This window comes from Colletotrichum acutatum, assembly GCF_030867785.1.
Source record: "Colletotrichum acutatum strain CBS 112980 chromosome Unknown BDZ83scaffold_184, whole genome shotgun sequence".
NCBI classification, from domain to species: Eukaryota; Fungi; Ascomycota; class Sordariomycetes; order Glomerellales; family Glomerellaceae; genus Colletotrichum; species Colletotrichum acutatum.
In genome coordinates, this window is record NW_026849178.1 from 1 (window position 1) to 63,409 (window position 63,409).

At 52.1% G+C, this 63,409-nt stretch overlaps 19 protein-coding genes across 19 annotated transcripts; 8 read left to right on the top strand and 11 right to left on the bottom strand.

Moving 5' to 3' along the window:
• Positions 1-1,756: 1,756 nt before the first annotated feature.
• On the bottom strand, positions 1,757-3,474 carry BDZ83DRAFT_724238 (monooxygenase; the record flags this gene model as incomplete). The annotated part of the gene is made up of 4 exons (XM_060512635.1): positions 1,757-2,126; positions 2,181-2,765; positions 2,819-3,156; positions 3,220-3,474. 4 exons carry the CDS (start codon positions 3,472-3,474, stop codon positions 1,757-1,759), a joined length of 1,548 nt encoding a protein of 515 aa, XP_060358519.1.
• A 1,035-nt stretch (positions 3,475-4,509) lies between these two features.
• On the bottom strand, positions 4,510-5,782 carry BDZ83DRAFT_641448 (Sas10/Utp3/C1D family protein). Its single transcript, XM_060509560.1, has one exon. It carries the CDS (start codon positions 5,712-5,714, stop codon positions 4,620-4,622), a length of 1,095 nt encoding a protein of 364 aa, XP_060358520.1. The 5' UTR covers positions 5,715-5,782; the 3' UTR covers positions 4,510-4,619.
• A 210-nt stretch (positions 5,783-5,992) lies between these two features.
• On the top strand, positions 5,993-8,697 carry BDZ83DRAFT_641449 (endomembrane protein 70). The gene is made up of 2 exons (XM_060509561.1): positions 5,993-8,325; positions 8,378-8,697. Exons 1-2 carry the CDS (start codon positions 6,462-6,464, stop codon positions 8,443-8,445), a joined length of 1,932 nt encoding a protein of 643 aa, XP_060358521.1. The 5' UTR covers positions 5,993-6,461; the 3' UTR covers positions 8,446-8,697.
• Positions 8,698-8,763: 66 nt separating this feature from the next.
• On the bottom strand, positions 8,764-9,824 carry BDZ83DRAFT_592061 (vitamin-D-receptor interacting mediator subunit 4-domain-containing protein; the record flags this gene model as incomplete). Its single annotated transcript, XM_060506498.1, has 2 exons — positions 8,764-9,620; positions 9,677-9,824. The coding sequence occupies 2 exons, from the start codon at positions 9,822-9,824 to the stop codon at positions 8,764-8,766; spliced, it is 1,005 nt and encodes a 334-aa protein (XP_060358522.1).
• A 305-nt stretch (positions 9,825-10,129) lies between these two features.
• On the top strand, positions 10,130-10,960 carry BDZ83DRAFT_757799 (ubiquinol-cytochrome-c reductase complex subunit-domain-containing protein; the record flags this gene model as incomplete). Its single annotated transcript, XM_060514945.1, has 6 exons — positions 10,130-10,141; positions 10,236-10,285; positions 10,425-10,478; positions 10,688-10,781; positions 10,837-10,893; positions 10,952-10,960. The coding sequence occupies 6 exons, from the start codon at positions 10,130-10,132 to the stop codon at positions 10,958-10,960; spliced, it is 276 nt and encodes a 91-aa protein (XP_060358523.1).
• A 323-nt stretch (positions 10,961-11,283) lies between these two features.
• Positions 11,284-14,165, top strand: BDZ83DRAFT_144967 (DIE2/ALG10 family protein). Its single transcript, XM_060501298.1, has 5 exons — positions 11,284-11,766; positions 11,825-11,913; positions 11,967-12,541; positions 12,590-12,727; positions 12,781-14,165. The coding sequence occupies exons 1-5, from the start codon at positions 11,542-11,544 to the stop codon at positions 13,947-13,949; spliced, it is 2,196 nt and encodes a 731-aa protein (XP_060358524.1). The 5' UTR covers positions 11,284-11,541; the 3' UTR covers positions 13,950-14,165.
• Positions 14,166-14,381: 216 nt separating this feature from the next.
• BDZ83DRAFT_657324 (uncharacterized protein) lies at positions 14,382-14,852 on the bottom strand (the record flags this gene model as incomplete). The annotated part of the gene is made up of 1 exon (XM_060510955.1): positions 14,382-14,852. The coding sequence occupies one exon, from the start codon at positions 14,850-14,852 to the stop codon at positions 14,382-14,384; it is 471 nt and encodes a 156-aa protein (XP_060358525.1).
• A 6,595-nt stretch (positions 14,853-21,447) lies between these two features.
• On the top strand, positions 21,448-22,933 carry BDZ83DRAFT_641462 (uncharacterized protein). The gene is made up of 2 exons (XM_060509562.1): positions 21,448-21,765; positions 21,823-22,933. Exons 1-2 carry the CDS (start codon positions 21,621-21,623, stop codon positions 22,497-22,499), a joined length of 822 nt encoding a protein of 273 aa, XP_060358526.1. The 5' UTR covers positions 21,448-21,620; the 3' UTR covers positions 22,500-22,933.
• Positions 22,934-23,704: 771 nt separating this feature from the next.
• Positions 23,705-24,690, top strand: BDZ83DRAFT_724244 (U-box domain-containing protein; the record flags this gene model as incomplete). The annotated part of the gene is made up of 3 exons (XM_060512636.1): positions 23,705-23,793; positions 23,913-24,462; positions 24,517-24,690. The coding sequence occupies 3 exons, from the start codon at positions 23,705-23,707 to the stop codon at positions 24,688-24,690; spliced, it is 813 nt and encodes a 270-aa protein (XP_060358527.1).
• A 2,492-nt stretch (positions 24,691-27,182) lies between these two features.
• On the bottom strand, positions 27,183-29,576 carry BDZ83DRAFT_683980 (GMC oxidoreductase; the record flags this gene model as incomplete). Its single annotated transcript, XM_060511233.1, has 8 exons — positions 27,183-27,307; positions 27,395-28,149; positions 28,206-28,419; positions 28,477-28,724; positions 28,787-28,913; positions 28,991-29,252; positions 29,309-29,342; positions 29,402-29,576. 8 exons carry the CDS (start codon positions 29,574-29,576, stop codon positions 27,275-27,277), a joined length of 1,848 nt encoding a protein of 615 aa, XP_060358528.1. The 3' UTR covers positions 27,183-27,274.
• Positions 29,577-36,110: 6,534 nt separating this feature from the next.
• BDZ83DRAFT_641472 (D-isomer specific 2-hydroxyacid dehydrogenase) lies at positions 36,111-37,593 on the top strand. Its single transcript, XM_060509563.1, has 2 exons — positions 36,111-36,686; positions 36,790-37,593. The coding sequence occupies exons 1-2, from the start codon at positions 36,380-36,382 to the stop codon at positions 37,518-37,520; spliced, it is 1,038 nt and encodes a 345-aa protein (XP_060358529.1). The 5' UTR covers positions 36,111-36,379; the 3' UTR covers positions 37,521-37,593.
• A 288-nt stretch (positions 37,594-37,881) lies between these two features.
• BDZ83DRAFT_592083 (short-chain dehydrogenase/reductase SDR) lies at positions 37,882-38,754 on the bottom strand (the record flags this gene model as incomplete). Its single annotated transcript, XM_060506499.1, has 3 exons — positions 37,882-38,190; positions 38,245-38,479; positions 38,528-38,754. The coding sequence occupies 3 exons, from the start codon at positions 38,752-38,754 to the stop codon at positions 37,882-37,884; spliced, it is 771 nt and encodes a 256-aa protein (XP_060358530.1).
• Positions 38,755-39,677: 923 nt separating this feature from the next.
• BDZ83DRAFT_724247 (uncharacterized protein) lies at positions 39,678-41,308 on the bottom strand (the record flags this gene model as incomplete). The annotated part of the gene is made up of 3 exons (XM_060512637.1): positions 39,678-40,308; positions 40,379-40,649; positions 40,735-41,308. The coding sequence occupies 3 exons, from the start codon at positions 41,306-41,308 to the stop codon at positions 39,678-39,680; spliced, it is 1,476 nt and encodes a 491-aa protein (XP_060358531.1).
• Positions 41,309-43,337: 2,029 nt separating this feature from the next.
• BDZ83DRAFT_757809 (magnesium transporter NIPA-domain-containing protein) lies at positions 43,338-45,591 on the bottom strand (the record flags this gene model as incomplete). The annotated part of the gene is made up of 2 exons (XM_060514946.1): positions 43,338-44,759; positions 44,815-45,591. The coding sequence occupies 2 exons, from the start codon at positions 45,589-45,591 to the stop codon at positions 43,338-43,340; spliced, it is 2,199 nt and encodes a 732-aa protein (XP_060358532.1).
• A 4,420-nt stretch (positions 45,592-50,011) lies between these two features.
• BDZ83DRAFT_550857 (kelch domain-containing protein) lies at positions 50,012-51,696 on the bottom strand (the record flags this gene model as incomplete). Its single annotated transcript, XM_060503488.1, has 5 exons — positions 50,012-50,326; positions 50,385-50,537; positions 50,588-50,870; positions 50,928-51,512; positions 51,590-51,696. Coding segments are annotated over 5 exons (1,443 nt in total), but the record flags the coding sequence as incomplete, so codon positions are not given.
• Positions 51,697-51,729: 33 nt separating this feature from the next.
• Positions 51,730-52,245, bottom strand: BDZ83DRAFT_560591 (uncharacterized protein; the record flags this gene model as incomplete). The annotated part of the gene is made up of 1 exon (XM_060503556.1): positions 51,730-52,245. A coding segment is annotated over one exon (516 nt), but the record flags the coding sequence as incomplete, so codon positions are not given.
• Positions 52,246-55,176: 2,931 nt separating this feature from the next.
• On the top strand, positions 55,177-56,348 carry BDZ83DRAFT_592089 (Intradiol ring-cleavage dioxygenase; the record flags this gene model as incomplete). Its single annotated transcript, XM_060506500.1, has 3 exons — positions 55,177-55,487; positions 55,547-56,138; positions 56,199-56,348. 3 exons carry the CDS (start codon positions 55,177-55,179, stop codon positions 56,346-56,348), a joined length of 1,053 nt encoding a protein of 350 aa, XP_060358535.1.
• Positions 56,349-57,769: 1,421 nt separating this feature from the next.
• Positions 57,770-60,773, top strand: BDZ83DRAFT_745231 (OPT oligopeptide transporter; the record flags this gene model as incomplete). Its single annotated transcript, XM_060513181.1, has 13 exons — positions 57,770-58,104; positions 58,157-58,362; positions 58,426-58,499; positions 58,549-58,585; positions 58,637-58,761; positions 58,814-59,062; positions 59,110-59,227; positions 59,294-59,394; positions 59,447-59,562; positions 59,617-59,652; positions 59,724-59,920; positions 59,982-60,091; positions 60,147-60,773. 13 exons carry the CDS (start codon positions 57,770-57,772, stop codon positions 60,771-60,773), a joined length of 2,331 nt encoding a protein of 776 aa, XP_060358536.1.
• Positions 60,774-60,942: 169 nt separating this feature from the next.
• BDZ83DRAFT_145216 (uncharacterized protein) lies at positions 60,943-61,869 on the bottom strand. The gene has a single exon (XM_060501299.1). The coding sequence runs from the start codon at positions 61,535-61,537 to the stop codon at positions 60,971-60,973; it is 567 nt and encodes a 188-aa protein (XP_060358537.1). The 5' UTR covers positions 61,538-61,869; the 3' UTR covers positions 60,943-60,970.
• Between the last annotated feature and the right edge of the window lie 1,540 nt (positions 61,870-63,409).

Sequence of the window (63,409 nt, forward strand, 5' to 3'; positions counted from 1 at the left end):
TCCAAGCTGATGGATGACGACCTCGAAGCGTCGCTGACGTTAACTTCGTCAATGTGCACGACGCTTGACTCCTGCTTGATGGAGTTTCGAGCCAAAGAGCCCTGGTTGGAAGTCGCGTAGACAGACATCTTTGTGTCTGCTACTGTTGGTACGTCGTCGATGGACTGGCTGTCTGAGCTGACGGACAGGATGGATGAGGAGTTCGAGGGCTTCCTGCGACCTGTTTGAAGATAAACACTTCAGTGGGGATTATTCATGGGATTATGTTTGCAGTGGAAAGAGGGGGATGTAAACACACTCAATGGGTTTCTGCGGAATCCAAGCATTCTCAGATGGACAGTCCTGGTGCTTTCTCAAGTCAATGGGAATATTGCTTCAACTTATAAGCATCTTGAATAGTACCAATGAATCCTGGGAAGTATCTCCTTCTCGTACTCCAGCATGAATGGGGTTAACGGGTGATCCCGAGTTTTTCCAAGGGCTGAAGATCATATTGCTCGTTTGAGACACGGGCGTCTCTAGGTTGACCATGAGCGGCCCAAGAAATTTAACGCAATTCCCTCAAGATGCTCGCATCGCAGAATAGCATCAAGGGCATGGTAAAGTTCACCTCGGTCTGCCGACTAAGCTTCGTTCAAAGAGCCAATGGGATGTTACGCAAGAAAGATGTGTCCCAAGACAGTCAAGTCTGCGCTGGAGGAGGGGGAATGAGATGTTTGATAATCCGAATCATGTCTTGATGAACGGGCAACCTCTCTTCCCGAACAGATGGTAGGTATATGCAGCGGGAGCTTCTGAAATGCATACTAATGTGTGAATAGTTGTGCTGTGTGAACGCCATCACCTTTGTGGCTGGCTGATCTCGATGACGGGTGCTCAGAATGGCAGTCCCCGCTTACAGAAGTGAGCGACGTTTGTCGATGCGACCGTTCGAGCCGGCACTTCTATCTAATGGGTCGTCGGTGCCTCCGGCTCCTGGAGATGTCTAACCTTGGCAGAGCTAACCTGCGAGCGGATGGAGTTTAAAGTCATCTCCACAAACTCGTGAAGGTCGCACTCATTGGCAGAAACGAAAGCTGCGGGGCTTGCAGGTGTTGTGACTATTGAAACTCAGCACCGCAGAGTTGGAATGCCCGTACGAAAGCTGAACTGTGCTGATATGTGATGCTTCTCAAAACGGAAATGTGGCGTTTTCACGGCCGACTGAAGCGGACTTGCCGGATGCGATGCTAGCCCGAGCTGGAAATCCGGGGAGCGTGTGTCTCTACCGGTGATCCACACGCAGGGCGGAAGAGCTTCGTTGCGTGAGACTAGGTCTATGGAGGTGGTCAGTGATTGGTTTCCCTTTACTATGGTGGCTCAATCCCCGAACCGAGGGACACGAAAGCATCCTGTAGTTTTAAGGACTCGGTTGCAGAATTTTCAAGGGCCCAATGTGTCAGGAGTTCCGCGGTATTGGAATCATTCGAGGCCTCGTCTTGACAATCATGTCCTACAACGGACGCTGGTGGGATAGAGAGGCAGCCATCTTTGGTTGGGTTCGATTGAATAATTAGGAATCTAGACTAGCAGCGTTGTCTCATTTCAAACCTCTCGTTAACTCATGTCAGTTATCGTACAGGATGCATTTTGCTTGCAAACTTTCTCCAAAGATTTTGTGGAACACCAACGCCCAGGTGATCATATGAGGACTAACTTCAAGGAGCTCCTCATCGGCTGTTACTCACTCGCGCCTCGGCGTAGGCTTGGCATTTTTCTAAATGCTGTGTCCTACATCGCGTCCGACATCCTCATGGAAACCCATTCCATTACGAATCCGACTCTCAACCTCGACGACGCGCTTAGGAAGCATGAAGCCCAATCCGAAAAATACGAAGAACGCCCACTTCCAGCGGAATGGGTTGAAGGTGACACTGAAGGCGAACCACCAGATGAGCTCGAGATAAGTGAAGAAGTCGAAAGCACCGGTAGGCGACGCAGATTTCAGGAGTTTGGTCATTTCGATCCAGGCCTTCATCCAGAAGGGATGAGGTCTTGTCAACGGATCAATGAGGAACATCAGAAGGATTCTGGTGTAGATGCCAATGTGCCAATTTCCGACTGTGCCGATAGCAGCAACGTATGTGCTGTAGATCGTTAGAGCCAAGTTCATTTGCAGGAGCCACAAGGAGAATGCTTACCAGTTGATAGCAGAGATGGACGGATGATTTGGAGGGAAAGTCTGAATATACCAGTTGGGGGGCGAGTACGGCTCATTGAAGCAGTCATCAGGCAAGAACTCCAGCGACGGGCGCTTGAATCCGGTGGCCATGACGATAATATCGGCTGGAATGACCTGTCTTCTGCCAGGGCCGCCCTTAGGTACACCTTGAGCGCGTCTGTTGACGATGACACCTTCCGCCGTAAAGCCCTCGATATCGCAGCGAACCCACTCGGCGTGACCAGATCGGATAGTCTCCATGACATGGCTGTTCACCATTGGCGTGTCCATATAAATGCCCTTGTCGTACGGTGCGATGTCTTGCAGGTCTCGGTAGAAGAATTTACGAAGGAGAGTCTCCGGGATCCAAGAGAGACGAGTCTCTTGACCGAGAATGTTCATAGCAAGAAGCATGTTCACGATGGGATTGCGGGGGATAATCCACTTGTCGCTGCGAGACAGAATGGAAGTCTTCTCGGCTTCCTCATCCACAGCAAACTCCAAAGCCTCAACGGCGCTGGCACCGCCTCCGATGACGACGAGCTTCTTGCCCTTGGCGTTCTTACTGTGATCTGGTTAGCAAGCTTGTTTGCAGCTGAAGGTGGGGGCAGTGCATACCCAGTAAGCTGGCTGGAGTGATAGATATTGCCCTTGAACTTCTCCATGCCCGGGAGCTGGGGCATCTTAGGTTCACCGCAAGTACCGACAGCGGCTATGACGCCTTCGAAATGGCCATTGGCGGTGTTGTTGACGACCCATCTGCCCTTTTCATCTTGGTAGACCTTTTCCACGGGTGTGTTGAACTTGGTGCGTGTCTCGAGTCCATATTTCTGCCAAAGCTGCTTCACCTGGCTCAGGATCTGCTGTCTGTCGGGATACCCGCGTTCCCATTTGACTGAAGGGTGGAAGCGGAACATCATGGAGTGGATTTGAAGACTGGACGAGTTATTCACTTTCTGCGTGAATCCTTAGTTACCAAGCATGGGGATGGGGATGTTGGGCCTCATCGGGCGACGTACACTCCAGATACCACCGAGGTTCTCACGGCCGCCGGCCTCGAAAATAACCACGTCGAAACCATGGCCAATGCAGTGCGCGGCGGAAGTAACACCAGTGATACCAGCTCCAATGACGGCAACCTTGGGTCGACTGAGGCGAGTGCTGGGCTCGGGAGGAGTGGGCGAGAAGATCTTATCGGCGAACCATTGCCATATCTGGAAGACGAAGAGGAAGGGGTGGAAGAAGGGATTCTCTACACGAGATTCAGACGGCATCGTGGCGGGTAGGCCGCAAGCCTTGGACGAAGTCGGTGATGTAGGGGGAGCAGCTGTACAGCAATTGGTACAGCTGGGTGTGTGTTTGGAGTGAAGCAAAAGGTGTTGATCACGATGAACCACGATGTGAAGGAAGGGAGAGGGCACGAAGCTGTATTAAACCCTACGTTTGTTGAACGGAGTAGGTACTTTCCGCACTACTTACTTTTTGCTACCTATGAATGAGCGATGAGCCTAGGGAGCTCCGGGAGCTCTGGGCAGGTGGCTGGCATGTGAGCTCTTCTTCCCATTTCCCCTGGTGCTAGTACTGCCGCTGCCGCTGCTGCTGGTAGGCGGTTAGTACGTAGGTAGTTGCCGGCAACCTAAGGTGAGCCTGCCTGTGAAGTTAGGTGCGACTGAGACGACCGGCGAACAGGCCCACCCGATTATCGACGATTGACGTCACCAAGAACGCTAGGGAACCCATTGAAACACCCGCATTGAAGCATGTGAAGACGAGGGTTTGGCCCAGTCTCGCCAACTGTCTCCCTAATTGGACACGAATGGGGACAGTTCAGGGGGGGGGGCTCGGGCCGTTGACTGGTCCAGTCGTTGGGAAAACCACGCAGTATTTCCTCCGGAATAAAAGGACGACCCAATGCCATGACAGAAACTCTGTGTACGAAGTATACCTTACAGATACAGCGTCTGTGTGAAGGGTAAAGATGAAGAGAAATTGACATGGGCACCAAGGCCGGACTGGCTCAACATGGCAGGGCCTTGGTGCATAGTCCGAGAACCAAGGTCTCGGCCAGTGAAGCTGGTTGGGCCGTCGTGGCAGTCTAGAGCTAAAGAGGCATTTTTTCATCGGGAATTTTGGAGATCATTGGCCGATCGGATGCCCTTCCGCCTTTTCCCGGTATGCCTTAGCGCTGCCAGCCTGGTTCAGCACCGCCAAACAGTTGAAAAATCCAGGAACACGCTTGAAGCGCACCTCACACACAACACACAGACACGAACACGATGGGGTGATTCATTCCTTTGTAAAGTTGGATGAACCGAAAATGAATTCGTTCCTAGGACCTCGGCACAGCTTTCTCTGGTGGCCGATGCTATTGCTGCTGCTGCTGCTGCTGCTGCTTCGTGTATATTGTGGGTATCTCCGTCTATCGCTTGCCTCTGTCGCGTCTGCCCGCCTCCAACATCTTGGCCTTCTTCTGGAATCTCTCGCCCATCTCGGCTTGCCCGCTGCCCCTTGGCCCGTCCGCGGTGTCTCGGCCGCGCTTCCGGCTCTTGTCGAGGATGTCACGGCTGCTGCCGCCACCGCTCTTGCGCGCCGTGAGTCTGTTGATTCGGTCGACGCCTTCGCCGAGGTCTCTCCACTCCTCACCACCGAATTGCATACGCTTGCCGTTGCCGGTGCGCATAGCCTCTTCCTTCTTTGCCTTCTTGCTCGACGTGGGAAGACGGGTGAAATTGGCTTCTTCGTATTCGCGACGCTCGTCTTCCGTCTTGCGGTCCGCGGCCGTCTTCATCCTGCGACCACCATTGACGATAGTTGTTCCGATACTGGGCTCGGCGATGGGGGCAGTCGACAGCTCGTGCTCGATGAACTCGTCCATGGTGTGAGACTTGAGTGGGCGGCGATCAGACTTCTCCTTGCGCTCAGAGGGCATAATAGTAGGCGCAATTCTCGGGGGTCGGTAAACACCATTCTTCGCAGCGGTTGCAACGGCAGCAGAGGCAGCAGCGGGTCTGACAAAGGCATCTGGCCGAGCTTGAAGGTGGGCTGCCTTCATCTCCTCCTCCTCCTCCTCGTCGCTGCCAGTTTCTCCGTCGGAAGCAGAGTCGTCGGAGTCTTCAGAGCCTGCACCTTGTGCGGCCTTGACTGCTTGGGCGTTCCGTTCGGCGTCGTCGGCGGCGCGAAGAATCTTCTCGATCTGGTAACGCAGCTTGTCTTCAAGGGGCCGGACACCCTTCTCGAGGTACAGTCGGAGTTCGACCAGCTTCCTGACAACCGTCTCCATAGTCTCGTCGGCACTGTCATCGTCGCTTGATTGCTTCTTGGCGTTGCGCAACTTTAGAAGGATCAAAAAGACAAGGTTTTGCAGGTAGGAGGCAAGAAGCTCGTTCTTGGTATCGAGAAGTGATATGCCATTTTGAGGCGGCGCAATTGAGCCCTTTGGTGCTGCGTCGAGTGATGTCGTCAATGAATGCGTCAAAGAGTCCAGCAATGCTGGAAGGGTGCTTGGTGCCGCCATTCTAAACCTGGCGATACTGTATGTTGTTTGTTAAAAAAACTTGGGATCGCAACAGACCAAGAGCGCGGTGCAGGAATTTTTTTTTGCAACCGTCAAACTGATCTGCGCTATTGCGGGGACCGGTGCATCGGATCTTGTGGATCCCGACCACCGGTCTCCAATTCCATTTGGATGTTTCCAAGCTGGACGGGCACCCACGCGTACCACGGTACCTTAGGCCTCTGGCACTGGGCAGTCGCGAAACCCCGGACAGACAATGTTCCGGCTGGTCCAATACGATGGACGGTACCTACGGAGTACGTGTACGCTTCGAAAGCTGGACTGTAGGGGTACGTGGTGACTAAGCCATATTTGGGACAGTTGTTCGAGAGGCAGCAGGAGCTCCTGTAAATGAGATACGAAGCTCCCGGACCTGACACAACAAAGGCAATTGGCCATCTGTCCACCACAAAGCAACTCTGCTTCTTGCACAAACACCACCGCGAGCTTCCCGTGCTCTTGACGAACCAACTTTACCGCCATCATCCAGGTGCAGACGGAACGCGGATGATCCACCGGCTATAAGCCGCTTTGCGCTACCTGGACCTTACCGAGAACCAAGGGTACGTAATCGCGGTCCATCCATCGGGGTAGCTATTACCATCAGTTTCATGTTTCACGCTACCTTGCCTCTGGCTACCATCTTCTCTTTCGCAAAGTATTAAGACTGATCGCAACATTTGGGCAGAGCTCTAACAACTCGACACGATGCAACTACGAGACATGGCGCCTTCGTCGGCGTTCGTGGCCTCTTTGCTGGCTATTCCACAGCTCGCTTCCGCCTTCTACTTGCCAGGTGTTGCGCCCACCTCTTACAAGAAGGGCGACGTTGTTCCCCTCTATGTGAACAGCATCAAGCCGGTCGCCGCCCCCTCCGATTCCCGATTACACTCAATTGTTTCCTACGACTATTACCACCCTGGCTTCAAATTCTGCGAGCCCGAACCTCGTCCCGAGTATGTGTCGGAGAGCCTGGGCAGTATTCTCTTTGGAGATCGCATCATGACGTCGCCTTTCGAGCTGCGCATGAAGAACAACGAGAAGTGCAAGCCGCTTTGCATCCAGAAATATCCTCCGGCGGCCGTCGGTTTCGTCAAGCGCCGCATCGAGCAGGGCTACAGCTTGAACTGGCTTGTGGACGGCCTGCCTGCCGGACAGCAGATCTACGATGATTTCACGAACACGACTTTTTACAACCCTGGATTCTTGATGGGCGGCGAGGACGAGAACGGCAATGTCATCTTCAACAACCACTACGACATCAACGTCGAATACCACGCCGTCAACGGCGATCAGTCGCAGCTGCGCGTCGTTGGTGTCGTTGTCGAGCCGAGCTCGCGTGCCTACCCCGGTCTGCTCGACTGCAATAACCAGATGGAGCCCATCATCTTCGAGGAAGACGGCACTGAGAAGGAGGTCAAGTTCTCGTACTCGGTGTTCTGGATCGAGTCCAAGACAGCTTGGGCTACCCGTTGGGACAAGTACCTGCACGTATTCGATCCCAAGATCCACTGGTTCTGGCTCGTTGACACCGCAATTATCGTCATCATTCTGATCCTGACGGTCATGTCCATTCTTGTCAGAGCTCTGAAGAAGGACATCGCGAGATACAACCGCCTTGACCAGATCAACTTGGATGACCTCTCTGGCACTTCGGCGCTCGAAGATGGCGTACAGGAGGATTCGGGATGGAAGCTAGTCCACGGAGACGTCTTCCGCAACCCTTCGAACCCTCTTCTGCTCTCGGTCCTGCTCGGAAACGGTGTTCAGCTTTTTGTCATGACGGGCTTCACCATCTGCTTCGCCCTCCTCGGCTTTTTGTCGCCCTCTAACCGTGGATCCCTCGGAACAATCATCCTGCTTCTTTACACTATCTTGGGCTTTGTGGGCGGTTACATCTCTGCGAGAACGTACAAGTCGTTGCAGGGCGAGAAGTGGAAGATGAACATCGCGCTGACTCCGATCTTGGTGCCGAGCATCGTATTCGGTGCCTTCTTTTTCCTCGATCTCTTCCTCTGGGCGAAGCAATCTTCCGGTGCCGTGCCCTTCACCACCATGCTGGTCATCATTGCCATCTGGTTCATCCTGTCGGTGCCACTGTCGTTCGCCGGATCCTGGATGGGTTTCCGCGCATCTCCCGTTGAGGCCCCTGTCAAGACCAACCAAATTCCTCGCCAGATCCCTCCTGCCACCTCCTATCTGAGACCGATTCCGAGCATGCTTATTGTCGGTCTCTTGCCCTTTGGCGCCATCTTTGTCGAACTCTACTTCATTATGAGCTCCGTCTGGTTCAGCCGTATCTATTACATGTTTGGTTTCCTGTTCCTCTCGTACGGCCTCATGATCGTCACGACTGCTTCCGTCACCATTCTCATGGTGTACTTCCTGCTCTGCGCCGAAAACTACAACTGGCAGTGGCGATCATTCCTTGCTGCGGGCATGAGCGGTGGCTACATTTTCCTCAACTGCCTTTTGTACCTGTTCACCAAGCTGAACCTGAGTAACCTGGCCGGTACCGTCCTCTACGTCGGCTACAGTGCTTTGATCTCGTTCTTGTTCTTCATTCTTACTGGTACGCTTGTTTCCACCCCCCACCTTTGACTTATACTAACGTTGCTTCGCAGGGTCCATTGGCTACTTCGCAAGTTGGTGGTTCGTCAGGAAGATTTACGCCTCCATTAAGATTGATTAAACAGCATTGCATTCGGGCGTTAATGTGAGGCGACGGGTTCATGCTATTGTATCAACGTTTTTGTACGAATACTCACTCTCGTCCCCCGAGCGTTGCATTATAGTATTGATGACACGCTTTGGCCTAGGAGCAGAGCGTGGTTGGTCATGAGGTTCCAAAAAATGATATTCTTGTTAGATGGTAGACGGCAGGGATTGGTAGACGGGAGCGAGCTGCCTCCAGCTTTTAGCAAAACAACAGCGCATGTACAGTTCTCTTCATTTGGTTCGTCTTGTGTGAATTACATTGTACGATACCTCCCGTCAAGTGGCTCGTTAGCTACTCGTCGTCGTCGTCATCGTCCATGAGACTCGTAAACTGGAACTGCTTGCTCTTGCCAGCCGATGAGGCGCCAGCGCCAGCGCCAGCAGCCACACTGTCGCGCCGGTACGCCTCCTGCTGCTCGCGGCGAATCTTCTCCATCTTCTCCGCGTACTCCCGGTTCTTCCTCTCAATCTCGGCCTTCTCCTGCTCCTCGCGGACTTTGCGCTCCTCCTCCTCTTTTCGCTTCGCCTCGGCAATCTGCTGCGGATCGTAGCCGCGGGGATCAGTGCCCGAGTCCGCAAGATTCTGGTACATGGCCATGGCGCCACCGCGGATCATGCCCTCGCTGGGCCAAGGCACGAACGTCGCGTTGAAGTGGGGGTTGAGATGGTTGCGCAGGCCGTCAGGCAGCGATGTCGCGGTCGTTTGCTGCGTTCCTGGAAGGAGGTCCTGCGTGCCGCCGACAGGGCTGCCGTTTGCGCCGCCCGAGGGGCCTGGAGTCTGGCTCTGGCTGGGTGTCGGGGCGGCGCTTACGGGCTGGCTCTGGAGGCCGTTTGCGCCGGGGGTGTTTGGGTTGGTGGTCATGCTTGCGTTCGGGTCTGGGCCGGGGGAGCCTCCGCCGGCGGTGAGGCCGCCGTTGGTGAGGGCGGCGGGCGGGAGTGTGGTTTTGCTGATTCGGCGGGCATAGTTGAGGAGCTCGTCGTACTTCACGGCGTAGTTGGGACCGTCAGGGTGCACGGTGATTTGGGTCGTAGTGATGTCCTTGCGTGTTGTTGCTAGGCTGGAAAGGGTCTCTCTGATCTGCGTGTCGAGGGATGTCGTCGTTGCTCGGAGTTGCTGCAGGCGAAGGTTGTTATTTTGATGGATTTGAACTGTGATTGTGTGGTTAGCTTGGTCGCCTGGCAGGTTGTGTCGGAGGTAAGCTTACCCTCGTCAAGGCCTTTTGTGAGGTCATGATCTGCTTCGTGAAGGTCCAATGCCTGCTTAGCGTGAGGATGATATTTGGACACCGACTCAATCAGAACCGCAAGAGCCTTCTCAACGCGCTCGAAGCGCGCGTCAATAATCTTGTCCATGGTCGTGGTCGAAAGTTGTGGATCGGCCGAGATCGCTGGCCGAGCTGGTGGTGTGAAGGAGAGGATTTGGGTGCAAGGCTGAATTGAGCTCCGCTAGACCGTACTGTGGGTCCACCAGATGCTGCACGCCCATTGGCTCCAGCTTTCAATGTTCGCTCTTAGCCTGTAGCCTGAGGCGCATTGGAAATCCGGCCGGCTTTTCCCGCTAAGAAACTCGCGCAACATCACCATTCTTTCACGACCTCACTCTTTTGCATCTGCAATTGAATACCCCACAGTTCGTTCGCACGACCGCCACATTCAAGATGCCTTCTCCCGTAAGTCGAATTGCTCCCTGGGCTCCCACGCTCTTGCTCTACACTTCTGAGACCACTCAGACATGACAAAACACTGACAAGAGTTGCAATGCAGGCCCGCGTCGGTACTTTGTACCCTGCCTTCCGCAGCAAGTTCGGCCCCAAGTACGTTTTACGATATTCCTACGATCGATTCCTCTCGGCTACGGCTCTTCAAATGCCTTTGAACTCTCGAGACTGCGAGACAGACTTCGCACGACGAGCGAAGGACCGACAGAATAGTGGGCTGATTGACTGAATCTAGGTACAACACGATTCCCAACGTTGGTGGCTGGACCATTGCCTCCGTCGTTAAGCTGTGAGTTGCCCTTTAAACTCTTTGTTCGGCCTATGGATACCACGATCCCGACCCTCGGCCCAAGAAGTCCATACTACCATTACCACTGTTCCGCCGACATGAGGTTACAAACGATGACATGAGGCGCGGAGAGATACCGGATGCCGCCTCAAGATGGAACCGAACACAGTTGGAAAGCTCGGGATGGATTGACTGACCTCTTGGCATAGTGGAACCCGCGCTGCTGGTTTCGGCGCTGCCGCCGGTGTTGCCGCCCTCTTCTACACTTCCGGCATCCCGAGAATCCAGAACGACATCCTTGTTGTAAGGCGGACTGCATCTCCGAAGTGGACTTACTGATGACTGACACTCTCTATAGAAGATCCCCATCGTTGGCCCCAAGTTCCTCAAGGAGGTCCCCCCTGCGTCTGACAACGTGAGGCCCCCTCGAGATCGTAAACTGCCAAGATGGCATGCTAACATGAGACAATTAGCCATTCTAAATGCCTTGTATGACTCAGCTGTGCTTTTCTAATACTGAAAATGTGGTGAGCATGGTTGGATGAGGTGTTGGGATGGAGGGATGCCCACCCTTCGGGGCTTGTATAAAAGATACAATAGACTCTTTGACTTTAGTTGATGTGCTTGAATAAGGCAGTGATCTGAAAACTGAGTAAACCTAACTCCCCTATGCGGTATAATTGCTACGTATATATCAGAACACGCCATTGCTAAAAGCATTTTTGTCAAGGAGTTGAAATGCCCCTTTCTTGAGCCAGTAGCTTGAGTAGAAGGCCGTGCGCAAACAGTGCGAGGACGCGTAAGTGCTGCATCTTCGCCAATTGATGAACTGTTCACTTTCTTCCGCCTTACTTGTCTGTGTAAGAGATCGTTTTGCTGCTGCTGCCAACACTCATTGTTTTCCCTGGTCGAGACACATTTCCCTGTTTTCCGACGCTCCTTTCAGTTCATTTCCTTTCTTCCCTCTTTGTCCATCTTGAGTGATTACATTCCAACAATACCGACCAAAACCCTCGGCCAATCACCTCAATCTCATCTGCCCTTTGGGCATCTCACATCGAAGATGAAGGCCGTCGAAGCCTTTGTCGACGGACTCAACATCCTGTCCGTCGTCGTTCTCTACTCTCTGCTATGGCTCATCACTCCCAAAATGCCCAATCCCGACCCTTCGGGTCCCAAGACAAACAAGATTTACGATGTGCTCATGCGCGTGTCGTACATCATCATCTTCATATTTGGCTGGATCTGGTGCAGCAATGTCATGGCCCAAGTCGACAAGCCATACCTGGTGAGCTCAATCTTCATATGTCGGATCGATATCATTACAACATACTAACAGTAAATAGGATGAGATCTTTCACATTCCTCAAGCCCAGAAGTTCTGTCAGGGAAGATGGGACGAGTGGGATGACAAGATTACGACCCCTCCCGGTTTGTAAGTCGCCATTTTCATTGAATCCATCAACCATGCAGCTAACGAATCTTCAGGTATATTCTATCCAAGTACTACCTACAAGTGATGATGAGACCCGACTGCACCGTCCTCGATCTCCGCGGCGTCAACATCATCGCCGTCCTCGGAGTCGGCATCCTCGCAACTCACTGCCGCCATCTGCTCGAGACTCGCCGCCCCAACGCCAAATCCCCAGCACCCCCAGCAGTGCTCTCCTTTCACTCGATTCACCTGGGCTGGAACATTGCCCTCTTTCCCGTTCTCTTCTTCTTCTCGGGTCTGTATTACACCGATGTCGTCTCCACCCTGTCGGTCCTTGTGGCCTACTATCACCACCTCCACCGCGTTCGTGAGGAGCGCAGTTCCTTCCTGAGTGACTGGACCACCATCGTCCTCGGCGTCTTGACCCTTGTCATGAGACAGACTAACGTCTTTTGGGTGGTCGTGTACATGGGCGGCTTGGAAGCCGTCGCCGCTGTCAAGGCTCTTCGTCCTGACCCAGTAGCTAAGCCCAGCATGAAGACACTCGGCAAGGTTGTGAAGTTCTATGCGTGGAGATATTCAGTCGGAGACGTCCACGATCCGCCTCTCAACACTGCTTGGCCAGATGGTATGTCGACCGAAACACGTCTGTAAGGGATTCTACTGACAAAGCCAGACTTATTCTTCTCCGCCCTAAGCATCGGCGTCGCAGCCCTGGCTAACCCTCTTCGCGTACTGAAGAAGGTCTATCCACACATCACCATCATGGCGCTCTTCGCCGGCTTTGTTGCCTGGAATGGCGGCGTCGTGCTGGGTATATTCCACTACTCAACTCTCGTAAACACAAGGACTAACCATTGTCAGGAGACAAATCCAACCATGTCGCAACAATTCACCTCGCTCAAATGCTCTACATCTGGCCTCTCTTCGCCTTCTTTTCTTTCCCCCTCTTCCTACCTTCCGCCATCGGGGTCCTCCGTTTCGTTCACGGTCTCTACCGTACCACCTTCAAGACAAGCACAGCCAAGCCCACAGACTCCGATAGCAGCACACACGGCCGCAAGCACGCTCTCAGCGGACCTCCTCAAGGCAGCTCTTCAAAGAAACAGAAACTCCAAAATCAAGACTCTACCGAGCAACTCGCCTCAGAAACCAACCCCTCAACCTCCCTCATTCTCACCGCCCTCCAGAAACTCATCGGATCCAAACTCTACCACCTCCTCCTAACACCGGCGCTCCTCCTCCTGACCCTCCTCGTCGTCAGGTTCAACACCATCATCCACCCCTTCACCCTCGCAGACAACAGACACTATATGTTCTACATCTTCCGCTACACGATCCGCCGCCCGGGCCTGTTCCGCTACTACCTCATCATTCCCTACACACTCGCCCGCTGGCTATGCTGGGACGCCCTCGCCGGCTGCAGCCAGGGCGGGTTCCTCTCGGACCACACCGCAGATTGCTCGGGTCGGTACACCGCGCTCCGTCCCGGACCCTGGCAGAACAAGCCATTTAGTACCGCAACCCCGTACCGCGAAGAAAAGCCCCCTGCCACAGAGCCTCTGGACGGCTCCGAGGCCACCGCAATCGCAGAAGGAAAAGAGGCCAAGGACCGTCACAACCCTTACGCCATCATTACACTCGCGGACCAGACATCCTACACCACAGAGCCCACTGCCTCATCGACCGCAATCCTCCTGCTCCTCGCAACGACCCTCTCGCTCATGACGGCGCCCCTCGTCGAGCCGCGCTACTTCATCCTCCCATGGGTCTTCTGGCGCATCCTCGTCCCGGCGTGGAGACTCCACAACCATGCAGCCACACATCCGGTCCTCTCAAAGGCCGAGAAGCTACCTGTTCTGGGCTCGTTGGTCAGGTTCGGAAAGAAGTTTGATGTGCGGCTCGTTCTAGAGACTCTCTGGTTCGTGCTTGTCAACTTGATTACCATGTACATATTCCTCGCCAAGCCGTACCTGTGGAGAGCAGAGGACGGGAGGGTATTGGAAAATGGTCGGATGCAGCGGTTCATGTGGTAGATATGTCACTACCTCGCGTGAGAGACTCACAGCCTGATGTGGCTCATCACAAAAGGATGGACAGGAATAAATCAGATAGGAGAAATGTAAAGTGACTTCTTGTCCATTTGTTTTGCTCAACTTGATGCTTTTCTCATGCACTCTCACGTGTGCTCTTAGCCTTTTTCAGGTTGCTATTTGTTTCAAGAAAACGAAAAGTCATAACCCCTCCAAAACGCCAGTGACCTCATAGTTCTGAGGATTTATTCGACATGTTCCCATCCCGGATGTATCGTTAAAGAGGGCTCATTGATGATGCCGATTCCCCAGGTTCTGCCTATATACCCATTTCATGTTTGAAAGTCCTCGTCGTATCTGATCATTCTGACGATCACCCGTTTCGCCGTCATCCGTCATCATCATCGTCGTCGCCGTCGCCGCGGTCCAGCACTCCTATAAACTCAGTCGATCCAGGCTCAGGCCGTCGTTACTGCGCACCCTCCTAACAACGCCTAGCTTGAAGAACTTTTCCTCGCCGCCGGCGGTCCGCCCTCCGATGTACCACTTGTCGGCTCCTAATACATCGCGGAATCCTTCGCTGCTGCTGTCGCTGCCACGCCGTCGGTTCGCGCTGCCGGGAATGGGGATGCCACCCCGTGGAGAGTGTAGTGGATATTGGTTCACGACTCCTGGTGTCGACCGGGTTGTCGAGCTGGCGTTGGCGTTATTTCCGCCGCTACTCGGTGATGTATTCGAGGAGATGGCTCGTGGCGCTGAAGCGGCGGACTGCGTAGCGTACGATGACGATGATGCCTGCGTGGTGTGCTTATTCGGTTGCTGTGATGATAGCGCGGTCGCCGAAGGAGACTGTTGTCTAAAGGAGTTGAAGAAGGTGGAGAGGAAGAAAGGTCGTTGAGAAGGCATCGTGCGTGTGTCGGACCGCGATGTCATCGGTCACCTTTGCCGTATTGTGGTTGTATCCGTGAGTGTGTAGATCGAAACCGCACCCGGTCGTGCGTGTGTCGTTGCAGAAGAGGGAGGAGGTTGCCGTGTTTTGACGTAAGACGTGACGGGGAGATTCCGCCGAAGAAAGGGTAAAAAGCAAGCGCTTCGGTTGGGGACCCCTATTCTCTGGTATGATATTCTTCCAGGTTGCTGGGGTTTATGCTGTCATCCGTGCCCGAGCCAGGTCGATCCTGGGGCAAGACGTCCAAGCTTGCGCTGCAAGACGGTTTCGCACGGGGAAGAGAAATGAGGAGCCGCAGCGAGGCGAAGAGGGGCACTCAAACCCGGGAATCCGTTGTTCGTCGGCTCGTCAGTGTCAGTGTGTATGTAGAAACGTCGTTCCGGGGAACGAGGGGTGACGGCAGCAGAAGGGTCGTTATCGTGGGTGATATATGGTGTTTGGCGGGGTGAAGAAGCAGTCTCGATCCTGCGCGCGGTATTTCGATCGCGGAAGCGCCTTGGGGTGGACTCGGATGAGTGATCGGCGTGAAGGTGCAGGCCTGCAGCGCAGGCGCGATACGGGCTGGATGGATGGGATGGGATGGGGAAGTTGGCTGACTGAGTCTTCGCTGCGGGATGGTGCTGTATGTCGGGAAGAAAGCGGCGTGCGTCGGAGTGCTTCGCGTGTGCCCTGGTCTCTGGCTCTGGCTGTCGAGTCAAGTCGCAGTGGGGGAGGGTGGTCGAGTAGGCATCGGATGCAGGTTTGTGTGAGAGAAATCCTGACGTCGACTCACTTGTGGCCCGCCAAACTGGATGTGGGAGGGGTGGGAGAGCCAGGGGGCGAGTGGAAGAGTCGGCTGGAAAAGGAATGGTAATGGCAGATGAGAGGCACCTTGAGCGATGGGGGGGAGCACTCACGCACTCAAGTCTCGCTGTCTGCCTCTCTGCAGAGTCGCAGGACTGCCCTTTCCCCCGTTCGGCCAATCCCGGAATCCGGAAGTTGGGCCTGGCGACCGACTGGCGTGCACGAGCCTGTATCCACTTGTGAGTAATTACCGGCTTGCCATAGGTCCATTTGGGGATTTATTCCCAAAGTCTCGAGACTCTTCCCCTCGGGTCCTGTCCCGGCGTGAGGGGAAGGGAGGTACGTATCCACATGTACCGACCAACGCCGACCTTGTGGGGTCTCGGCTTCTTGGAAAAGTCGGGGCAGGAATGAAGACCACCTCAAGCACCGGCGTTTCCTTCGTCCACTCAGATCCGCCGCTTATCTTATCTTATCCGAGGTCAATCAATTGTCACCTCTTTCCGTCGCTCCTTTCTCTCAGATGTCAAGTTTGTCTGCATACCAAATCCTCTCCTATCCGAAATATGCCGTGACATATCCGTAGTGAGTATTCCGTTGACTGAAAAAACTTAGCGTCTTGGTCGCCTTGGGTAGCATCACCCCGGGTCTACCTATGGGAGGTTTGCTTCTCTGAAAGCATCCGGCGCTGTCCGTCACTCTGAAAGTCTGATTCCTCCCCCTCCAAAACCGTTAGTTTCTTGTCGAAAGGCTATCCCCACACACATCACAAACCATGAACCAAGATGCTTCGGTGCCTGCTCCTTGCTGTTTGTACATGATCTGATAATTCAAAGCCCGTTTGATTCAGACCTCGTCCTATTCGCTGGGCCCCGGGTAAGGCTCATCAGCGTCACGCAGATCTGGAACCGAAACGCCAGGAGAGACGCAGACTACGCAGCGGCACAGCTGCGCAGGATTTCCGCGTGCAGCCACATTTCTGCACTTCGCGCCTGGTCTCCTTGGTTGGCATACGTTGGTACTCGGTTAGTCGGATGCCTCTTAGGAACCCGTTCGCTCGCCCCGAGATAGTTCAGCTTGTCAATATGATTGACAGGTCGCTTGCGGCCCGCCATGTTCGCTCCGGGAATCCTCAACGCTGCTACCTAGTTGGACGGTGCGCTGCCTCTCACCTTGGGGCCCTTAACGTATCCGTGATCGGTACACCTACAAAGCCTTCCTCCTACCGCGGCGCCTGGTGCAACCTCGTTCGCCAAGCGTCACGAGACGTACTATCCCCGCCGTCCTTGGCCCCCTGGGTCAGGTTTCGGTACGGAATATCAGGTACTGCAGCATCAAAGCGACGTCAGAGTGAAGATGCACTCTCTTGTTCGCAGCAACAGAAGCAAAACTGTAACCTTACCACCAAAAGAGGCCCGTCGCCTTGGGATGAGGGTTCTATTGGTCTTCTCATCTGAAGTCGCCGACCTGCTGTAGCACCCACCTACCTGATCTTGTCGGCCTTGACTTTACCTCTCGGTTCAGCTCAGCTTGCAGCCTTTCATCGCCTATTGCCTATACTCAGACCCATTGTATCTCAGATGGCGGTTTGTCCCGATGTCAGCAAACAGAATCCTTACTGTGAGTACCATCGTACGACCGTCTCCCGTCTTGCACTTCGTCGGCCATCCTTCCCGTGAAACCAAGCCCGACGGGTTTCCGTCAAACCCCTCTCTTGACCGAGTCAGCGCCGGCGTACCGGGACTTTCCCTCTTTGAGCGCCTCGTCCGGTCTCTCTCCAGGTCTCTTTTGATCCATCTTATCTAGCGATAACTATCTTCAAATGCTTTAGAAACTTGCGGGGTTTTGCGGGGTTATAGAGGCGGGATGCAAGCCACATGCTAAGCCACCTCCCGGCACTTATGAATCTGTAACAACACCCAAAAATATCTACGGCTCAGTGACATGGCAAACAAGACGCCGGAACAAGCCGTAGCCTAAAGAGTCGATCATTTCTCACAGCTGGAAGTTCCTCTCCATGAATCAAGTTAACAACTAGCAAGAGTACCTGCAGAATGGTGTAGATGTCAGAGATTTCGACCATCAAGGGGCCAGAGCCCAGCCAATGACTACATGCCCACCTCGCAAGACGAAATTCCATTGAGGAATCAAGGAACAACACCAGTACATCCATTTTCCGTTATCCTCTGAGTTTATCTGTCTTATCCTTTGTTTCTTCTTGTTCAAAAGCCTTTAGGGATTGTAAAATAGAATGATGTTGAATCGTAGAAAATTGCGAGACCAATTATTTCCAATCACACATCGTTGCCGTCTTGTGATAGTCAATATAATAGACGTTAAAAGGAGTAGTTTTAGACATCAAGAAGATCTCAGAGCTCCTATATATACTAGTAGGTAACTTCTGGTCCATATCAAGACAGCCATCGGGCCGGCAAAAGCCCAGGATCGTGTTAACCGTAGGCTCAATGACAAAGTCACATCATCTAGGCACTATTATAAGTCAGGGAAGGAATTTGTTAGACAAATTCACCAAAACCAGAGACGCAAAGAAGAAGCGTTCACATGTTGAGTCGTTGGCATTTTAGGATCAAGAAGAGACTTTCATAAGAAAAACTTTCGGCATGGAATTCTCATATACGATTCGTACTCGTGGATATCAAACCGACTGTGCCTGATCTAATACTCATACAGTCACATCAACATTATCATCCATGCATAGAATAAAGAACAGCCAGGACACTGTTCGTTGTTTATATTCACAATGATGTTGATCTTCGAATCATATTCACCCAATCATGTTCACTGTGTCTAACAAAGAAGAAGCAGATACTGGCAGGTAATTCACTGAGCATTGAGAGTCCTAGTTTACCCAAGTAAGGACTATTTCCCCATCATATTGCCACTCTGTGTAAAAACCCCCTATTTTCTCGCCCATAGTTGTTCTATTCCCTGGCCATCGAAGCTGTGCCATATCCGTCAAGTCACCAAGGCACAGCCAGGCACCGCCTGTTGTGTAACTCGGCATATTCAACTTAGCAGTTGCCGAGGAGCTTGAGCTGCCAGCCAGCAGGGTGAGTCTGAGTGCTGATGAAGCCAAGGCCGCAGCTAGAGGTGGCGGTGATGAAGTAGTTGCGGCCGTTGTAACTGACGAAGCCCTGCCCATCCTTAGGAATGCAGGCGGTGCCGATCTGGAAGTTGTTGGCGTCGAGGACCTGAACTCTGCAGTTGGCAAAGACGGCGACGGCCTGGGCGGCGACGGCGATGATGGCGGAGGTCTTCATTTCTGTGCTCGAGTTAGTTGTTGGTATTCTTGGATGATGAGAGGAAACCCCTTACTGATGGTTGGTAAGGGAGTTCCTTGATTGAAGAGTTGGGTTTTGATTGTTGTAGGTTATTGGGATTGTGAGATGAGAGGATGATGGGTTGGTGTCTGGAATTTCTCGACTGAGTGTGGAAAGAGTCTGTCTTTATACATTTTTCAAACGCAGCGTGAGGCTCAGCCTTGCCCTCAACGCAGGTACGCGATCAATATCCACACAGACTTCACGGAGTATCAGAGAACAGGTCTCCGTGACACTGACTCGTGCTCTTGCTAGATTCAGATGTTCCGCAAAAGATGATTGAAAAGACCCTCCTCACGATCTTGACACATCAAGCTAAGAGTCGCCTTCATCAACTGCCTGGTGGGACGTGAGAAGCCGTCAAGACGAAGCCACTGGCCGACATCACCACATTCAGAATATCGTACGACTTGACTAGCAAATTCTCGCTCAAACTGATGCGATAAAAGAGGAAGGTCGATATGGCAGACAGTCAGAAATGCACCATTGCCTTAGAGAATGACAAAGATTGGAAGGTCTTTGGCTCTTGGTGGATATGAAAGAATCTCTATACATGCCATCAAGCGGTATTAAACGAGAGAAAACTCGCTGTCAAAGTGATATATCAACTCTTTCGATGCAGGGTCGAGATATCCCATCGGCTGTAATCACGGATGTGGGACCCGGGCGGGACGGCCCTACGGCCATGCAGCTGTCAATGACCCGGTGGGCTACTAAGCAGATTTTGACAGGTGGGCGAGTTCATAGAAGGTTAGCACAAGGCGTTTATCCCACAGGATGCAGGGACTTGATCTCGTAAGTAATATCTAGGGGTCCTACTCTAAAAAGTCAAGACATAGCCCTACTCGGGGACCAGGTTCTTTTGGGCCGTAACAGCTCAGCACTGTGACAAATTACTTCAACTGAATCAGGAAATTCCGAGAACGACTTACTGTAGATCTGCCGCCTTTCTTTAGCTGAGGTGGGTGGTGGAGCTGCGACGGGCTTCAACTTCAGCGGCTGTGATGTTGCCCATTGGGTCAATGCTCTCGATGGCAAAACAATTCCGATGATTCGGTCCGGAGTGGTCCGAGGCTGGAGAGTCAAGCAGCTTTGGAAGAACGAAGCCCCAAAAGAGATGCCATCTGACGAAACCGAGAGTTGAACAACAAGATAATCCAGGAGACTTCATAAAGGCAACCGCTCACTCAAGCATCCAGCCCGTGATTGGCAGATTCAGTTGTGAGGCCATGGGCCTATAACGCCCCTTCTAGCCTCATTCATCATAATATAACAAGCTACCAAGCGTTTATAGCAACTCGTACTGGTGTTACACAATGTGATGGGCCAAGAGGACTAATAAATATAGTTAATGAAGGGAAAGAAATCATCACAGTCCACTAAGCCTAACCTCAAGGCACGTGATACAGTCAAATCCGAAGAGATCGGATGGTAAAGAAGTACTTTCAACTCAAACTGAGTGACCATGCTGTTCCATTTCCGTAGTGGAAGTCTTTAGTGCTGCAGATAATACCTATCCAGCAGATGCAAAGGTTTCGAGAGATAGCCAACGAAATATCTTATCCTCCAAACTCTATATTCAGACTAAAGGGTCGATATAGCAACACAGAAAAAGACTATGTGAGCCTCGCATTTTTATAGTTCCTTCAATTTGTGCGTAACTTCCAAAGACATGAAAAGTTATAGAAATTACCTCTTTCTTTGTCTTGTTTTGGTATCTTCTATAGTATTTCCTGATCTCCAATACGACCCTTTTGACACTGGCAATCAAAAGGACAATTTTTATTCAATCCCTAACGCCGTACATGCAGACGGAGAGTGAGGCAGTGACATAAGTCTTGTTAGACTACACCGAGACAACACAATCTGTCCTCAGGGTGGCACGCTGATCTTACCGGCACATCCTTCTGGATGGTGGCAAATGGCCCAATTGGTCTGCCTTGTACAAGTCTCACTTCACAACTGCCAAAAGTAGGACTTACGATCCGCGAGGGTGTGTCAGCCGCACCTCTCCCAATCCTCCCTTGAGCTCCATGGTAACGCTCTCAAATCTCATTATGATTGCCCTTCCCTCTTAAATATATGTAACGTTCGTCGACTAGAATTCCTGAAAAGCCCAACTTCTGTAATTGAGATACAACGAATTTCATCAATTGCTTTCAATTGCTTGCGACCACCGCTAACACGATGATCATCGAGACGGCAGGCACACAGGCCATCTTGGCTATATTTCTTACCTTCCAGGTCGTCTATTTCGGCATCGAATTATCTTTCTACGTGTTCTTCCGCAAGAAAATGACGCAAACATGGCTTGTGCTCTTTCAGTACATGATCGCACCGGTGTCAATTGGCATATTTGGGATCATTCTCATCTCGATAATTTTCAAAGTTGAAAAGGGCGACAGAAAAGATGTGTTCTCAAACTGTCAGGCTGAGGTTGACGCGGACATAGGAGGATACGGCATTCGCATTGCTGTCTGGGCACAAGGATTCGTCATCTTTTTCATCGCCCTTGCTGGGACATTCCACTCCAAGGTCACGGGTGCTAAGGAAATTGGTGCTGGCCTCATCCTTACGCACTTTTCCTTGGCTGTGGCGCTGATGGTCCAGCTGAATCAAGTCAAAGAGCAAGATAACCAGAAACGCAGCATACTCACCTCGGCGAGTGCAGTTCTTGGCGCTATGATTCTCGACTCTCAAAACAGTGCCCTCTCTATCCTCCTCATCACCAAAGAGACTCTCGCATCTAGATGGCAAGTCGGCATTGTGATAATCTGCCAAGCTATGAGCCTGGTGCTCATACCAATCTTGGTTAAAGGATTCCTCCATGACCTGTCGACCCCGCTAGCTGGTGACAAGAACGGCTGCAACTCCATTCAGGTATTTTGGTGGGGAAGACTCCGGAGCTTCCCCTACGATCTAGGACCGAAGATTCGGAATTCGGGGAAGGAAACAAACGCTTTCTGGATTTATTACATGTTCAGATGCATTCTCTACGCCCAGAGTAGCTTTCATGCGCTCATGAATACGCAAATATTTCACAAAGCCCAGAAGGATGACGCTTTCAATCTCGAGGGCATCACACACCCATCGCTGGGCAAAGGGGAAGCCGGCGCCTCGAAGAAATCGTGGCGTAGTAGACTCCGAGCTTGGCTTGGAGCTCACTCACAGGATGTTGCATATATCCCATACCCAACCACCGTATCGCTTATGTACATCGTTTACGGACTCTTCATGGTGGCCGCTATGGCTGCTGCGGAGATCACGATAGGTGGCGATAGCCATCACGCGATTTTCAAAGAGAAAAAAGACGAAGACGATCAAGCACTGTCTATCGGCCAGATCATAGCTATTGTCGTCGCTGCTGTAACGATTACCCGGGGACTATGGCTGTTCTTCATGTTGTTCATTAAGGGTGGAGAGATTAAGAACATCAAAGAAGGATTCAGGTGGCCACTACACCTCCAGTTCGATAACTGAGAGCATCAGAGGATGTTCTGCGACATCAGAGACAACCGTTTGAAGCCCGAAGGACCATGGGACCGGTAGAGGGGGAGTGGTTGCTACAAAGGCCTAATGGTATTATTAATAGAAGACGACAAGACGCTCTTTTTAGGTTCCTCGGATAGAGATGATTGACTAGGGGCTTGACTTGTCGCGGCATGGTTTCCACATGCCCACTTCATGGGCTGTCCATGCTTTCATACTAGACTTAGCCATATAGCAGAAGCAGGGTTGAGGTGCAGTTGATGAAAAATTACACATAAAATGTGGACGGCTTAGTCGTGTGACCTGTCTTGTGTGCCAATCGAAAAGAAACGGCTACTGGTGTTACTGACGTAGGGGTCGAGGATTGCACTCAGGCATCGACGGTAGGAAAGGTAGGTTCCGTTAGGATAACGCACTTGAACTCGAAGATCCCCATGCCAATGTATGAGAAGGCCCACTTCCGGCCTAGTTCGCGGGCCTGAATGACACTCGCGAGTTGTTGAGCCACATCACGTGGTCGGACGAGCATCGGCCGAGGCTCAAGCCACCCATTTCTAAGCGGAAGATTCGAGAAGGCGACGACAGCCGCAAGTCCCGGGCGAAGGTGGGGTCGGCGGAGAAGCGACCCTTGGAATCCACGTCCAATCCATCGGCGCGGGTTGGCGGGGGTCCCGCGTCCAACATCCACTGAAGTGGTGACAGCAGCCAGCACGCACTGCAGCAGCAGTTGCAGCAACGTTGGAGGGCAGTGAATCTTCGGCTAGCACACCATCTGAACGCCTCGAGGCGGAGCTGCAGCAGCCGGTGTACCCAACGGTTTCTCCTCCACACCATTCACCAGGCCGAATGCCTGCTTCCTCATCACCGAACCGATTCCCCTAAGTGCAGTCCGCACGCCTCAATACGCATTGAAGCTCCTCCTCCTTGGCTCCTGCGTAGCCTTCTGTTCCGGTGTTCTGAGCCTCGACAGACAGCTTTCGGACTGATTCCTACTTCGACGGCAAGACTTGACAAGGTTGCGCCGTTGCATTCGGCGTCTACTTTGCATCTTTATATATAATACGACTGAATACCTGTCCCTCCAGCCCGCCGCTGAACCGTCTCCTCCGCTTGCTAGTCCCAATTCGACAACGTTGGACTGTAACCATACCCTCCGAACCACAACTACACATTGCAAAGGGAACGAAACCATAAAAATGTCAAGGTCTATACAGCTCAAGGAAGAAGGCAATCGCCACTTCCAGCAGGGCGACTATGCTGGCGCGGAGGCCCTGTATTCCAAGGCGTAAGCTTCACCTACACGAATCCAGAGTCACCCCCCAGCCTGATTCACCTGCTGTGTACTCCAGATAGCTAGGCATGGCGATCACGTCGACCGAGAAGCTGATTCTTGGTTTATTATAGCATCATTGCCGACCCAAAGAACCCCGCTCTATACACGAACCGTGCAATGGCACGCCTCAAGCTCGAGATATGGGACTCGGTTGTCTCCGACTGCGAATCGTGTCTTGGACTTACAGCCGATAATCTCAAGGCCCACTACTACCTCTCCCAAGCCCAGCTCGCCCTCAAAGACTACGATTCGGCCCTCACAAATGCCCAAAAGGCCCACCAGCTCTGCGTGCAGACTGGCGATAAGTCACTTGCGGCCATCACCGCCCAGGTGTTGCGCGCAAAGAAGGATAGGTGGGACTGGATGGAGAAGCGGCGAACGCGGGAAGCACGACACCTCGAGAACGAAGTCATTGAGTTGATGGAGAAGGAACGTGAACAAGCCCTTACGAACGCAATGGACGACGGGGAAAAGAGGGAGATAGAGGCTGAGTGGGAACAGAAGATCGATATACTGAGGAGTACATTCGAGAAGAGTCGCTCTGCAGAGGAGAAGAGACGTGAGGTTCCGGAGTGGGCTATCGATGATATCAGCTTTGGCATCATGGTCGACCCTGTCCTTGTGAGTTGGACTACTTGCTGCCTACCTGCTTGCTGCCTACTAATACGCTCATAGACCAAGACTGGAAAGTCATATGAGAGGGCATCCATCATGGAGCATCTACGTCGTCACCCCAGCGATCCACTTACACGCGAGCCCCTACTTCCATCAGAGTTGAGGCCTAATCTTGGCCTTAGGCAAGCATGTGAAGAGTTCCTTGAGGAGAACGGTTGGGCGGTGGACTGGTAATTCTGCAGAGTTGAGCATGCATACATGTTGGCGGCACCATCTGATTTCAATCTATTGCATAGCACGGCGTTTATGGTCTCATTAGTTGCGAAGAAAACCGGGTCGGATATGATTTCGCAATCGCTACACAGCGACTATAGACTTACTGCCCGGGGAAGCCTTCCTCAGGAGCTCCTTCAACACCAATACTATCCCGCTTCCAGAGTCTGTAAGGGAACAACGATGCAGTCTGGCTTAGATGATGTGATTCTTTCTGGATGAAATGGTCTCAACGCATGACAGCAATGGAAAGCAGCTTCTGGTGGAGCTTTGGCTGCTAGGATGTTGATTGCATTTGTCTTACGGACCACTTAACTATGAAAGCTTGAACGGACACGGCTAACATAAGAACTTTGGACTAGCCTTGATCATTGCATCAAGGTTACGAGTAGTGCTCCCTACTAGGTATCGTCCGACGCTACAATCAGTCGTCGCTACCTTAGCTGCGTTGATTGGCTACTACATGCATCCAAGGCTTGAGTTGAAGGCTTCTCAGTGAAATTTTCTCATTGTCTAGGTTTGAAGAGACGGTAGTCCCGCTCTCAAGGTTGGACTTCTGTCTTGTAAGACACCTTTACTGCGGATAATGCAGCGGTGAAGTTGCTTTCTTTCGCATCAATCGAGCTAGAAGGCCGTCAATATCAAAAGCAAGAGATTCCGATATAGAGGCAGGCAGGTGGGAGAGCGGTATGTGAGAGCATGGCACTGAATCAGCACGCTTCCACTGCCAATTGTGTGAATCATCGCGAGGCTTCCGGGTCGGATACGGGTACATACTTGGGGAGGGGGGGAAGAGAAGTATGTACGGGAGCGCTACAGATGCGATGTCAATCTTCTCGGCCACAGCCAGCCCTCTTTTATTTGACTCCTCAGACCCCTCTTTTTCTCTTTCTTCTCTTTTAGCCCCAGAGGAAGGTGTCAAAATCTCGAATCCAGAAGTTATACTCAGACTGGGCGAGATCCTGGTCTCTTCTGACCTTACTCGTCCAATTAAGTTACTGAAAGACTGGCCGTCTCGGTTTGGCATCAGGCGATGCAGTCTTCCGCTCACATCCTGTTGCTGTCCAATAAGATATACAAGTGACAACAGCCACCTTCCTGTGTATTTCCTAGGTTACTGAAGTCGCCCAAGCCGCCAAGGTTGGGAGGCAATCACATCAGGCTGCGCGGCTACTTTTCCCGCCCAGCATGTTCTTGAACTCTGTTTTCAGAATTGCCTGATCTAGACCAAATAAAATCACTACCCTGTAGTACTGCGACTGCTACTTCGATTTGAGCTTGTGGTCAGCCAACTAGCGATAACTTGCTTCGCGATATTGAAGAGAAGTCTTTATTTGTTTTAGCCATACCACCTCTACACACATTCCCGACATCTAATCGATTTGGCGTTTCATCCAAGAAGGGGCATCACGCAATGCAATCGACAACTTTGTCTCGGTCCGTGAGCCAAGGTGAGACTACTACAGTAACCAACGCAGATGTACACGAGGGCAATAATCATAAATTGGGGTGGGTCAAAGTCGAGAACAAACCGAAAAATGACGTGAATCCTAAACATGCGGGATGCATCTTGAAGCCCTCTGAAGCATTGCCCAAGGGATTCATTGATGGCCTACCTCAGCAAGCCTATGGGCATTTCTTCGTCGTAAGCGAGGTTTCCGGCACTGGAGATATCAAGATATGCGTGGTAAGTCCAACCCAGCCAAGTGAAGACAAAGGGCTTACACTAAGTTCCATTGCCTGAGATCACCTCAAATCGTAAGGCCAAACAGAAGAAAATGCGAATCAAAGGAAGCAAGGAAGAACGCCCCGAATCAGCGGAAGAGCTTGTGATCGAAGGCACTTGTCCTCTTCAGGTCAGGTCTTGGCTCAAAGTTGAAGAACGATATGGAATAAGCGCTCTGAGGTGGGATAACTGCGCCGAAGATCTTCTCGTAGCAGGATGCCGGCTGTCTGCCAAGTCGATAAAGAAAGTCAAGCGGGCCGATATCAAGTAACATACTCCTGGTTAAGGAGCGGATGAAATGGAGTCTTAATGAATCTGGTTGATTTAAAGCATAGACTATGCTTCCATTGAACGAGAAATTCTCGCCTGGCACAAGGTTCATTGTTGAAGCTTGCTCAGAACTCCAAGGTTATCATGGCTAATGCTATACTTCGAGTTTACTCAGTTTGTCAAATACAGCGCTCTCACGTCGGTCGTCAGTGCAGGAGGTGCACCAAGATTCAAGCTACACAGATATTTTTTCGAATTTGAGCCCATCTTCCGGAAATGAAATCATGTCGTCGTAAACAAGGTATACATGTTGATGCAATGTCATCGGAAATTGCGAGATGAGACACATAAGCCAGATTCTTGATCTGGGAGAACAAGAAGTACGTTCAACGGAATCACCTCGTGGCTGGTTCATGAAATCCATGGTTTTGTATCGGACATAAAAGAGCTAAATCTTGCTAAATGCTATTTTGAGTTGCATGTACATGGGCCGGGGTCAACCGAATTCCGCCCCTTGAAAATCAGCGTGCTTCATGATCGTCATTTCCTCTATGCGGTCTTGCCCTTGATGATATCGGCAGCCTAAAATCCGAATTGTTAGCGAACAACCCCAGATACTCTTAGAAAGCGCCTAGCGCCTAGCGCCTAGCGATGTTGGGTAGAGCTTACCTTCTCAGCAACAGCATAGACTGTAGTCATAATGTGAGTGGCAGGAACAAGAGGCATGATGCTGGCGTCAACAACGCGGAGTCCACTGATGCCATAGACCTTCAGGCTGGCGTCAACGACACCACCCTCCTCTCTTGCGCCCAACTTGCAGGTACCAACGGGGTGGAACAAGGTACCACTCTGCTGGCGAACGAAGTCGGTGATGGCAGCGTCAGTGGTAACGTTGGCGCCAGGAACGACCTCGAAAGGCTGAAGGGGCTTGACGGCCTCGGTGCCGGCGATGGTGCGAGCGAACTTGACACCCTCAACCAAGAAAGAAACATCGAGGGGGTTCTTCAGGAACGCGGAGTCGGCGGTGGGAGCATCGAAAGTGCTGGAGGAGGCAGCCTTGAGGGAACCACGAGAGTAGGGGTGCTGGAGACCGAGAACAACAACACCATCGGCCCAGATCAACTCGAGGAGCGCAGAGTCGGTGGCGGTGAGACGCTCGTTGAGGACCTTCTGCTGTGCCTGGTATCCCTTGACAACCTCGGCGGGAGCGCCTGAAGGCAAGAAAGTGGTTCCATCCTGCGCGGACGCCTCGGAGCTGAGAGTATCGACGGCCTTGGAGTAGGTCGAGAGCGGGAGGAAAGCGAGGAAGTCGCCGGTGGGAGAGCTGAGAGGGCCGTTCTTCTGGCTGTCGTACTGGGCTCTGGCCTCGGCGGCGAAGGTGGCGTTGCTCTGAAGCAGAGAGCTGACGGGCAAAGTGGTGTTAACTAGGTTTCTCAAGTCAGCTGGCGTCAGAACAATCTGCAGATCATATATTTCATACTAGTGTTGACAACAGTCAGCATCACGTGGTCGTGAAGGTTCTGGCCAACGGCGGGAAGATCGACGACAGTAGGGACGTTGATGCTGGTGTGAAGAGCCGGGTCGCCAATGCCGGAAACCTGAAGAATCTGAGGCGAGTGCAGAGCGCCAGCAGCCAGGATAACTTCCTTGGCAGCGGTGGCAGTCTGCGCCTGAGCGCCCTTGCTGGCAGCAAACTGAACACGCCATTAGCTGGATGATTAGATTTGAACAGCTGAGCAGCCTAAACTCACTTCAACGCCCGTAGCCTTAACGGCATCTCCTGATCCGCTGGTGACAACTTTGGTAACCTGACGTCCGGTGAGAAGGTGGAGATTCTTGCGTCCAGTGAAGTTGTCGTAGTAAGCCTCCCTGGCGGATGAACGGGTGGAGGAAGTCGGGTCCTGGTTGTGAGGGCAGAAGTAACCTCCAATGGGGCTGCCATTAGCCTGGTCCTTCGCAACGGTGATGCCAAGCTCCTTAACAGCGTCGATCATGAACTCTATGTAGAAGGTTAGATCGGGTCACTACACGTTGTGATGGTTTGAGTAGGAGAGACGCAACTGGTTGTAGGCCAGAAGAAAGGCGAGTAGGTGACCTGCATCAACCCATCGCTGCCGTGAGCAGCGTCGTCAACCTGAACGCCCCACTCAGAGACGATGTCGGCCTTTGGGGGTGTGAACTTCTCGTTCTATAGGGAGAAATAAAGTTAGATTGCCGACACGATTTACCTTCATGATTTTTCACTAGGGGGGCACAAGCACTCACCTTCTTGAAATAAGGAAGCAAAGAATCCCAGTTCCATCCTGTAGCTCCGAGGCTCTCCCAACGATCGTAATCAGACTTTGAGCCCCGGTCGAATACCATGCGGTTAAGCTTAGTTGAACCTCCAACAACTCTTCCCTGGGGAATCGAGACGGATCGGCCTCCAAGGGCGTCGTTTGCGGCGTAGGTCGTGTTCCAGTCGTACTTGGTTCCAACGGCGCCGCCAGCCAATCCAGGGATCTTGACGTAATCCTCGCCCGCGTCACTAGAAGTTGTACGTCAGAATATGGAAACTTTGGTAGTCCGTTTGGATAATCTCACAGATCGCCAGCCTCGATAACAAGAACAGTTACAGCTATGCCATGTTAGTTATTTGACTCGTCGATTGACGCTTTACAATGTTTTGCCGCTCACAAGGATCTTCCGAAAGGCGGTTAGCAACAGTAAGTCCACTGGCACCGGCGCCAACAACAATGTAGTCGTAGCTAGGCAGCAAATTTGTGTCGTTCTGTCGCTTGAGACAAGCTGAAGGAGAGGACGGACGAGCAAGCGCTCCGAGGAGCGGCATTGCTGCCACAGCCACAGCCATCTTCACGACGTATGCCATGGTGACTAGTGTCTGCGTAGGACTTTAAGAGCAAAGGAACGAGTGTTTGTGCGTATGTACAAAGGTACAGTAACGAGTGAGTAGAGACGCAAGGAGTTGCAGAATTGTACTTCGACTCGGGACGACCCGATATATGATTTAACCCGCCCCTAAAGATGGGACTACTTCGTCTGATAACGACCCTCCAAGACTTCGAATTTGCCTGCCATTGATGCTGCCGGTCTCACCTGCCGATTGTGAATTCTCTTCCCCACAACGGTCAGGGGAAAGAAGGCAGCCGAGAGACAAGCGCCGGTCGCGTTAAACGACGACATATTGGCCCAGACCGAATAACGCCTACGGATCCGTACTTGCTCCAGTAGAATGGACAAAAGAAAGACATGGGGTTACGGGAAGAGCATCAGGGGAAAGGAGGGGGGCAAGGGCAGGGTCGGACAAATTCACACCACATCCCTGGCTCTATCTGAGCTGTCTTGGGTGGCGCAATATCTGCAGCGTGTTAGCGATTGCTTGCTCAGCAACAACATTTGTAACTGCCACACGTGGTTGACAGGCCAAGTGGAGTAGAACCGGTTCTGGGAGAGGTCATCCGGAGATTGCAGCTAGGAAGCGGTTGCGAGAAATGTGCCGATGCATGGTTACTGAATCATTTAAGGTTCATACTGGTCGAAACGTCGAACAAAAGCGTCAGTTTGGCCCCGCGCAGTAGCTCGTCTAGTCACGCTGACCAACATTCTCAGCTGAGCTCAAAGGCGACGATATAGTCTTTTAGAGTTGATTGAGCCAAGAGGCCTTTAAAGTGATCCTCGGTTGTCTCGTAAGGTCTTGATGTACGCTGCAGTAGCCCATGGCGATCGGGGATGATCGCCGGTATCCAGATTCGTCCCATCGCCGAATACAATCCCTAAAAAGGATGCGCGACACCCCAGACAACCCTGGTTCCGCGATTCAGGTGCAAGGAGCCCCAGTCTTATGCATCCCAGCACCCCTCTCGATTCCGTCCCTCCTTTACACACGTCCCCAGAGTCGGCACGGTGCCGGCGCGAGCGGCAAGAGACATTTTTCCCTCCCACTGCCCTGTACTCCGTAACTTGTAAGTCATTGTATTTACTAAACTGCCTCTTTGGTGTTTGACACTGCCTCACGGCCACCAGCGAATCTCAAATTCCGCCTGTTTCGATAGCACAGCTCCTCAGACATGCCGCAACCTATACGCCGTTGGACTTGCCTAAATCAAGTCATGTGTGTAGGTATTGTTCTTGAATGAATGGCATCTACTAAGGCTTGGAAGAGGCGGGTGGCTTCTCGCTTAGATTGCATTCTACTATTGGCGCGTCGGTACCTGTACGAAAACTCCTACGTCGAATCTGCAGTAGCAGTTCGAGGAGACTACAGGTACATGCAAGTCCCATTAAGACGCGAGCCCCGTTACGGATACACGACTGTCTGTCTGTCTAACTGATGGTTAGTCTTCTGTCTTACCGAGTGAATCGGACGCATTTGAGACATGGCGCAGCACCAATCCGCTAAACCGATGGCGCTAGGGGTTTGGTGCGCTTATTCTCGCGATTTTCAACGGCTAGCTCACAATGCGGTTTACTGATCAACTTTTCTGTCTCGCCGCAAGACGACTATAGGTGATGGACACCACAGTACCTACGGATAGCACATGTGAAGTTGGCCACCCCCCGCGATGTGATCGATGGGAATATGCAACCTTCATTAGATCGTCTTGCTGCATGCCACCCTCCGCTCGCACGTACGAATACAACTCCCTCTCAAGCCCTGCCATTTCCGTGGCCAGGGGTTACATCCACTTGGCCTAATGCAGCGAGCCGTTGGCTTGGAATGTTCTAAGCGTCATTCGCAAGCTACTCTCCAACACCCCCAATTCTTGAGTTTTCAACGGCACTCATGGGGGACTTAACTTTGTCGGTTGGGTTAGTTGCCACGTTTTGAGCCGAGGCAATAAAACGGCCCCAGCTTGCTTGTCCACCAATATGCAGTGCCGTCAAAGCCGACCTGACTTAGCCTAGGTACCATCTACTGCTGTCAAGTTACCGGCATACCACGACCACTCAGGCTCAGTTGTCTCACTTTACACGGTGATTCGCAGGCTCGTCTCGTTGGGCATACTGAAAGAAGTCGAAACTTGATTCTGACTTAATTACTCCGTAGACTTACCAAGAAGGTTTGCGATAAAGATAGAGGACAAGAGGTCGAGGAACCTCCAATCCTTTCAAATACATTCTGGACCTGCAGGCCGGGAAGATAAAGTATGACCAAGGTTGTTTGACACATGGACGTTTCTTAGACTCTAGTTTCGGCGCTGGAAACAGCACTCGTGGTGTGATCTCGAATTCTCGATAGAAGTCTAGAAACAGTGTAGATGAACCTACAAAGCTCCAGTCACCAAGATGACTGACTTCCAAATGTGCGACTTGGTGCGAGTTTCACCTCTCACTCAAGCTAAGTCGGCGACCTGCCGAACTGACTGAAGCTGACGAGGGTGGTCAAAGCAACGCTGCAAACAGGTTACTCGGGCAACTCAGGATCCAGTGTTCTGGCATGCATGACATGAAGATGCCTGTCAAGACTCGTTCATCTGAAGCCTCTAAACCCTAAATCAGGCGGCCAATGGAGTCGATAACTGGGGCGGTATCACAAATCAAGCCTATAAGAACAAGCGCGACACCATGAGGCAACCCGAGAAGCTGGTTCAATCTATCGCATGCAAGGGACTATCATAGCTCGACATTCTATTGTCGCGGTCGCAGGCCAAGGCTTCGAAAAGACGCGGACGCGGACATTAGTTGCCCTGATTGAGGGTCTCCTGCAACATTCCCCTTTTTGCAGCGTGACCTCGCAGGAGCCGCAACTGCCGGCTCGGCCATCACCGTTTTTGGAGGCCATCCCAGTGGCTCGCCAAGGTCGAGTATTGATGACTGATGTATGGAGTCCTCCGTACTGCCACAATCTGCTATCATGTTGGCAGAGGATTTGATGTCATTTGAAACTGGGGCTTGTAGGCTGTGGCCCGATGGTTCGGGATTTAATGTCGTCTCCATTCAACAGGCGCAATGGGGTCACGCCAAGATAGTCTCCGCTTCGTTAATCAACGACATCTCTTGAGTCTTGAGCCTAGGTGAGCAGAGAAGAATGCTTTGCTGAGAAGTATCTTGTGCAGATCACCTCAAAACACCACTGGCTAACTTCCCTGGCGAAGGCATCAAGAAAGTCCCTCTTACGGATATAGCGGTAACCTGCGACAAACTCGGTCTGCGCAGCAAGGAAATCGGATTGCGCAGGAGTTTGAGAGTTGCTCAGCCCCCGCATATTCTGCCCAGCCAGAAACCCCTTCAAGTTTCTAATGTTGATTGAACAAGGGGGTGCTGTTTCCTTCTAGTCAGGAATAGGGAAGTCTTGGACGACACGGAGCCGTGGAACTGGCATTCCGTGATCCTAACTTTCCAAGGAGTGTCCTCGAAATCTAGGCCCCCGTCATAGTCTCTTTCTCAGAGTTTGAATTATGGGACCTAAGCGCCGGAGCTCGGCCTACGAGCGGATGCCGCAGGTGGACCCGAAGCATTGCCGGAACCGTGGAGCCGCCGAGCCCATCGGTCACACGTAGGTTCATAGACTTACCCAGAAAGGAATTCGCCGTGATGTGTCAGTGATGTCTAAGGGATGAATGAGCAAAGGAGGGGGCATGACTTTCAGCATCCAGCGCATCCTACGGCCCTCACGAAAGCATGGCCTGCATGTGATTACTGATGTGTTGCTACGCACTCACTCCAGCGGTGGACTCCGGCCGGTTGAGGGGGTAAGAGCTTGCCTCGAGCTTCATCAACTATCAGGCTTGAAGCTTTCCTTTTGTTATGCTGGTATACCTTCAAAGCAACGCTGTTGTTTCCATGAATGCGGGTTGAATGAATTAGCTTGAGGCGTGCTTTTACGCGACTTGGGCAACTTGACAAATGCAACTTTCGAGTCCGGAGTCTTTTTGGAATTTCTAGTTCTCATTTGAAGGAACATAAAAGACGCTGTCTTCCAGGTATCTCTCAAACCCAAAGGAAGACCGAGTCCTGGACTAGCGTGATGGTGATGTCTCTTACCACAATGCCATATCCAAGGCGAGCCGCGCAATGGTCACAGGGTTGATAGCCGTGGTGCTCTCCGCAACTCAATTTCGCCTAGCGAATGCGACGCTGTCAAGTTGATAGTTATGGCGCTCGGGAAGCTTGACTGTCGGGATACGACTGCCGGTCTCTAGAGGATCAAGCCAGTGCCGACTTAAGAATGTCACCAAGTCTGATTTCGGCCTTTGAGAGTGTCACAATGTTGCTCGTTTTGGCTTTCTTTAGGTAGCAACATGGCGACGGCTCGCGCGGCTGGTCACATTGAAGTCTCTCTATCATTTCCACTGACCAGCGACAAGGGAAACTTTCTTGGTAAACTGATAATATAGGACCTTGGTCTCAGAATGCCGAAGTAAGTGAGGAAGACTTCTTATCGCGAGATGAATGTGCTATCTTAAGTTAGCTCTTGCGATCATGAACGTTGTCCGCTCGGCTATCACATGAAGTGCTACATGGTGTTAATACATATAAACGTACTTTCGAGAAGGGGAAACCCGTTTTATATGGCTATCTGACCCTATTTCCCTTATATTAACCAATAGTCACATGTGATCTCGAGATAGAGCAGATATTGAAAAAGACTGGAGACGGATGCATCGAAGCTGTCTAGCATTCGATAGGATATGGAGGTAGTTTGACGACAAAATGTAAAGCTTTGATCCTGGAAAAACGTCTGACTAGAGGGCAAGGCGGAAATAAATCTGACTTAATGTTCTCTTGCGCTTGGTCTATTCACTGATTTATGACATCCGACTACCTTCATCCGTCACACTCCGTGTATTGATATCAATGTTTCCAGAAAACAAGTGAGTAATGATGACTCGCCGGTATTCGATGGTGGTTCGATAGACCTTTTGATATTTACGGCGTGGAAATTTGATAGGATTCACTGTTTCGAAATTATTTTGTTAGCAAGTTCACCATCATAGTTTATGAGGAACTTGACTACCTAAGGTACAGGTAGGTGCGACGAGGAAGGGTAAACACAACTGCCCGTTCTGTGTATGGCCGGGAGTATACACAGCCCCACCAGCACCTTCCCCTGGCTGCGTTCTCCCTCCCACTGAGTCGGCTGTCCACGTGACATACGAACCCGCCAATTACCACAGGTACTACTCAAGGGTCTAGTCTTCATTCCTGTCACCGGCACAGAAGCGCCCGTCAAGCTATGTGCGAGGTGGTTGAGTAGTCAAATAAACAAATACTCTAATGAAGTCAGAGTTCGGGTTGGCTGAGGGGCGCGCTGTTCTAGTCCGGGCAGGGGCGTAAGTTATAAAGTAAGCGATCCCCAGCACTGGTTTCTATTCCTTCTCTTTTGCACCTTTTCCAATTCCCATCTGGACCTGTACGTAAAGTAGGTGCTAACCTACTTTACCCTGGTATTGGCGGATGAGATAATTCGTGTATGGGTATGTGTACTTACTTGCGTTGCCACTATCTACTGTGTTCCGTTCTCTCGATTAACTCCGTCTACGATCACATTTCATCAATGTATTGATAGTCGTTGTATCCGGAACTCGCCTCTTCCCGTCTTTTCGTCTTCAGAACGTCAGATCACACTAAAATCGACGTCAGCGCCACAAACCCCAATAAGCAGACTCGCGAGATCCTGCGACCGGATACATTTGGATGCTTGAGGCATTACATACTTGGCCTTCAAAGCTTTATTGCAGAACAATGGTGGTCTAGGTGGTCTGAAAAAATGTCTTGGGACGGTGAGAACTGGCCAGGGCCCAGATCGAAGGATTTCTACTTGAGCCAGAGCTTGCAGGCGAGTAGAGAATTAACAGATAATAGGTCATCAGCCTTGGCTGGAGCTTTCTTAAGTTTTCGAGCAGATGATCTCTGATGTCTCCATCTTCAATCATCTCTTGACCTTCAGCCTCGAATTCTCACCCAGTCTCATCGAGATTATATCTAGGCTGGCTGGACTGCTCACCAGCGGGAGTTTGACTACTACCAGGCATTCAACGAACATCTCACGATGTCCTCAGCCCAGCCAGCCGGAGGTTCGGGAAGTCAACACAGGCGGTGAAACAAGGCAGATCGTGGCTGATGAGGAGCATCCGTACCGAGTCCGAACCTAAGCCGTGGTGGTGCTCGGGCTTGGCGGGGTTCGGGGCTGTTGACCGTCCTTGGACCAACCGGCAAATGGAGCCACCGGGGACGTCACAGCTTGAAATTCCCCGCGGGTTATGGAGCCGTTGCGGGCTATTTGCGGGGGGCGGGGGAGAGCATTAGCTCCAGAGCCTCCAGTAGCTCGAGGCAGGCGTTGCAGGCCGTTCCACTTAGCGCCAGGGTCAGTGCCGGGAGTCGGGAGAGCTACCCCAAAGCTCTCCAAATACGGCAAATATCGCCGGCCAAAACCCAACAAAAACATGTTCAAACCCAATCGGGGGCCTGCTGATTGTGATGCAGAGGCAAGCAAAGCAAGACATTCCGAGCGCACGACTCGTCTGATTTATACATCACTGCGGAGAGCTCACCGAGATCTAGGGAGCTCAATTCATTCAATTGACTGGCCATCCCGCGCGACTTTTCCCTCCAGCTCTTGTCTCTCCAACTCACGATTCCCTTCTTTCACCCGCGACAATACCAGGCTCACACCAGCAGACGTCTAGCATATCAGAAGTACAAGCAGTCAAGATGGGCAAGCCAATCGTTCTCCAGCTCGGCGACGACATCAAGTGGAACCATGACCTCTACAAGGAATTCACCTCAAAGTTCGACATCCGCCGGTCTTACAGCATGCCGCGCGCCGAGTTCATCCAAGCACTAAAGGACAAGAAGTTTGGCGACTTCTTCGCCATCTACCGCCCCTTCTGGAACACAGGAGGCGAGATGGGCAACTGGGACAAGGAATTGATTTCGCTACTGCCCTCTTCATGCAAGGTGTACGCCAGCGCCGGCGCCGGGTTCGACTGGGTCGACACAGAGACTCTCGCGAGCAGAGGTTGGTTCCCCCGCGACATGGGCGCGCAAAAAAAACCATGCTTGGCTTCGTGATGCCTCAATTGGACCATGAGCCAAAAGCTGACCAAAGTCCTACTACGCAGGCATCATCTACTGCAACGCCGCCGCAGCATGCACAGAATCCGTCGCCGACGGCGCAATCTGGCTCATTCTCTCCACCTTCCGCCTCTTCTCCTGGTCCTCCGTCGCCGCCCGCTCAGGCGACCCGGACCAGTTCGTCGACGCCAACAAGAACCTCGGCGCCGTCTCGCGCAACCCCAACGGCTTCAGCCTGGGCATCATCGGCTTCGGCAAGATTGGCCGCCGCATCGCCGAAAAGGCTCACAAGTCCTTTGACATGAAGATCCTCTACAACGACGTTGTCCGCATGCCCGCCGACCTCGAAAAGTCTTCGAACGCAACGTACATCAAGGACATGAACGAGCTCCTAGCCACGGCCGACTGCGTGTTGACGGCGACACCGTTTGCGGGCAAGACGCTCCTCGACGCCACTGCGATTGCCAAGATGAAGAAGGGCGCCAAGCTCATCAACATTGCCCGCGGAAAGCTGATTGAGGAGGAGCCGCTTGTTGCCGCGCTCAAGAGCGGGCATCTCTCGGCTGTTGGTCTGGATGTGCACTACAATGAGCCTCACGTAAACAAGGAGCTGATCAAGATGAGGAACGTCGAGGTCCTGTCGCACAATGCTGGTGCTTCTCTGGATGCTCACATGGGCTTCGAGAGGCTCGGTATGGAGAACATTCTCTCCTTTGCGAGCACCGGCAAGGCCGTCACGCCTGTCAATGCCCATTTGATCAATAAGAGCCGCCTGTAACGAGGATACGAAATTATGAAAAGGGGGTTTAGATTGTAGTATAACCACGGAAAATCAAGGAGTTGCATATAGGATTAATTGAACAAATTGAAGTTCTGTTTCAAAGTCTTTGGTGGAATACTGCATTGTACTCTTTCTCAATTCTAGATGAACGGTAGTGAAGCATTGCTGACATGTCACAGATCGAACTAACGTGTTGTCCAAGGGCCCTAGCCAGCGATCATGAAAACGAAGTTTAAGATTGAGGAAGAGTCTCGTTACGTTAACGGCCACCAGCTATCGAGCTCCAGGAAGGCCATCTACCTCTCTTCAAAGCATCCAGCATCTTAACTCCTAAGCATCTCATCAGCATAATCCATCCCTACGCCATATGCTTCTTCATCTCCTCCACAATCGGCCCCTCCCCCCACCTCAACTTCGCCAACCACCCCCCATCAATCAACACATCAGTCCCATTGACATATCGACACCCCGCCACAAACCCAACCGCATCAGCAACCTCCTCTGCCGTCGCCGCTCTCTTGAAAGGATGCGCCTTCATCATCTCCCTGATCCCCGCCCCACTCGCCCCCTCCATCTCCGCCGCCAGCATCTTCGTCTCCGTCATCCCCGGCGCAACAAGGTTCACCCGCACGCCTCTCCCCGCGTACGCCTCGGACGCAGCAGCCGCCTGGACGCGTAGACTATTCGCCTTTTTCGCGATACAATACGCCGTGGCACTTACCCCCGCGATAAGCCCGTGGAGTTCCTTGTTCTCCAGAAGGGATGTCCGCGGCGCGGTCGCGAGGTGTCGTTCGAGGGCCGCGGAGAGCGGCGGGATCATGTGCTGGCCCATACTCCCCACGCAAACCACCGACGAGCCGTACGGCATCTCGACTTCTTTCCCAAAGACTTCAATCACGTTTGCTGTTCCCACTACATCCACAGCAAGAATCATTTCCGCGGACCCCATTGTCGGGCTGAGTGCCGAGGTCAAGACGACCGTTTCGATGGCCCCGCCCAGGGACGAGGCTGTTTTCGCGAGGGAGGCGACGGATTCGTAGGATGTCACGTCGACTTGCTGCGTCGTGACTCTGTGGCCTGCTTGTTTGAGAGACTCAGCGCCGGCGGAGATGGTGGACGGGGAGCGGCTCGCGAAGAGAATGTGGTGGCCTGAGCCGAGGCGATGGGCTGTTGCGAGACCTATGCCGCCGCCGCCGATAATGACTATGATTGGGAGTGCGTCTAATGCCATGGCTGCAGTGTTTCAATTATGTTCACTAGACTCGAAAACCGGAGAGAGTTGCGTAGGTCCTCACATATGGTAACTTTCCAGAGGAAACAGCTCGCGGAGCTATGGCCATTTAAATAGGGTCTCTTCAGGAATCGGAGCCTCGGTCTCGCTTTAGAGGCGATGGAGGTAAGATACCCAACTTGTCGAAGTTTGTCTGAAGCTTTTGCTTGGGATATGAGACGAGTTTACCCACCGGCGCGTCTATTTCCCAAATGAAGACCAGGGGAACTTCCATTGGCCAATAACATCTAGCAATGAGTGTTATCACCCAAACTTTAGGTTGAACTCTCAGAGTGGGAGGAGAGATGTATTACGCACACACCATCTCTCATCTGTCTTTCTTTGCTGTGAGGACCATGTCTTTGGGCTGAGAATCTGCCCTTTTAACGCAACGAGATTGTGGACAAGGTCCTGTGATAAAATGGGGCTTCTGAGCATTTTGAAGCAGAATAAGCTCACTATCCATGCTGGTTGTGATTCTGCCTGGCTTTATCCAAGCTTCCCAAGGTTGATCGACTTTTCGGATTCGGCCATACGGACTTCTGAGCCGTATATCCGCGGTCAAGCTGACATCAACTACATAATAGATATGCAGGATGTGCAACGAGGAACGCATTTATGTTCCCGGCGCATCAAAGAATCAAAAGGCTGAGTACAATCAGATCGCGCGCACACGGCAATAAAAAACTTTTGTGCAGGTTGTAGAATTCTTCTGCTGTCTGGTTTATCCCGAGTTTGTCTAGCCAGCTATCATCAAATGCTGCCAGAACCATCGGAAAAGGTATCTTCATCGCCCATCAATCCTCATTATCACCATTGATCCGCCCCTACTGTCGATGCTTCGTATGTCGCCCGATCTCAGGTTGAATCAGTGTGGTAGTGAATCAGTTCGGGAGCTTGTCTCCAACACACTGGTCCTGAGTAACAGCACCCATGTTCATGAGTCCCTCGCCAATGCAACCAGGGCGAATGGTGTCAGGCACATCCGCCTGATACATCCAGACCGGACCCTTCTCCTTGGGCGTGTCGTCGGGCTTACCATTGTAATACCAGTCGAACTCCATGTTGGAAACTCCACCCTCTCCAGCACAAGAACGGACCAGCTTGGAGACGTTCTCCCCGAAAGTGCCAATGACACCGTCCTTGAAGTTCGAGCCGCGGATGTAGAGCGCTCTCTTGCCCGGGACCTTCATGTTCCAGAAGTAGCAAGTGTTCCAGACCCAGCCTTGCTGAATGCTGTCGATGACGCTGTGAGAAAGCGCCACGCCGGGGGCTCGGTAGACAGGGTCTTGCTTCTCCATAGGCAAGGGGAGACGAGTGCGGCAGTCGGTGTAGACGAAGATGATGACGCCGTCAGGGACCAAATGTCCAGACCGTTCGCCATTCATTTTCTCCCCCTCGATCATCCACATTTGGTTATCGCAGGACTTCCAGTTGACGGGTTGTATGCCTTCGACGGCGCAGCTATTATACTCAAAGAATGTAGGTTTTCGGTGGGCAGTAGTCATGCCACCACTAAAGTAACATTGATGTTAGTAAAATAGGTCACAATCTTATCAGCGTGGGCTTTGGATGCTCTACTTACCAGACAACCTTCTTGACAGGAACAAAGGTGAAGTAGCCACATTCACCCTTCTCCAGTTCGATGTCCCACTTCTTGCCCTTCGCTTGGCCGTAATTGTGAGACCAACCGCCGGAGACACCAACCTTGAACGCCTTTAGAAATTGAAGCTTGGTGCTTGCACCAACACTCCAACCTGAACCCACTGACTCAGAATCAGTCATGCCGCATTTGATGGGAGAATGACATTCGGAACTCGGGAAAGGAACTTCTTGAGCCCACTCGAAAGTGGTTCCTATTTAGGAAGGACAAGTCAGCATATCTTTGAACAAGGCAACTTGAAACTTGAAAACAATAAGGTTCATCAGATCTGAACTCACGAAGCTGACAGAAGGAAGTGCATCCGTCGTACCACCATCTCCCATTGCCACCAGTGTCCCAGTTCGCACAGGTGTCAAACCTCATCTTGCCTGCCTTGAATGAAAGGAACTTGTTCTTGGGAGGACAGTCCTCGGCCTTATACTCGTAATAGAGCGTGGCGGGCTTGGTCTTGTCCGAACAGGGCTCGACGGAAGCGGCATTCATATGCTCGCTACTGGCCTTGGTGTTGGCATGGGAAGAGCCGTTGCGATCCTCGGGGCGAATGGTCCAGAGCGGCGGGTTCTCGGGGTCCCAGGTGTAGTTGAGAGGGGCGATGGAGGTGAAGTTCCCGATTTTGTTGTCACGCTTGCCAATGTTGAAGATGTCGTTCTCGAGGAAGCGCTCACGATCCTCTGGGCGCATGGTCCAGAGGGGAGGGTTAGCAGGGTCCCAGTCATACTCGAGCGGGATGACTCGGCCATCCTGAGCCGGGGCGCCGTCAACACCAAGGAGGAAGAGTGCAATGAGCAAGAAGATGCCCATCATGATTCCCTTTCCCTCGGGTGAGGCAGAGGCGAGACTGAAAGCTACCATATTTTCTGGCAGAGCAGAATGGTGAATTTGCGTGAAGGAAGTTGTTGATTGCGCAAAGCGGGGATAGAATATTAACTGTGAAGAATGTGAAGAGAACGAAGAAGTTGAAAAGTTTTTGTTCCGTGAAGTAAGGGGAAAGAAATCTCCAGGTTTGAGGTGCCTGGAGAAGAAGAGTGTGGGTTGGAGGGATGTGTAGAAGAAAGAAAAGTATCGTCACGCAGAAGCTTTGAAATAATGAGATTTTTGGGAAGGAATAATGAGCTAATTCTCAAGCGAGGCTGTCAGTGAGGGTATTCAAGAGGCTCAAAGGTGAAGGAGGCGAATACTCAAGGTGATTAAGAGGGAAGGTTCGATGTAGGAAAACTCATTCGCTCTTTCCCCTGTTGACAAGGCTGTTACTTGGTTTGGTGAAATTACCCAGTCCAGTTGTGAAGATACATTATGTTTCAACATCGCTATCTCAGCACATTCGCTCCAGATAACTAGCTATATGTGCATGTGTCTATCGATTGAAGGCACGACTTGGAGGTTGTGTGGGTAGTAAGAAGGCATGTCACTCCCAGATTTTGACTACAAATACGAAATCTCATCATTACGCAGCTACAAGGCGCATGAATACATGTGAAATCCTAGATTTCTTTGCTAGATGCATTTAAAGGCGCCGAAAGACTGCCTCATCTAAACGGCGTAGCTAGGATCCTACGATGTTGGAGTAAGCAGCTAGACACCAAATAATGTACAGGAGGCAACATCAATACAGCTCTCAGCCTCTCTCATAGATCCTTATCGGCTAGCTTACTTTGATGTTTTTATTCTTACTTGAACTTGCATCAAATACAACTCCTGGATGAAGATACCAACACTCTATGCAGAGAGCTCTACATTAGTAGCTGCACCAAGTTTGCTCAGCTATTTGCGTTTGTCCCTTGCATACGACTGAGGAGCATATGGCCATAGCATTGAAGGAAGATATCAATCCTTGCTTTGTGTTACTCGTGCTACTCTATAATAATTGTAGAGCTCTCTTGAAATCCTTTGCCCACCTAATCCTGAACATATTAATCCTTGTCGGAGGGGACGAGGAAACGGACGGCGAGAGCACATGCTGAGACTTGTTTTTGTGACCAGACTGTGAAGCATGCGTATCATCTTTTTTTCTTTACGCTCTCAAATGTGCGTTTTGTGAGCCTACAATACCTGCCGTGCCTATATACCTTACTCCGGCTTCGACACATGCTTCGACACATGTTTTTGAGAGGCAGTGGCTGGACCGCACCTTCCATAAGTGATCCCCACCATCACGAGAACCCTTTCGTCTGTATCCCTCCAACCCAAGACACAACAACCACAAGCCCATATACCCCCCCTTCCTTCCATTCCACCCACCAGCCAGCAGGCGCCCCCTTAGGGTTCAGGTCAAAACTGGCTGGGTGGTGGAGTGGTTGAAGTCCACGAACAGCCTAATCGGTGAAGGCTTAGAGGTCCCGTGTTCGAGTCCCAGCATGAGCACCAGAGATGTAGTCCCCATTCGCCACCGGGGGGATGAACTCTTTTGATTTTTTGGCTGTACTTTTTTTTAAGGATGCCACGCTTCTATATACACTGCAGCTCAACACAGTCGAGGAGCAGGGGAGAAGGAGAGTAGGCCATCTTCCGTCTCAAGTCGACCGTCGTGGCTGTATATGCTCACCGAGAAAGGTTGCCGAATCTGCAAATACTCATATTGACGGCAAGTCGGAGCCAAGGATGTTTGCTTGACGTGTTTGTATTTGTGTTTTATATAAGTATTGATAAGCCAATAATGGCCTTACTCATGTTGCAGGCTACTGAGCCTGTTCTCTCCCATCTACAGTTGACCTCCCATGGTCTATCCATCTCATGAGGACGCGGCCTCTCCCAATGCTGCTATGTACCCACTCGTTCATTACTTTTACAGAGGTGAAGAACACCCAAGGCATCCAAGCAGAAAGCCTTCCACGTCATGTCATATTCGGCGTTGAATCAATCCAAAATCATGTTAATCATACGCTCAGAGAAATGCGTTAGGGCGGCCACCGCCACCGCCAGGCTGTGACCGATGAGGAGGCGGTGTGGGTGCTTCGGACTCAAAGTCCGTATCACGTCCATCACTTCCTCTCCTAGGCGGCGTCGTGATACCGCGTCCGTATCTCGAGGCCTGCGGTGGGCTCGGGCTCGAGTCCACATGCCTCAATTTATCGTCATTGAACGAGTCCTCCTCATCATCCTCGTCATCATAGCGTTGCAAGGCAGGCATAGACCGAGAGTCTCCCTTAACAAGACCAAGTCGCTCCTCTTCAGTAGCGTTCTTGACTTGCGGACTGGAGTAACCTCGTGAACCAAGGCCATAGCGGCTTGTTGGTCGAAGCTGCGGATGTTGTTGCTGGTGATCGTCCTCGTGGTGCGGTGAATCGGCGTGATGTCTCTTGAAGACGTTGGAGAAGGAGAATTGTCTCTTCGCTGAATGTGGTGGAGGAGTAGGTGCAAGATGCGAGCTAGTGCCGCTGAAGCCACTACCTTGCGACACAGCACGCTGGTCATACACGCCGGCAGCACCGGCATATTCCAAGTCGCCATGTTCGCCAGCTGGAAGCCCGTACACATGCTCTCTGCTCTTGCCGTAGTACGGTGCTTGGTCGTCGTCTGATTTGATCGTGGATACGGCGATTTCGGTCAAGGGAACTGGATGCATGGGGCTCTGAACCCTTGGATCCTGGAATTGGGGCTGGTTCGGCGACAGAACACTACGTGCTCGCTCTCGGATGGTACCTGCAATGCTTGAAAGCATACCGGGGGAGGAAGGTCGATCATGCTCTGCCAGCTCCTCTTCAGTGGGGAAATGTGACATGCCGAGAGGTGGATGGGCCTGGGGAGAAGCGGGAGGGATGACAGTCGGTGTGTGAGGGACACCAGCTTGTGATAGAGGATAAGGCGATCGTATCGTTCCTCTGGTGCTTCGACTTCCAACCGTCATAGTTCTCCGCCTTCTAATTCCGTCCCATTCGTAAACGGGCTGGCCATCTTCGCTAACAGGCTCCAGCGACTCTCGCATCTTCTCTTCCTGTAATCGCTTGAACTCGGCCTCTTCCATCTTCTGTCTGGCGGAGGAGAAGCGACGCACAATCGCAGCAGCTCCACGGATAGCATCTGCCTTGGGCTCAGTCTCGGGTTGTTCTTGTTCAGCGATAGTGTGAATCTGGTTAAGATCTCCGGCAAAAACTGCGGTGTCAGGCACATCCTTGGCTGACTTGGAAAGTTGGAGGAGCACGACACCGGCGCAAATGGTCAAGAAGCCGTTGACCACAGTAATAATAGCAGTGGGAGTGCCCTTGAAACCTCTGAAGAGCACTGCCGAGGTAATGATGGTTGTGCTGGTGAAGTAAACGTAGTATGTAGGTGTGACGAGGGCGGCGTTGAAAAGATTCAATGCTTTCTGTGATTTCAATCAGCCTCGCGCTTCTCAGCCATGTGGAAACAGGTAGTCTCACGTTCAAGTAAATGATTTCTGTCAGCAAAGTGCCAATGACGAAGACCAGCAGAACATAGGTGAACCATTTGTTGAACTGAGCCTCACCACCTGCCTGGGCCACGATTGCCGCACCCAGACCCTGCGTTGCTACAACGCTCAAACCTCCAACCCAACTGCAGATGGAGATGTAGACCAGCATATTCTTGTTGCCCCATCTTGGCCCTGCGTACCACGCGGTAATGGCGCTGCCAACGAGGATGACACCGGCATAGGACAGGAACCCGGGCTGAATGACATAGCTTTGCATCTGTTGAATGTTGGCAACGGCAGAATTCTCGGGCGCGTTCATGACAATGACGACAGAGCCAACAATGCAGAGGAAACATGCGACTTTGCCCACCATACTCAAGCGTTCCTTGAGGAAGATGGCGGATAGGATGGCAGTTAGGACAACGGATAAGGCGCCTAGCGGGGTAACGAGTATGGCGTCGGTGAAGGCATATGCGACGAAGTTGCAGATCTCGCCGAAAATCATCAGGGTCATGCCCGTCCACCACCAGGCGTTCTTGAGGTAGCCATAGCCCTCACCGGGAGCTTCATTGTATTTCTCGTTAGCCTTCAAAAGACCGACTTTCTTGATGACGAAGGAGGTTCCGATAAATGCGCCGGAGGCTACAGCCAAGGAAATACCAATGGCCTTGTATGAGGCAGGTCTCGTGGCAGTATCGCCAGTTGAACCGCCCATCCGTGCGTATATCTCGTGCGCCGCCGTCAACATTTCCGCGGATTGCTCCATTGCGGCGGTTGGGTACGCCGGCGACTTGGTCGCCGGGGTGATGTATCGAAGAGAGGGGCTCTTGTTATTCGACTTTCGTGATCATTCGCTTAATCTAGTTACGATATGAAAAATCGGGGGTGGAGGTGTTGACGAGAATGTCCAGGGCGTTAGGCATAGAAACCCTCAATCGGTAGAAGCAACGTAGAGACTCGACTTGTGTGATTTGACGTTTCGCGGGCTGTCAGCTATCGGGAACAAGCGAGTGTCAACAATCTTGGCGAAGCTTGGGCGGGTCGGAGAGTCGTCTTGGGGATAGGGGGAGTGCTCAAGATGCTGAGTGCAATAGTAGGTTCGGAGGTAAGGAATTTGAGGTCGATAGCGGTGGAGGGGTCGAACAGCAGCTGGTTTTTCCCTTGTGGGCTATGAGAATGGACGCTCGATGGGAGGCTGTGTCGAGGAATTGGGTCCGAGTAGGATGGAGTCGCCGCAGTGCGCAGAGGTAGCGCAGTATGCGTACGGATAGTTAGTGGTGTGGTGCTCGTATTGACGGCGGCAGTCTGTCTTCGCCACACCAGCTTGCGTCAGCGCACTTGCACGCAGAGCTGAGCTTAGATGAGATGCGAAGAACGTGGTCTTGGTTCGTCAAGTTCGTAAAGAGTCGTTAACAGGAGGTATCCGTATCTAGGAAATAGGACTGTGTGGGACGTATGCAGGAAGCAGACGTTAGGTGCGGGACGAACAACTGATGGGCGTCAGGTCTTGGTCGCCCGGGTAGTCGTAGGCGTAGGTATAGGTATCTGCAGAGGGAACCAGAGGTTCGTGGGAAAAAAAGACGAACGGCGGGAGCTTGGCTGATAAGAGAATGCAGAATGGGGGGGAGGGGAACAGGAAGAGTGCTTGGCCCCCGGTCAGAAAAGTGAACAAGATGCGCAGTGCAGCATGAACATGGGAGAAGCAGAAACAAGCGAATTGCGCAGGCTGGGGATATTTCAAAATGGGAAAGCGAAGCTGGGATCCAAGAGTCAGGGCCGAGGAGAGAGAGAAAGAAAAAAAAAAAAAAAAAAAAGGACCAGGCTGGAACTGGTTGGTTGACTTTGGTGGACTAGGATTTGGGGAGGAAGGAACACGACGGACCAGGAGATGCTGGTGACCTGGTCTAGAACCCCCCCGGTGTCTTCCATGAGTTGAGTCATCTGATTGGGTCAGGAGGCTCGTGTGGGTGGGCAGTAGTGGGGGAAGCTGCGTTTAGCGCTTTCCCGCAGCGCGGGACGCACCCTGTTCTTGGAAAGAGCCACTGGTGGGGCCCAGGGGCTTTGCCTGCCACCTCTTGCGCACCTCACCCATTGCCAGTTCAACACCCAAGGTAAGTACCTTCCACGGAGACCACACAGCTTCCTGTCCCTTCACAGCCTTTCTTTGAATCCCACCTTTTGAGGGTATCTGGAACAGCTTGTTTGAGCCGACTCGCACACCAGTCACCGGTGACCATGGCGGTCATGGGCCTTGTTGGCGGTCGGAGACGTTGCAGTCGGGAGATGCTGCTGTATCATGTACGAGAAAAAGGTAAAATTAAAAACAGAACAACCCGCACGAATACATGAGGCTAATGAGGTCACAGTTGGCGCCCCATGGCACTCTGCTTCGCCTTTCTTCATCGGCCAGACCCTTTATATCGGACTCCGAGAGTGACAGTTGGCCGGTTGTCACTTCAACACCCACTCCTTCCGCCATGATTCGAATCTTTGCCTGGAATTTATCGAGCAAGACTGCAAAGAGAGTCGATACATCGCGAGGGGGAAGTATGTCGTCCATCAGCCTCGCTACGTGCGCATAGACAAGACGGGTGCACGTTGACGACACCCACCGAGCGCATTAAGCAATGACATGCACACCATCTTCAGACCAACCCATCCATCCCAACAACAGTCCATCCATTGCGTCTTCTGTCTGCGAACACGCACCTTGTTTCGCACCAACACCTCCCACACAACTCCCTCACCAGGCTTCAACCCAGTTGTACCCGAACATTTCAAGCTGGGAGAAAGTTGGGACTCCAAGCATTCGGCAAGTACAATCCCTATAATCAAGCCCACCACACCACCTCAAAATGGTAGACACCGCCGTGAGGAAGCTTAGCGGCAGTCGTACTCGTGCTCGATCTTGTCGCTACCCGTTGAATGTTGCTGTTTCGCAAATTTCTCGAAAATACTCGACGCAGTGACCGGACGAAAGCGCCAACGACAGCCCGTCTTCCACGTCGCCCCGTATTCTCCTGCAACGCATGTTTTGCGCAAGTCACTCAGCGCTGTCATCTCTTTGGCTCCCGCCTGCAAGTCTATTCGTCTGACACAATGCGACACACGTCAACCGCTTTCGAGTCTGTCTCCAAGGTCAGCCAGCGTGCCAAGCTATCCCCATTCGAGACCCAGTGTGCCAGTAATACATACCTATTCCAATGCCTGTGTGTGCTGGGAAACCAAGGTCACATCGAAGCGTCCACCATCCTGGCCGGTGATGTCAAGACCAGCCAGGAATGTGGCTCTCTGCAACGGCTGATAGGCCCGTGTCACCCCAACATGCGACAACCACCCTAGATTTGGGTGCTTGATGGCCTGGGTCGCTCGCTCTCGCCCTAGCAACGGACAAGCTCAATCTCTATTCAGTCAACAAAATCCGGCACCACGCGACTCGCCTGTGTTGACCAGTAGACAACGCAACGCCAAGATTCCAGACAATCAATATTCAAAAGTCTAGGCCGGCGATAGCTCACACAAAGCCAACAGCATTCAGATGAGCCGGAGCAGCGAGCTAGCTAGCTCCAGAGAGCAGCCCACTTTGCCTTGCGAACAATGACGGCGGTGTTCGGGGCTAGGTCAGGTCTGGGATGATGGCAGTGCGGCGGTGGTGCTGCGTGCAGCGCTTTTCCATGGCCGAGTTGCTTCAGCTGCCCGATTGACCCCACCATGCAACCTGCCCGCCCGAGATGAACCCGACCTGATGCTCCGCGCGGGCAGGCTGATACGGATAAGGTACGTATCTTCGCTCCGCCTGACAATGGAAGTCAAGCTGACAATCCCTCGCCAGCTGTCGATGATTGGCCGCCGGCTGCGCCCCTCTATCCCATACTTCCCCTCCAAGTCCAACTCTCCCATGGGCGGAATCCAACGCAATCACACAATCACACAATCAAGTCCTTCTTAAAATGCATCGCGCGAGTCAAATCCAGCCGCATGCGCCCATGCGTTGGCCACGCCCACGACCGATTCGAGGGACTCTTTCACCTGCGCAAAGTGTATCACACTCTTTGTTCGCCTGCATCACGAGCAATGCCTGCCAAACGGATCTCTTACCGTACAGGCCTCCACTGATGGGTGCTCCTGAATCCTGCCCACCTCGAGGCGACGACCAACGGTGGCAAGGCACAAGGACGTGCCAGTAAGGGCTCACTCACTCCTATTGTTGTCCCTCGTCTCAGTTGTTTTCAATGAGCCCCTACGGATACAACATATTGGATTGACAATCGCTTTAGTGGCACGCATAAGACGCCGCAGCTTTGCCGACTTTGGCACCTAGCGACGGCCCAATGCTTCAGACAGAAAAAGGCAGGCGATTGTTCCTGTAAGAGGCATCCAGGCGATCCGTCCGGGGGCCACAACCCAACTTTGAATCCTGTCAAGCTCGTCCGTCAAGCCTGTGAGCACTGCCTCGGCGCCATCAAGCTCAATCTGAATGATACCCCAAAAAGTACATGTCTCCGGACCTCAGTCAGCTTCGATGTGGGGATTCTTACCACGCTGACTTGAAGGATTGCGGGTTTTTTCCTGCATTCCTCCCCACGCCTTACGCAGGCTTGGCTTCGTGTTGATGGGACCCTTGCTGAGCCGCACCCGCGTTCTTGGCCGAGACACTCAGATGCTTTGCTCTCCAGAATGCGTCGAGGCAGCCAACTGCCGGAAAACCTCATCAATACTGTCTGCTACCACGCAAACTCGAGTCGGCCATTCCCATATGTCAGCACGTCAAAGTCTAGGCCCGGCTTACAGATTTCTCGCCCGGGCACCGTCCATCTTGAGAATCTGAAGTTTGATAACCAGCGGATGCCGTTTCGCGCATAGAACGGATCTGCAGAAACGAAGCAACATCCGATCGAGGCTTGTGCGGGGCCCGGGATCGGCCCTCCACGGCTGTTACCTCCAGTGGGGTTCGTCCTCTGGTGCCTCCGATTTTCTCTCGGCGTCTCGATCGACCCCAGCAACACGAGCAACATCCTTTGCTCTTTCGTTCTGTTGATACTGGACATGATTGAAAAGATGGTTGACAATTAACATTAGGTATATCGAGGCAAGTTGTAGTCTAATCAAATATATGGACATCGCACGATCAAGTATCTGACACCTAACTCCCTTTGCAGATATAGCGCGGCGGTTGTTCGCCCTTTTCACACTGCAACTCTGAAGGTCTTGGCAACGCTAGGAACGCCTGCTTCGTTCACAGCAAACAACATCCAGTAGCCAGGGAGTGCGATGCCGGCGTCTCCGGGAACAGTCACGGTATACTGTTTATCGTTGGCCTGGGCCTCTAGAGGGCAACGTCTCTGGTCGGTGTTGACTGCGTGTGTCGAAGTACCCATTCTAATCATCGAGAAGGTGTAGTTCGCCGCCTCTTCCATCGTAATGGTGAAGCTGTCGCCGGCCTTGCACTCGGAGATCGAGAGCTCGGAAACGACAGGGCGCTTGGCAAGAGTTTGCCCGTCCTGGAGCCAAATTAGCATTGTGATTCATGTAGCCCAGTATTTCAGCATCATTTCGTACGGTTTCAAAGAGATAGGGCGGCGAGAAGAACTGCCCGTCAAAGTGATTGGCGGTACATCCGTTGCAAAGACCACCGCCGCCAGAGAAGATGGTCGCATCAGGCATCAGAAGGGCTACTGAGTGGTAGTTACGGGGGGTGGTATGTGACTTGAGCTAGGAGGAAGTCAGCGCTGTAGCCTTGCAAGCTTTCTCAATGAACTGACTGTAGTGAACTTCTTGGTAGCAGGATCCCACATCTCGGGGAAAAGCTGCGGGTTGGCGTCCGAGAAGAGTACGGTACGGCTCTGGCCACCAACAATGAAGACCTTGCCATCCGGAAGGACGACACCGTTGGCGAACCCGCGGTTGTACTTGGCGTTCTCAAGCTTCTCAACCTCAACAGCACCGCCAGCCTCACCGATGGTAAGGACATGGGCGTTGGCGGTTGACGCAACGCCGTCGTAGCGCGGAGCACCTCCTACGGTGAGAATCTTTCCGGCAACAGCGCTGAGAGCTTTTGTTAGCGACCAGACTTGGCGATGGGGGGGGATGAACAACACATACTCGTACATGACATTAACGCCGCACATGGCATCGCTGTCACTTCCTCGGTTTCCAGCACCCTTGACGCTTCCCGAGTCCCGCGTGGAGTACCAGTTCATCGCCTTGCTGGGGCCGGCCTGGAAAACGTATCCATCCTTCCACGCGTGAAGCCATGCGTGGCTATCGGCCCGGAAAGAGCCACGTGTATCTTGGGTCAACATGGGCGTCACCGAGCACCCGTCGAGCTTCTTCCATTCCTTGCTCACGGTGTCGTAGATTTCACCTTGCTTTCCTTGGGCACCACCACGGAACGAGCCGCCAATGGTGAAGACCTTGTTATCAGAAGTGAGGGTGCTCGACTGGTATCCACGAGGGATCTTGAGGTCGCCAGTGGCGGCCCAAGAGTTGGTGTCTTCATCAAAGATACTCGTCTTGGCGGCAGTGGAGCCTCCGCTGACGATGATGTGGCCATCGGCGTCCATGGAGATGCCCGGGCAAAACATATCATGCTGTGTGTTCTCGACCAGGGCCTCAGTGACTTCCTTGCTGTATGGGTTGTAAATCGAGGTGTATGTCTTTCCGTTACCGGGGAATGTCCAGCGGTTTCTAGTCGTCGTTAGTTCGTCCACGTTGATCAACAAATCAAACTTTCGGCAGTTGCGGAAGGAAAACACAAAACTAACCTCCAACCAGAAGACCACGCCAGCAACTCCCCAGTCTTGGGCAATAAAGCCACGGCAACCGGTACGACCGGGAACTTGACCAGGGCGCTCCATTGCCCGATGCTCTGGAACTGGGAAAAGTCAAGCTGGTACAAGTTGTAATACCCAGCCGCGCTCGTCCCGCCGCCGCAGAACGCGCCCTTGTCGCCCGCGCACGCCGTCTTGCAAAAGCTGCTTCCGCTGTTGCCGCGATCGCTCGGCACGTCGCCGCAGAAACAATCCCGCCCGGCGCCGCCGAGACCAAAGTACTTGCTCTGGTACAGCCCGCAGTGGTCCTGGCACATTTGCACCGTCATCTGCGCGGAGCGGAGCTTGGGGTACTCGGCCAAGGGATCGCCGCGCGCGGGCATGCGCTGGCACCCAATGTGCTGGGCCTTTGAAGGGGACGCCGCGGCCGTCATCATTGTCTCCGGGCCGTAGACATTGACGTAGTTGACGCCGCCGCAGAAGGCGCCGTCATCGCCGCGGCAGGCGGTGTTGCACTGGCTCAGTGGGGCGACCTGGGTATTTGCACGCAGGGCATTGCCGCAGATGCAGTCGGTGCCGCGGGAGAGGCCGTACATTTTGGACTTGAACTGAGAGCAGTAAGACGCGCAGGTCGACGGGCTCATCTTGTCGGAGCGGGTGCCCTGGGAGGTGGAGACGTCGGTGGTGCCGGCCTGGTCTGTTGCGATGAGGGCCGTTCCGCGGGTGCGTTCCTGGTAGCAGCCCATGTGGACTTGGCCCGAGGGCGCGGGCTCTTCTGCTGGCATCTGGTAGACATTGAGGGTGTTGTCTGCGTCTTGTGCCGATGCGAGGAGGGGGATGAGGAGTGCCGCGAGAGACACTGCTCTCGGTGGGAGCTGCATTGTGAATGAGTGTAGATGATACTAGTAAATAACGAATGACTTGATCCTAATGAATGGAGAACTAGAAAAAGATGGACTGAAAAGAAATGGAGCTCCTGCACAGGGTTGCCTGAGTAGGTAGGATGGGAGGTAACCAACCATTAGGTGGGTGTTGAACGCTTCATATACAAGTTGGACCTACTCAACATCTAGATAGTCACGATATCCTCGCGTGGACCAGCCAGAACTACCTCCAGGGCTCTAAAACAGAACATTAACCTGATTGGCCGCTCAAAAAAAAAACCCAAAGCGCTGCCACCGTCGACGGGCACACACAGACATCAGGACATGGTCAAGACGGGGCGGTCGTCGGTCGAGCACCACCTCATTCACCCGTTCCCCGCTTGCTCCCTCGGGATAGATTGTAAGAGTGACGGTTCTACCCAAAGCAAAATCATAAGCGAATGCCCCAGAGCTGATGTCCTACCTTGAGAACGACGAAACTACTTGGCTTTGCTCAGGTATGCCAGTTTTGGCAAAGTAAAGACGCTGACGATGATCGATTTGGGTTTAGGTCGCCTGCCAAGACTTGAAGTGTCATAGCGGGGTCGGCTCGAGTCTCGTTAGACTGACTTTGAATTTGGAAAGACTGAGGTTGTGTGGCTGGGCTAGGTATGTTTATTCTTGTCAAGGCTGTCTAGTTTGCTGATGGGGAAAGGGGGGAATACATCATCGGGATGTTTTGGTTCCATTGAGGTCAGATGAGGATCAGGTACGAGTTGAAGCTGGGAGGAGAAAGATGAAAAATTATCACGGCTTTAGGCCAGCCAGTTTTCATTAGCAACTTGTCATAAAGAAGCTTTCCGAGTGCATAAGTCATAACAATTGCAGAGCAGAAACTCTCTTGCGGAAATACATTTAAGCTTACCTTATCCCACCGAGAACGTGGTCGGTCGGATTTGGGACTAACATCATTACAACAGCAGGCCCAACTAACCCAAATTAAGTCTAAAAAGAAGGTTGCGACCAGCTAAAGCCGATCAGTTCTACCGTGTCTCAGGTCGCTCACTTAGCACGCTTAGCAATCTTAGCCTCTTAGGTGATCTTTTCGCCCACGGCCCTGTTCATTTCCTCGTATGGTGGTAGCACTGGCTGTAGAACAAATCTGGGGAAGGAAGTCTCGACTTTAAGGTGGAGGTAAATGATCCTCATTCTTTTCCACGATGCATCATGTGTGCGTTAAGGTTTTCTTCTGATTCATCTGATCGTGCTTGAATCTGTTAGATCCGACGATCAACGTGAGTCTGTATATGCAAATTGGGACGATTCGTCTGTTGAGCTGCATGTCTTAGCGGGCTCAGCGGGTTGAAGGTGGCTCTTGACCGTGTGCCGACCAGAAAATACGAGGAAGGGCATTCTCAAGACTTTTTATCGCAGTCGCCATTCTGTCCTGAGTGTATGTTCTCATGCATTTCTTGATCGACTCTAGATTAGTCACTCCATGTCGTCTCGACATCCCACTTCGCGACGCCCACCTCCCTGAACATGACACGTTAAGGAGGTGGGAGCCGTGATGCGCCACAAATAGTTCACGCTAGCAGTCCATGTAACATACCTACTCCAGAGGATCAAAACAGTTCATCGCGCATTTGCGATATTGACGGATAGATCTTATGGCCATTTCTTCACAAGCATTCTTCCCCGTGAATTTTGAGCCACTTGAACTACCACTTCGAAAATGACGGCTGCGACAACTTTTGGCTCGGCCACTCCAGTCATGTTTGTTCTGGACGTACTCGACGCGATTGAACAAAACTCATGCTCAGTGAGGCTTGATAACCAAGAAACAGTCTTGATAGACAGCGTGTAGAGTCGTTCCACTCATGCTGATTCACAATTCATCAAGTGTCAAAGAATTCTTTTGGAGTACCAGTTGCTCTCTCGTCTTAATCCTTGGTCTTCTAAGTTCTAGAATTTCGGACTTGGATAATACCGTCTTACTTACTTCTTCCACAGGCTCGGGCAAAGTCCGAAGTTCTAGAAGACTTGCAGTTCATTACATCGAAACCCGATATAGTGGTCGCCGAGAACTTGCCTAAACGGGCAAATGTGGTGATATTCCGCAGTTCTACGCGTATGCCGATGCACAGCCGCCACGGAAAGGGGGCGAAGATCCTTAATACCTGTTACAATACCAACATGCTAAAGAGCTCAGCCCTAAATTGATGACCAGCTTTACATCAGTACCCATCATGCTCTCATTTGACCAATAGTATGCACAAATGCAAGCCGTAGGCTTAGCAATACTCCTTCCTTTATGGAAATTCAACGAGTAGTCCGTAGCCAAGACCTCGGGAACCGTGGCGAGTGCGGTCGCTATGCTCCTCTTTAGAGCCTCAACTCCACAAACTCTCCCACTTCCCGGCCGACAACGAAGATGTGGACGTCAGCAGCGCAAGGGGATGTTCCAATCAAAGCCTTCGCAACGTAAGCCATTAAGGAGAACTTGATTAGCGGATGGCTACAGAACCCCGAGCAATGCCAAAAACGGTGATGAACGATGGAATATGGAAATAATTGAGCGAAGGTGTTGTCGTATAAGAGATGATGGGATCCTCGGAAGAAGACTTGGAGTTTGAGACCTCACGCTCATCGCACAGTCTAGACACGACTTGACTCTCATTCATCAGAAACTCTGTCTTTACTGTACCCATCTCCAACATGCTGTTCACCGACTTGTTCCTCTTTGCCCTGGCCGCAGGAACCACTCTCGCTCACCCCGAGAAGCTCACTGCCGAACAAGCAAAGCATGAGGCAAAGCTCATTGGCCGAAGCACCGACAAGTGCGCTGCGGCGATCGAGAAGCGCAAGGCAGAAATGTTTGCGAAGCGAGCGGCTCGTCTGCAAGCCCGCCGAATTCAAAACGGCCATGTCGATATCCGGGACCTGATGTCCCGGAACTCGTTGCAGTACACCACCATCCAGAACGACACTTGCGTTCTGGCCCCTGACACCGTCTGGGGACCCTATGGGTTAGTCAACTACGACGGGTTCGATTTTGAGGTTGATGCGGGGACTGACTTTGCGACAGCGTTGATGGGGAAATCCATCGTCACGATCTGCGTGAGACGCAGGGAGGTATCGACTTCTATCTCGACATGGGCGTGATCGACATTGAGACATGCGAGCCCCTCGTCGGCACAGCCCTCACGATTTGGAATTGCAACGCGACCGGCTCATATTCCTCCTTCACTGGAATCGACCCCAACACCGCAGAGCTCCTGGATAACTGGTCTAAAAGGACGGACGGCACCACCGACGACGAGACGTTCCTGCGCGGGATCCAGACGACCGACCAGAACGGCGTCGTGGAGTTCCTTACGAAGTTCCCCGGATACTACATCACAAGAACGACTCATATCCATGTCACCGCGCAGACCAACATTGCGAACGGCACGTCGTATTCCGCCAGCAAGGTGCAGCACATCGGTCAGCTCTTCTTTGAGGAGGATCTTTTAAGCCAGGTATACGCTGTCAGCCCGTACAGTGAGCACCTTACGACGCTGAACCGTACTACCAACGAAGAGGACTCGCTGTACTCTGATGCCAGCTCCGACGGGTACAGTGCTGTCATCAGCGTCAGCCAGTTGACTGATAACATCGAGGATGGACTTGTAGGATATGTGAGTGAATGACTTTCGAAATCGATCTCAAGTCCACAGTCTGCTAATGCGAAGTAATAGATTACGATTGGTGTCAACTCGACTGCTGATGGACTGGCCATCACCGGAGGTGGTGTCAACCCTCAGGGGTACCTTCCCACTGTTAGTGTGGATGACGCGAAGTTGGCACAGGCAACCGCAGTCGACAGGGCTGACGGCTACACATCTTAGACGTGTTGTAGATTGATCATGTCGTTCAATGTAACATCTGCTGGAACCACTTGTAGTAGATGCACAGAAGCTGCTTTAAGTTCAGAAAAATAGATACCCAAGCACATGTAAGGAGATTCAGGTTGGCACTTTTACGCATTGTCCATCTAGTTGTGAATGATCACGCAGAATTCAAGGTCTACAATATTGAACTCCATGACTTAATTCCTCGCACGATATATGCCTGCCGCAAGACAATGATTCTTCGCGGCGTGACTTCTCGCTACCATTAACCAAATCTTTGAAGAGACTTAGTTGTGAGTTTCACAGAACTCTATCGACCTTGAGCAATGATGTCTAGACGCTCTATATCTTGGAACGATGCTTGACCACATGTTTTTGGCTAGAACATCGTTTCTCCTCAACTCTAGTTGGACTTCTAGGTTTTGATATAGAACTACGGCCTCGATTATATAGAAGCACGAGATCATGGGGCAAGCCGCCGACAGGCACTTGCAGGTAAGAGTGGGATTAAGCTATCTATGGCTATCTTCTTTGCCATTGTTCGCAACGTCTTGGTAGATCACGTTACATTGAAGATGCATCAGACGCTATCGGATCTCGTCCGATGTTCTCACTCGACAAGCTATCTTCACGTTGCCAAGGTCGTTCCAACAGCAGGTGATGAAGGAGCGATATCGAACCGCAGAGCTACAGCAAGACTAACTATTCCATGCGCCAAGGACGGAAGACCGGACGTACTGCCTCGAAAGTCAGAACTGCCCGCGCTATCACGTCTTCAAGGTTGTGTCCTCAATGGTCTGCTTATGTCTGCGATGCGTTCTTATCAAACCTGGAGAGGAGGTGTCGGGTCTCCTCCGCTTCCACTGGTCGATCTCGACATACTCCACCTGCATTGCGCCTTGATAACGCGATCAGATAATGCAGGCCTCGCATGCAGCATCAACATCTTCCATCCATTCCTCTTATTTCCGATGCCGGTCGGTAGAATCACCAGGGTGTATTAGCCGACGCTAGACCAACTGCAACCAACATCACATCCAACGTCTGCCGGGATTAGATTGTGCCCTTGGGGCAAGTAACATGCCCAAGGGAATCATTGGTCGAGGAGGTGCTGTTTCAAGTGTTGGAGGATAGTCCTCTGTGTAGTCTATCCCGAATACAGATTAACCTCCAATAAGACTTGGGAAACTTCCAATAAAAGGCGTCGATAAGCTATTCCCGACCAGAAGAGGTTTTGCATTACCGAGGTGGCAACGCAACAACGCTGTTCGCAAGCACATCACGAAGATCCGCAATTGCATGCTTCTCCTTCCCTGTGAACAATTGGCGGGGGGTTGACCGCTTTACTTATACTTGTCGCAAGCGTCGCATTGTGAACCCTACTTACATTTCGAGTTCTGCGACACTAGCATCTAACCATGCCTCAGTTACGTGACGAAAAGGGAAATACCACTCTGAACGACTCAAAAGAGTCAACTGACCCGAAGGTTGTTGTTGATTCTGTTTTTGAGACGTCGGAAAAGCTATTTCTTGGAGGTATCGACGATGGCTCAGACGGACCCAAGAGAGGGTCTACCGAGGACTCAGAGCCTGAGTACGACTTCAAATCTGAAGAGTTCGTTAACATCCCAGAGCTTGTACGCAACGTTGTCGGATTCGAAGACGATCCAACTTTGCCAGTGCTCACCTTCCGCGCAATCCTTCTTTCTGCAATCTTTTGCACAACTGGAAGTATTGTTTCGCAGCTTTCATAGTAAATCGCCCATCTCCATTATGCAATCTGGTGTGTTACTGATAATAGATAGTTTTCGAACTACAACAGCTCCATTCCCTGTCTTCTTCGTCATCTTGGCCTCTGCTCCTCTTGGTCGGCTGTTGGCACGTATTCTACCTGCTTATACGGTCCCTCTCGGACGCTTTTCTTTCTCCCTCAACCCTGGGCCATTCTCCATTAAAGAACATGCAATCATCGGTATTGCTGCCAACGCGGGCAGTCAAGGCCAGTGGGCAAGTGAGTTGCTTATGACAAATTCCGCCGCCCCCGCTTCCAGATCCAACTAATATTAATGATCAGCTTACTTGCCAACCAATGCAGCACTGTATTACGGCATCACAATGAATCCAGCTGTTGCACTCTTTTTTGGATGGGTTAGATTGAACGATCATGACTTGAAGCTTGAATACTAAGAGCAATCAGGGTGCCTCTCTACTGGGTTTTTCATTCGCTGCAATGGGTAAGACCAAATCACCCTGTGCTGTTGATGATACTCTCTGACAAGCCAAAGTTCGGAAGATTCTGATTGATGATCCTGAATTCATCTTCCCTTTGTCTCTCCAACAGGTCACATTGTATAGGAGCATGCAAGGGAAGTCTGAGTTACACAAAAGCGTTTCCCAGAAACAGATGAGAGTGAGTAAAGAACCGTCAGCTAATCCTGTACCATGTTAACAATATCATCAAGGTGTTCTGGTGGATTCTATTGGGCACATTTCTCTGGCAATTTCTCCCCGAGTACCTTTTCCCTTTCGTCGCTGCTCTTGCTCCTCTATGCTGGTTCGCGAGTCGAAATCACACTGTCAACTTCCTCGGCGCCGGCCGTGGAGGGATTGGACTCCTCAACATCACACTCAACTGGTCTAACATCACCTCTACCGTCATTACTTATCCTTACAGTGTTCAAGTGACTATCTTCGTTGGCTTTGTTATCACGGTAGGTTCTACACCTCTTTTCAATGTTCTGTACTGACTATTCACAAGACATGGATTTTGATTCCCGTTGCTTACTTTGGCAACTTATGGGGATCTCCTACGTACGACATTATGTCGAATGGTGTGTTCCAAAAGAACGGCTCCTCTTATCCATTCGAATCTTTAAGTAAGACAATAATCAATCGAGAGTCATGTAAACGGTTTGTTGTGAGTGCTGACAGCTGCGATATAGTCTACACGGACTCGAGCGGTGTTCAGCATGTCAATGAAACAGCTTACCACGAGGTTGGTCTGGCGTACTCTGGTGCTCAGTACACATGGGAAATCTTCATGGTAAGCGACGTTTCGAGTATTGTTCGCATGCGAAGCTGCTAATCCAACAAAGTGGTACGCATCGTACATTTCCTCCTTTGTTTGGTGTGGCCTATTCCTGGGCCCCAAAGTAGTCAAGATCTGGAAAGCAAGAAAAGCAGAGGGAGAGTATCACCAAGATAGATTGAGGTTGGTCAATCATGTCCAGGTGCTAAGAGCTATTTGCTGACCTCAACTCTTTAGTCGTATTATCCAACAGTATCCTAGCCTCACGTTTTGGTAAGTTCACATCCCTCGGGACTCTATACGCAAGATATTCAGTTAAACTTTGGCTAAACACCATCAATAAGGGAATGGGCTTTGTTAACCATTATTCCCATTGGAATTCTGCTCGTTATTGTCGCCACAAAGTCTGTTTGGATGCCGACTTGGACTTACTTCGTCGCCCTGGGTTTTGGCGGCGCTGCTATGCTGCCCATGAGTCTGGTTTATGCGATGTCTGGATATTCGATCAAGGTTGGGTTCTTCAATGAACTTATCTACGGCTGTTAGTTCAAGGGTATTATAACATGGCGTGTCAAGACACATCTGGCTGACGAAGGCTATAGACATGATCGACGCGAAGGGATCGTCGCGCCATCCCCTTGGTCAGCTAGCCTATCGCATCATTTCTGGCAACGTCTGGTACGATGCTCGTATTGTTCTGGAAGACCAAAAGGTAAGTGTTCTTCTCAATAATTACTTGATCAAAGGGACGCTGACACGAACCCTAGATTGGGCACTACCTCCATCTTCCTCCACGAGACGTGATTGGGGTCCAAATCATCGCAAATATGATAGCTCTCCCTATCAACTACGGCGTTATGCGTTGGGTAATTGCATCCAAATTTGACTACGTGAGCGGTCGAGTCGCGGATCCTCAAGGACAATGGACTGGCCAAGAGTTCAAGAGCTACAATACCGCCGGTATCCAGTATGCACTTGTCGGGCCAAAGAAGCTCTTCGCATCCTCCTTTTTCAAGCCTGTGCTCTACGGCTTCCCTGCTGGCGCGATAGCACCGATCATCATCTGGCTTCTTCACAAGAAGTTCCCAAAAGCCCGTTTCGATCTTTGGAACTCAACGATCTTCTTTGCTAGCGCGGCAACTTTCCACGGAAATCTCAGCACTGGGCCCTTTACAACTTTCCTTGTCGGAACCTTCTTCAACTTTTACCTCTACCGTTATCGTCGCGCTTTCTGGAACAAATGGGCATACATCAGTGGCGCAGCCTTGGACACTGGCTTCAACGCCAATCTCCTGTTCATCTTTATCTTCCTTGGTACAACCGGGGCAGTAATGGCGCACTGGTGGGGAAATAATGCGGAGAATATTGAGAGGTGCTTTGCATTGAAGGATTAATTCCTAGGTATAGAAAGGATCACTTGCTGCTCAAGGGGGCTCTATTAAGCTACAGCAATAGCAATAAAGTCTTAGCCTCAACTGGAAATCCGCCTCGAGACTGCAAATACCTCAAGCTAGCAGGACAGTCATCGAAGCTCAATAGGTTACTTAATCTATGCAACGAAATGGGTTGAAAGTTGAAGGTCATTCTTAATCTAACTTATTCGGATTTCTGTCAATTTGCAGCCATCTACATCCACCGCAGTCTTCGCCTCCCCACACATAAGGCCATCCACGAAGCACTGTGAGATGACCTGCCAGTGGCCATTTTCCAGTCGCATAATCAAGGGCGCTGAACAGCCCGGTACAATGAAGATCGAGTCTCCCTTCCGTATTTGTTGGAGAATTGCGGTGCCGAAAAGCCCCTTCTCCGTCGTGAAGACCGGGTAAACGATTCCAACATGCTTGTCAAGTGATTCTAAGAAGGGCTTAGGGTCCACGCAATCTCCGACATCTTGCACCTGAGGGAAGAAGGACTTGAATTTTCGACCCCAAGGTTGGAAATTGTCATTGAGCTGCTTGCGAAACTGAGTCAAATCGTTGAGGTTGGCGTGTCTGAGAACTTTGCCCCAGCCACGCTTTTCCAGCGCCAAAATGTCTGGATCGTCTGGGCTCAGGCTTTCGAGCCACGGAATATCGAGAATCGTCGTCTGTGAATCGCAGTCATAGATTGCAGCTCGATGAAGAGTCCGTACGATTGCCGCCTTGGGATCCTTTGGCATCTCAACAAATGCTGGCTGAACTGCATCTTGCCAAACACCGAGACCGCCATGTTCCCAACCCAAGAAAGGAGCCAAGCCTTCGACCACATCAACGAGATATCCGCTAGTGACAAGAACCTTTCCGTCCTTTCCCAACCTGAACTTGGCTTTCTGTCCCCAACTGGCATTACAGTGTGTCCCCCAGAGATAAGGATCAACTTCCCTCTCGCCTAATTTTTCTTGGCATCTGCTGTTAGTGAATGAGTGAGCCTACCACCAAATTACTAACAGCCGAAAACTCTTCACCTCCCCTTGCCGGAGCCCGCATCCGCGATGGCCTCACAGCCGCCGTCGGGCACCGGACTGATGTCGGCCGACCAAGCCGACCCCGAACCAGGCTCCGGGACACCTCCGGAGCCGAACCCCACCTCAAGAGCTAAGCGACGCCGCGACGCCGAGGCACAGCCGACCCGGCCCAGCCTAACGGGAAGCCAGCTTGATGCCACCACCGACGCCCCTACCTCGGCCGAGGGGCCCGCAGCCTCTACCGCATCTGCTCCGAGCGGATCTGCCACAGGGTCCGTCTTGACAGCCCTTGCAGAAGAAGCTAGACAGTACGAGGCACGGAAAGACGTCTTTCTGACCATTGCACGGTCCGTCGACAGCGTTGTCGCCAGCTTTGACGGTTCTAGAAAGCAGATCGCGAAAGAAGCCACTGCCTATGTCATTCAAACCCTCAAGAGACTGATCAATCACGAGACAAGCCCAATAGCGGCCCGGAGTTGGGCGGCTGTCGTCGCACCGATGGCGGGCAACACCACTGCGGCGACCCGGAGCGGCCAGAGCTGCCAGAGCTCTGCCCGCCCGAAGGCCACACTCCCCGCCGAGGATCAGCCGCAGGCGCAGCCGAAGGAGGACCTCCGCATCTTTGCCCGCGTCCCGGAAGAAAGCTTAGCGGCCGCTCGGAAGATCGCACCGTTCGCCGTACGACAGATCGTCTGTAAGGCCGTTGGCCTGGGGCTAGCGGACCTTCCCCACGTCTACCATATCAGCACAGGTTACTCTCTGAAGCCGCGAAACAAGCAAATACAGGAAAGACTACTTACAAGTAAGGCAAAGCTGGCGGAATGCCTCGGCGCCCACCAAGTCGAGACGCCTATCAAGTGGCACACATACGTTGTGCCGCGATGCCCAACAAAACTACACAGCATTGGCGGGGACGTCCTGGACCCAGCCACACTCGTTGAAGATGAGGTCTTCGCACAGACAGGACAGAAGCCTGTCCTTGCTCGACCGTCCCGCCTTGGGCCCAACCCAGTCACGAACGAAATATCTTGGCTCATATCATTCACATCAGAGGTCACGCCCTTCAGGCTCTTCAACCAAAGCGGCAGATCTCTGCCCATCAAAAAACGAAGGACGCTCATCCGACATGACCCCGGCTGCCAGGGCTACCACGCCAACCGGTTCTGCGGACGACGACCGACTTGCAGCAACTGCGGAAGACCTTCCGACTCACACGAAACGGGACCTTGCATGGCCAGGCCCCAGTGTCCCAACTGCTGCGGCCCCTTCCAAGCCGGCCACACAGACTGCCCAGCGAGGCCCTCGGTCGTAAACGGCGTCGTCTCCCTTCCCGGTCGAAAGGAGCGGGCTCGGATCCGGAAGGCCGGCCAGAAAGCATCGGACACTCTGTACAAGGCTACTCGATCCGACAGTAGCCAGGAGGCGGCAGGCGTCCCTACCTCCACCAGCCAGAACCAGCAACCCGGCGCCAAGCGCGCGCGCACGAGAACGCCCTCCGCAAGCTCGATCGTTTGCCTCGGTGACGGAAGCACTGACAGCAGCAGCATGGATGAAGACGAGGCGGACGAAGGCGAAGGCGAAGACTCC

Bases quoted from the DNA above. Each gene is read 5' to 3' on its own strand.
- BDZ83DRAFT_641448 (XM_060509560.1), bottom strand. From the start codon at position 5,714: ATGGCGGCACCAAGCACCCTTCCAGCATTGCTGGACTCTTTGACGCAT.
- BDZ83DRAFT_641449 (XM_060509561.1), top strand. From the start codon at position 6,462: ATGCAACTACGAGACATGGCGCCTTCGTCGGCGTTCGTGGCCTCTTTG. The intron at 8,326-8,377 runs GTACGCTTGTTT...GTTGCTTCGCAG, and splicing joins CTTGTTCTTCATTCTTACTG to GGTCCATTGGCTACTTCGCA.
- BDZ83DRAFT_144967 (XM_060501298.1), top strand. From the start codon at position 11,542: ATGAAGGCCGTCGAAGCCTTTGTCGACGGACTCAACATCCTGTCCGTC. The intron at 12,542-12,589 runs GTATGTCGACCG...TGACAAAGCCAG, and splicing joins CAACACTGCTTGGCCAGATG to ACTTATTCTTCTCCGCCCTA. The intron at 12,728-12,780 runs GTATATTCCACT...CATTGTCAGGAG, and splicing joins GAATGGCGGCGTCGTGCTGG to ACAAATCCAACCATGTCGCA.
- BDZ83DRAFT_641462 (XM_060509562.1), top strand. From the start codon at position 21,621: ATGGTCCAGCTGAATCAAGTCAAAGAGCAAGATAACCAGAAACGCAGC. The intron at 21,766-21,822 runs CTAGATGGCAAG...TGGTGCTCATAC, and splicing joins CACCAAAGAGACTCTCGCAT to CAATCTTGGTTAAAGGATTC.
- BDZ83DRAFT_641472 (XM_060509563.1), top strand. From the start codon at position 36,380: ATGGGCAAGCCAATCGTTCTCCAGCTCGGCGACGACATCAAGTGGAAC. The intron at 36,687-36,789 runs GTTGGTTCCCCC...CCTACTACGCAG, and splicing joins AGAGACTCTCGCGAGCAGAG to GCATCATCTACTGCAACGCC.
- BDZ83DRAFT_145216 (XM_060501299.1), bottom strand. From the start codon at position 61,537: ATGCCAAAGGATCCCAAGGCGGCAATCGTACGGACTCTTCATCGAGCT.